This window comes from Sparus aurata, chromosome 5 (assembly GCF_900880675.1).
Source record: "Sparus aurata chromosome 5, fSpaAur1.1, whole genome shotgun sequence".
Classification (NCBI taxonomy): Eukaryota; Metazoa; Chordata; class Actinopteri; order Spariformes; family Sparidae; genus Sparus; species Sparus aurata.
The window spans coordinates 13,954,536-14,026,624 of record NC_044191.1 but is presented as its reverse complement, the minus strand read 5'-3'; the positions used below and the strand labels follow the sequence as shown (position 1 = coordinate 14,026,624).

Below are 72,089 nucleotides of genomic sequence, written 5' to 3'. Positions count from 1 at the left end.
GCATGTATATAGTAACTACTGATTAAGTACTTAGTCTTTAAAGATTCTACTTGGTAACTACTCAGTATTACTGTACTTGAACATAGACAAAAAGAGCAACTCATGATTAAGTAGTTAGTATCTAACGATTCTACTTGGTAACTACGCAGTATTATGTCTCATTATACTGGAAGGTACAAAAAACAGTGATGAATGATTCAGTTATTAGTAATTGATGAGTCATCACTAGTTCATGCTAATCCGAGGGTGGTTAATAATTAATCAGGAACAACTCATTGAGAAGGTGATCAGTATCTTGATTCACAGATACTTATGAACTAATCATTACTTAATGATTCATTAATGTGGTATCTCCCATTGTGCTCCCAGATAGTGTCATTATCTTCCATATAACCCTCGATTCACAGTTATTCAGGAGTTACTCATGCATCAATGCTTCATTAACTATCAAGTCGCTCCTGATTAATCTCTTGCCTGCTTTCTCAGAAACCACTCACATTTTGTGTGCCTTACTGTGAAGTGTTACCATTATTATTACCTCTGCAGTAGAGCCCTTTGAGGAACAACAGCAGCTACCATGGGAAGCAGAAGACTGGGGAGCACACTATGATGCTCTATTTCAAAGTAAATTGTATTTTACATCTATTGAATAATTCACTTACTGCATAACAACAGGATACAGACAGGAAACAGTGACCTATATGTGCTGATAAACAACTTGCAGCTTGTTAAGTGCTTTCATAAAGATTCGACTGTGAGCTGAGGAGTTGAAACTCAGCTGGAGACGTCGACTCTCTGTGACAAAGACTCACTGACAACTGATGTGAGCACATATGGGCAGATGTGAACAGTTTTGTGGGTGATGTATGTTTGTGTGTATGTGACTGTTGGCGGCATAATGTAGCATCTGTTTGAGAGATGGTAAATTAGCAAGTTTCCCTGCGAGGGAAGCGGCAGAGTGTCACTCAAAACAAATTGCTCACACACAGCACAACATAACCACAGTCATCACCCGAGCTATCATAAACATTAAATAGTGGAAACATGATAAATAACTCAGGGACAAATCAGGGCTGTGTAGCGGGGTAGAGCGACAGACTAACATCCATGTCAACAATCCACAACTTGCAAAGACTGTCAACAAATAAACCATCAAAATGAATCATGATAACGAAGAGAAAAAACGAAAATGTGCCCTCATTTGTCGAAAAACACATTCACAAAGCACAAAAAAAAGTTATGACCGTGTTAAATTAACATTCTGGCAGGCCAAATAAAAGAAACTAATATTTAATCATTGCATATTTAATGAATCAAAACATCATCAGTCAGTCCCCATCGTGCCTCGCAGGAATGGATTTTGGCATTTCCAGTTAAAGGAGTTTTTTGTCTCATGTTTCCGAGCATTTCGCAAATGCAAATTCACCGTCACAGATGTTCCAACAAATTACTTCCACAACCTGACAAACATTCAAGAGCAGAAATCGTTAAATATAACTCCCTTTCACTAAGATGTTGCTGAGCTTGGCTGAAATATTTATCAGGACAGAGATGGGGAAGTGAATTTGTCGGCCGGTTTAACAGCTCATTTTCGGCCCTAATGTCTATCTCTGAAGAGAATCTGTCTAATTGATATGCAGCTACCACTTTGTATTACACTGTAGGCTAGTCATGGGCTGTTCAGTAATACTGTAACTCCTAAAACAAGGCTTCAGATGGCTAATCCATGTCTTGAGTCAGTAAAGCCGTCTGCTGTTTGACATTCTCACAGCTTCCTGCTCTCTCTCCCTCCAACCCTAGTTGCCCGGAGGCTTTATTCACTAAGTCAAAACATTGGCAGCTCCAATATTTTAATTCCTTTTTGAAAACTGATTTTCTTCTTTATTGCTCATGCTCATCTGTTTTTTATGCGGCCGTGACCAGGAGAATAATGTTATTAGAGTCCAAGTAAAGACAAGAACACTGTTTGGATCAGATAGCGTCTGATGAGGGCTGCAAGGAGCCAGCAAATGTATCTTTGTGTGCACGCCAAATTTCTCCTTCTCCCTTTCTTGCACTGATGGATGTCCACTGCTCTGCTCTCAAACAGATGGTAGGGGCATTAGGACGGGATCTTCAGAAACGGGAGAAGTGAAATTATTATCTCTGACATTTCAATACAGCCTTTAGTCCGCACTTCCAAGAGGGCTTCCAAATCCATTCAAGCTAATCTGGACCCTTCTTCACACAGCTTATCCTTCTCAAGACTCTTCCTCTTTAAGCCCCTTGGATCACTGCTCGTCAAAATCATCTCCACCAATTTATTTATTACAGTGTGTAGAGCACACCCACAACATAAAGACACCATCGTGTAATGACATTTAAGCCCTCAGATACTGACTGGAAGTGACTGTATCCTTTTTTCTCTGTGTTTATGCCCTCAGCAGGAGACAGGCCAAATCCCAGGCTATGGCATGCTAAATTAACATTGCATGAGTTGACTCTGGTCTTCACTCTCGCAGCAATATGAGCAGTTATCAGAATCACACAAGAGAGTCTTATTATGCATGCTAGTAAATGACTAATCTTTAATGAGACCCACATTTAACCTTCTAATGGCTCTTTATTAGACTAACAAGCTATGCCCCTGTGTGTATGTGTAATGTGTGGAAAAGAGAAAATGTGTATGTGCGCACACTGTATGTGAGTGCAGCAGTGAAACACTAATTAAGCTGTCGGATGGTGCAGCAGATTAGGCAGGCCCCCTGCAGAGTCTTCGGCCCCAGTAGGCAAACAGGCTTCATCCCTCAGCCAGCCAACCCAAATACATCTCAGCCCAGCGCTACCCAGAGAACAGCAATAACATTAGTGCTCACTGCACCCAAATATCTTTAGCCCTGTGAGGCCCGATCAGATGGCCTGCCAGAGCCAACAGCCCAGGCTGCTGGGTGACTCAGAGAAGGCTGGACAGAGATTTTAGCTTCCACTAAAGGGGACATTATTAGCCACAGTGTCTTTATTTAAACACAGATTCACTCATGTGCATTGAGCACATACACACACAAGGACGCAAACACACACATGCCAAAACATAAACACATAAACTGCCACAGATTTAGTGTGGTAAAGACATGAGGGAATTGAATGTTTTGCAGGGAGCAGAGCGTTTGTTTCATGGTCCTGAAAAACCACAAGATTATAAAGATCCTGCATGATGTGTGTGCGCATGTGTGTGTTTTAAGATTTACTTACTGCACCGCAAAAGGGAAGGAAACTCTAGGACCGACTTTGTACAAATAACAGTTGAAACTACTGTAAGAGGCGTGATGGGGCGTATAAAAAATAGTATATAGTTGATGTCATTTTACTTTCTTGCTTTTTAGCGCACATAATCAGACACACACCGACACACTCACACACTTAAATTAATTTCTCTATTCCAACATTCACATCATTGCGTGTGTATACAGTAATAATTCCAATACATCTGCTGTCGGTTTACATTAATGAGGTAAGTTCTGTTTTTCGTCTCTTGTATGTGCACTCAGCACCGAAAAGTCTGAAGGTTTTGTGAGTCCTGTGTCTGAGGTGGCCGCTCATTCTGACACGAATAATTTACTGATGGAGGCTGCTGTATATTTCTCACCATATGGATTACAACTACTTTGTGTGTCTCTGTTGGATTTGTGGGTTTTTCATCCATGGTGGCCATAGATTCTGATCTGGGTGTCCAAAAGGGAACACTCTGCTGTTGCTCCACCTTACAGTGTGTGAACCTACAAACAAACCACAAAACAGGGGGGAATGATCGTTCTTTAAGTTTTCAAACATTCACATATTTATTTAGATTGCGACTATTTTGGTTGAAAGCCCATCCTAGGCTGTGTGCACGTACCTGTGTGCCTGTGCGTGGCCTGTGTGAGAATGCAGCTCGTCCTGGAGGATGCAAAGCTGCTCTCCCAGGTTCTTAAAATGGCCGCCTGGAGGCATGGAGGAATAGGGCTCCTTTTATTAATGCTACACCTTTGATTAATCTGAGCAAATCTGTTCCCCATCCAATGGCTGACAGCTCTGGGGCCGAGGCAGGGACCCCAACACACACACACACACACACACACACACACACACACACTGTCAGTGAGTGTTGACACAGTCCAGATGTTGGCAGCTCTGCTCCAAATGAAAGCAGGGCAGCCGGCCAACAACCTGAACCGCTCTCCCCATCAAATGATATGTTTACAATAATACTGTTCTGAGACTCTGGAGACACACGCACATGTGCACGTGCATGCTTACAGAGACACACGTTCATACGCTGCATGCACACACACATGCACGCACACACACGTATGCAATTCTCAGGCAGGCAAAATGAACTAATGGAAAGCCAGCGCACCACCGCGGGGTGCAAAAGAGGAACCAACTCGAGGTGCTGCAGAAAGAGAGAGAGTTGGTTTCAGTCGGAAAGCAGAAGAACAAGGGTGAAACAGAGCGACAGGGTGTCACGAGTCTGATCAAAAGAGAGGAGCAAGTCATTATCATTGCCTTGTTTGGATCTGTGTTTCCCCTGCTATGTCAGTCAGACAGAGAGAGGCAGGGAATGGAAAAATAATAGTGTAGTTATGTAATATGCCTTGGAGGGCTGGAACTGAAACAGAGAAGAAAAAAAAACACCACTGGTTCCACACTGAGGCACAACAGAGGTCACGCTGTACCTACTGTTCTCTATAGCAGCGGCAGTCGAGCATTTTCTACCACTGGACCCCCAAAAATTATGTGACCCACTTTTGCAGCACCAAATGTTGAACTCTGACACCAGACACTGATTTGTTCCCCTCTTTCATTATCAGACCATTTCCCTTGATTAATTATTGGTGGGAATCCAAGGGTTGCAGATATTTATTATTTCTCAAACATGAATCATTTGTCACGCAGATTAAAAACAGGATAGTAAATGTGTGCAATGCAAAGTATTTTTCTCATTACATAAATCATTTGGCGAACCTTTTTTCTCTCTCTCAGATCTGCCTGGGGGGTCCTGAGCCCCAAGTCGAGAGCTGTTTTCTCCTTTTTTCTCTTGCACTCACACACTAAAGTATCTGCACAGGTGTTTTTATCTAATGACTGTCTGAGAATATTTCTATATGTTGGCACATAACCAAATATTGTCGAAATGTGCCTAATGAGCAGCCACTCAGTTTCAGTCCGCTGACTGTAATCAGTCGTTTGTTCTCAGCATGTTATTCTTGACTGTCACACAGTGTCAAACCTTCGAGTGTACCTGACAGCTCAAAGCCTCACTCATCTTCATTGTGTGGAAACCGTGGGCGTGTGCCTTAAGGTGCACATGTTCAGAAAAGTGAAGATTTGCTTGGATAACAATATGTGCACAAACATACAGGTGTTGCAATTCATATCACATTGTCTTTGTCGCTGTTGTTGCTTCTCTGTTCTCTGTTCTACTGTTTCCTAGAGCAATAACTATCAGATAATATTTCATTGTTGTCGAATGCTGGATGAAGACAAGCCACTGCAGGCATGAATGGAGGAAAAGGAGGGTGGAAAAATGCGTGTAACAGTTTGATAAAGAACTTAATCCATTCATCTGTTCCAACAAGACTAGACAGCAAGGGACAGTTTGCCTCGGCTTGTATGAAGGAAGTTTTTATTCAGATTTGAATGAAACTACAAGGCCAGGAGGTGATGCGTATGCACTCGCAGTCCGTCCTATGAACCACCTCTCCACACATATTCAGAGCTCTTTAAAGCATATCACTGAACCACAATACTAAAACTACTGGATAATGGCTTACTGGCATATACGTATGTATGAATACAAGACAGAGCGAGAGAGAGGAAGAGAGTGTTTTCAAACATATCAAGAGTTGATTTTCAAATGGGACATGAGGAGTTTTGTCATTTTAGAAATGTAATTCAAAGTACTCTTGTTAAACTCCCAGATTACTATCAACTAGTTTTGCCATGATACCTGAATTTTTTACTTTGAGGCAACACATAAAAAAATATCAATATCCAAAACAATTCGATGCTTCAGAAAAGAATTGATACAGCGTTGAGGGCATAACATTTTCAGCCCAGTCACAAGGATATAGTGTTAGCATGTTAACATTTCTGCAAACCACAGATACATCCAAGGATGGTGTAGTTAACACATGGGGGACACTTTGTTTTTGTGCTGACCAAAACCAGCTATTTTTGGCGAAGGTCGGACCATCTCCATCCGTGACAGTGGCCATCACAACAGGTATCTGAAGCCAGACTGGAGAGAAATAGAAAATCCTACCTAAACAAACGTTCAGTTTTAACTGATCTGGGGCTTTGCAGAAACGTATTAAGTGAACATTTATTCTGGCGATTGGTTTGAAAATCTTATATTTGTATTGAACGATAATTATAACAAGGTTTGTAAGAACAACAAAGTCTACGTGAATTTACTTCTGGCAGCGGCTGGAGGGCACTGCAGCGATGCACATGTCAACTCACTGTCAGAGAGGAGAATGAAAAATACTGCTAATACTAATAATGCAAAAATGAGAATTGATACTGATTCAAATGTTACGGTATGTATCAGTTTTTTGATATTTTTGATACAACATTACAATCAATGCCATAAATTCTTGCCATAGAATGGAAATGGAATTTTTAAAAGAAGAAAAATGTTCAGAGATATAAAATCAAGCCACTGTTGCTTTCTAATGTTATCGTATTTATAGTGACACTGGTGGCCTGGCTCTAGGGATGGCAATATCTGTTGGCAAGTCTATCACTTTGGTCCAGACTGAAATGCCTCAACAACTACCAGTTGCCATGAACATTTGTACAAGCATTCATGGTGCCCATCGCACAAGTCTTAATGACTTGGTGATTCTGTGACGTTGTCTGTAGCATCACCACAAGGTCAACACCGGACAACTCCTGGATGGAGCGCTTAGAAATTTAGTACAGACATTCATGTTCCCTCCAGGATGAATCACTTCCATCTGCTGCCACCATCAGATCAAAAGTTGTATTCGTCCGATTCTATGACCAAATGCCTGTAAATCTGATGGTATTCCCATCAGGTTCAGTTGTACTGTATTTGTGTTTATAGGTGAAAAAAACAATTTGCAGACATGCAGAAGCAGATGTAATTTGTAGGTTAATATACCTTTGAAACAATATAGTATTTGAGCAAATTAGTTTTGGAGGAGAACGCTTCACCATAGAGCCTGAAATGCCTGGCACCACTGAAACATATGGGATGAATTATCTGTCCAACACTGAGAGAGAGAGAGAGACAAGAAGAATATTTCCACAAAATGTTTAACTCAATAATTGAACGTTGCCTTTTATTTTGCTGTTTTTCAGCCTTTTGAAGCTGCAGTGTTCCGTGCTGTCACTGAGCTGATGGAAGTGTAATGAAGTGTGCAGGAACAGTGCCAACTTCAGCAGAAATGCCTGTGGTTCTGCCTTCCAGCCCAATGCTAACAACACAGCAGACAAGCGGTGCAGATGAAAACCAACCGAGGAGTTGAAGTCATTTTTTAACACAGAGACATGCTCCCTGTGCGTCACATAATCTCATCCACTAAGGGGTGTGTGTGTTCGCTACGGGGGTCCATTAATAAAATATGACTGTATCATATAATAGACTCGTCTGCCAAATTACAGGAGACAGAGAGACAGCTTATTAGGAGGATTGAGGGGGAGGTGTGTGTGTGTGTGTGTGTGTGTGTGTGGGTGTGTGTGTGTGTGTGTGCACATGTGTGTGTGAGAGAGAGAGAAAGAGAAAGGGAGTGTGTGCGAGATGGAGCCTGAATAGAGAGATTAAGTGGCCTACTCTCATCAAAAAGGCACATTACCTAAGTGTTGGCATCATTAATAAGACTAAGGCAGAGCCAATCTGCTAACAAAGGCTGTAACTGCGACCGAGGAGACATGAGAGAGGTGGACAATTACTGTCTACTACTGTGCAGGAGAAATTCTCTCTTTCGTTTTTTTTTTTTTCCCTATCCCTCCAGCACACAAATGTAAGCCCATAAAATGTGCACGTATTTGCATAAAAATAGGTACATTTTTGCACATGCCCATGCGCACACACACACACACACACACACACACACATACACACGTACACACATACACATAAAAAGGGCACCGCTCTAAATTCAAATCAAACTGCCATGAGTCACACTGTCACCGTGGCAACAGTGGCCAGCTCCGTGCACACACATTCTGTTATATCTCTGGTGTTTTATTATATTTTTTTTCTTTCTTTGCGCCTCACACAGACACAACCAACTTTCAGCTACAATGATTCCTGCACTGATCTCTCAAGTGGATCACTGAATAAACCACTGGGGTGTGTAGGTTTGAGCCGTTGAGGTCATAGTTCAGATTTTATCATTCAGATCTGTTAACACACTTCATCTGCCTTCCCCTCAAACTGGAAAAACAACATTTGTGTACCTGTCATATTTACTGCTTTGACTACGCTGAGGGATGATGCTTATCTGTCTGTGGCTATGACATGAGGCTTTTGGGGGTTTTGAGCCGCAGTGATAAACTTCACCACCAGATGGTGTCTCCCATCACTGCCAACACTGTGCAGAGGAGACAGAGAGGAGGGGAGAGAGGGGCTGAGCTTAGATGTTGCCTGCTCTATCCATCTTCATAAACACAAGCAATTGTCACCCTCTGAAAACACCATCAGAGATGAATTGAGGGAATGCTTGGTAACATGGCAGGCTTCCTGGCTTGTTGGCCCGGACAGCAGGTCTGTGTGGTGTAAATGTGTTGCACTGTCTGTTGTTGATGGTCTGTGCACTGATATTCAGTGGCAGCCGCTCATACATCCTGGCTCTAATTTGAATCATTATTAAGAAAAGGAAATAATTGTTCACGTTAGGGACAAAATTGGGACTAAAGTGTCACTTTTGCTGAAGCGATACTTTACATTTAGGAATCAAGCGGTCACAGTGAGGGCTAAAAAGTGCAAATATAATACTTCTAAGGTGATATTGGGATGGCATTCCGCACCAATCAGATTAAGTTCCTGGTCCTCCAAAGAGGAACAAGATAAGACAAACGTGGTGCTGCATAGACACTCCTGTAAGGTACAAAGGCTGAGCTTTGAAATAGCTCACTAGGGAATTTGTTGGCACACAAATGGTGATGAATTTCCAGAGCCAATGCAAACAATTTTGATAATTTACAACTACTTCAGACCGTAATGCTGCGTTGATATGACTGGACAGGGACCAACAGCAAAGTAGGCTCAGATTTTTTTCCACACTCTCCTTTTGTCTTCCAGAGCATGCTAGCTGGACATATGCTGGTAAAACACTGATTGATGCAGCTTTGATGAAGTGGGCAGAATTTGGGAGGAAGAATCAGCAATTTGAGAGTATAATCATCAAGGGCCCGCCCACTCCATCTATGACACACTTCAAAGCCTCTCCCACCAGAGGAAGCTCATACTCGATACTCGTAGCTGGCAGCAATGTTCGAGATGTAGCTGGCTGTTGCTGGAAGGTGGTTAAATGTTTTTGCCCAGCCGTTGCTCGTAGTCTTTGTTGTGTGTCCAGTACTGTTGCCTCTTGTTGGCTCAGGGGCTCTTCGACCAATTTGGCGTCCTTTTCCTCTCTACAAACAAATGAGCAGCACAGACTGACACCAGTGAAGGCAAAACAAAACTTTACTGTGTTAGTGACAGCTTTTAATAAGAAATACAGACAAACATGTATTCTCAGTTTACCTCCCTATATCTTTCTCGGTTTATTATAAAGCTGATGATAACACATTAGCTGTTTTTGCAAACCATGCATATGTCCAAATGAGTCATAGGTGTCATAGCGTATTCACATCACATGTTAGTTACCTGGGAATTAACATGTGAATTAACATGTTGGGAAGGGGGTGAAGGGGGCGGTGGTGGAGTTACAGGACACAAGGCTGACAGGCCGAGCGTTAAACATTTATCACAGTTGATAATCCATAAATGTAATTTTTTTGTCGTTGACTTGAAGATAGCCATACACCAATAGTTATTTTGAAGCAAGAATTTGTAACGGCAGATAAACCACCTGTAATCCCTGTAAATTACTCAACACTTTTTTTTATGCAATCTTGGTTGTGTGTGTAGGGGTTCTTTACCTTGCTACGGTAAACATTATACAAGTCAACAGAACTTAGCACACCAGCCAACTCAGAAACTTTTACACAATATATTCAGAAGGGTTCAACATGCAAACTACAAGCTGTAGTGACTCGTTTAATGTGTGCTCTGCTGACACCCACCTCTTCATATGTCGGGTTGTGTGTGGGTTATGTGAAGTTGTGAGATGCAAACACATCGTGCACACTGTCAGGTTCACACGACACTAAATCCTACATTCCAAAGGGGGTTAGTCCACAGAGGATTTAGGGGGAGATCCTCCCAAATATTTGGAACATTTTCCTTAAAAAGCAGATTGTTTAAGTTTGGAGCAGTGAACCTATAGGCCTCAGCTGAGTACAACAATTTATAAGCCCTGTCCTCCTCACACACTTTCAGCAAATTCGTACAAACCTCCACCACTATAGCTCTATTACAGTCTGTATCTCCACATAGCTTATCAAAACACTGATATGCACTTCTGTAAGTGAACTGAAATATATCTTCCATACACTGATGTCACAGAAGACACAAAATCCCATTTTAACTCCTTGGCTTTTAATTCCGTATGAGGGTGGCCCCTGTTTGTCCTTGTGTCTGTCTCAACTGGTCTTTGTGTTCTTACTGTGTAAACCATTTCAGTTTTACTGTACAGCACTTTGGTCAGCTGTTGTTGTTTTTAAATGTGCTTTATGAATTCATTTTGATTTGATTGATTGAAGATAAGATTTTTCTTCATATTCTTCAATTTAATTTTAAAGAGTGGACATAAATCACATTCACTAATAGGATGAAGGTAGGATTTATAAGCTTGCATAACATTGTTTTATAAAGCTGAAAAGTTCTGGAAAGATTATGCACACATGCAGAGCAACAAGAAAAGATGACAAAAAAAACACACCTGGGTCATTTTAAATCCAGTCCATTCTCAAAGATTTCCTTTGTTCTTGTACTGCATTGGGGCTCCACCTAATGAGCAGGTAGAATATACCTTCTTGTTGCTATGAAAAGTTCTATATAAAAATGTATTAGTGACATTTTTAAGTATTTTCTTGGCCTTTATATGGCTTTTTTGACAGATCAGCTGAAGAGACAACAGGAAACGGCGCCCCTATTTGTAACATTTTATAGGTTACACATGCTATTAATGTTTCACTCACACATCAGAAAACTCCCTCTCAGTAAAATGATATCACTGGGATTGTGCTCACTCACTCCACCTGTGCTCACTAGTTAATCTCATCAGTGATGGTGTCATTTACATTACTATGTGACTTTTTTTTTTTGCCTCCCGGAGCTTGTGTGGTTAACAGCTCTGTCTTGGAGGGAACTACGTGACGCTAAACCTGGTGAGAAAATCCACACATCGCACATCACAGTGATGATCCTGTTTTTTTTTTCCCCCCCTTTCAAGTGTAACTCTGGCTCATCAGTAAATCCTTCATGCAGGATGTGCTTCCCTGTGCTGTTTCATCGTGATCACAGCCCAGGAGATCTATCTCAAGCTCTCTCTTGTGCTTGAGGTGGAGTGAGGCCGTGTGGGCTCATTTACAGGCATCAGTAGAGAGTGATTTGGGTGCAGAACCACTGCAGCCCTGACTTCCATCAGAGGGGGGATTTTTTTCTGCAAAACACCGGTGATGCCAATGGTTCCATCAGCACCACTAGATACACTGAGACACATTTGGGCAGCTCACCCTGCAACCATGGTAACAGAAGAATTTTACTAGTTGGCAGCAGCCAATAGTGGGGCACTTCCCACTCAGCTCCGTCCAATAACAGAGCAGCCTGCAGCCCAGCCCACATAGAACTGATACTGATGGGCTAGTGCAGGCAGGATTTAGAGATGTAGGCTTGGCTAATGAACAAGTACCAGAGTAACAGTGTGTAGGTATGTGTGCGTGGATGTGTGTGTGTGTGTGTGTGTGTGTGTGTGAGCATGTGAGTGTGACTGAGTGAGGCTGTGGCATAATCTGATGAGAGGATTCCCTCTCTTTTAACCGCAACAAGCGAACACATTGTGGGGTAGTACTCATTCACTGAGACCATCTGACATTCAGCACCAACAGTGCAGCAAACCCTCCTGTCATCTCACTCCCACTCACATTCACATGCAAGCTGCACACACTCACACACAGACACGCACGCACAAATCTCAACTGGCTCTTAACACAAAACGACTTATCAGCCGTATCTCAGCGTGTGACAAAGCAGTTTTTGGGAGATCAGAATATCATATTCTAGGTAGAAAGAAGAAAGTATGCGCCACCATCAGCTGTCAATAAAGTCATTTATTATTTCACACAATGGATAACATGAACAACTTCAACTGTAGTTCTTCTTAATAAGTGCTCAATGCTGCCAGCCAACAGAAGGGTAGCAAAAGAATGAGCTTTTCTTTCTGAGGAAAGAGAAATAAAAAAAAAAAAAAATGAACCTACAAGATCATGAAAGATAAACATGACCAAAAGCATGCCAGCGGACATGTATATACATATATATTGCATGTATATATGTGCTTAAGACATATATCTGTATGCCAGCAAATGCAAATACAAAATATATGTGTACATTTACACATACATACTGTGAAGGATATATGCATATGCATGCGCATCTAGTATTTACTCTATATGTCAAATATTTGCAGTTTTTAATATTCATACAATGTACAAAAATGCTTCATGAATTAAAAAATTCATTACAAAAAGAAACATATCAAACAATGTACAAGTCTTGCTCCAAATTCAATTGAAATTCAACTTTCGGCTTGTCTAAAATATTTATGCATACAATCAAGTTGAGCATGCAAATAAAGGAAACCCACTCTAGAAAAAGGTTCAAATACACTATGTATACAAACTAAAATATGCCCACACTGTTAGAAGAGCTCACTTTGTGCTCTAAAGAAGTACATTTATTGGTTATCTCAATGCTTCGTCTGCACTTTCAGCTTTGAACAACATTATAGCTTAGAACTGTAACGTATGCTGTGAGGATGACTACATGTACATTTATGAAGCTCTGTCTCACGTGACCCCTCACTCCGTGTGTAGGACACTCATCACAGCATGCTACAAAGGGAATGGGGGTGATTAAGATATAGGTGCCATATTATCCCATCCTAGTTGCTGTTGTGAACCGGTACGAGTGGACTACAGTAAATACACCCCAACCACTGATTTAAGATCTGCAGAAAAAGATCCTCGCATCAGTACTTAGGGCTCTCCTGTAGCCACTGGTCCAGATTAGCTGCTAAATACGATACAACAACAGTGACCTTGAACCCTATTCACAGCCACTTCCCCTCTGCAGTCTCTGTGTAGAGTGAAAGCTCTGGATTAGGACAATACTTGTCAGTGTTAGAAGGCACCGGAGCATTGGCTGGTAGGAGAGACGGACAGGACAGACAACACCTGGGGTCTTTAACTCTTACATCAGAGACCGCTGACTGACCACAGTATGGAGGGAGGAAGCTGCCAAGCGTGTAGTCTCTACACCTCACGGACCACATATCTAGACCTCGTCTTCACCACAACAGACTGCAGACCCACTGAAAGTCATCGAGCAAAGTAAGGTTAAGCTCACTAATGTTAGGACGAGTGTATTTTTGGCTATGTCCTCTGAGAACTCCCCCCACACACAATCCTCCTGCTTACTCTTTATGCTACTGCACTGCCCCAACTGGCTGCAGGCAAAATAGCTGCAAGTCAGCTGGGATTCCTATTTTTGGTAGAGTGCACTACAGTGGGGCTTGTATCCTCCAAGAACTTTTGAAGGTGTGATAAGGCAAATTATCTTAGTATTCAGTGAAATTTAACAGACTGGAACGGCAACTGTCAATGTACAGCAGAATCTGTCGAATCGGGAAATCAATCAATGTTTTCTTGGGTCTTATGCAGTCTTAATAGAGAGAGAAGGTCTACTGTGGTTTTAGGAGACAGTCCCAGCATAGCGGAGCCCAACCGGTATCCATGCAGGATGGACATACTAACACTATTTACAACAAACACTTCAATACTGTAGTTTTACATCTGGTTAAGGCTGTACTGCATAGAGCTGCAGTAACTATAGTTTTCATGAAATGATAGTCACTTTCTGCACAACTTATTACAAATTATTACTGGTATTATTCACAATTCTTGTTACATGAATTCATTTTATTCATTAAATAAGACCACTTATTTCTCTTTGTTGAAGGGTGGACCCAGAACAGAAATTCCTTTTAAGGTCATTGCCAGGCATTGCCTGATGCATAGCGAACAACAATGCACGAGAATGTGGTTTCCACGACAACCTCCTCTGTCTCTCCTTTGCTCACTACATAACCAATTATATGTTGCAAATAACTGGTTAAATACTGTGCAGAGTACTTGATCTTCAATTATTCCTAGGACATTGGGTACAATCACTATCTCTGGATAGATATACATCTGATACAGTGGACCTTTCTGCTTCCAACACTGCTGTATAGCAGTATGTATGCCGGTACGTGATGTGTATTTAATACAGTAATATCATATTGTATTCCAGCCCTTCTAGTTCTGTTAGGATGATATGGGTCAGAAAACTAGGAGGAAGCTAGGTGACGGACTCAGTGTCCGGTGACAGAGGATGCTGATTATGGAAGCTGTGACAGGGTTCTGATGACTAAGACACGTGTCAGATGCACAATCATGAATATTTTGGGTCAATTTCTGTGGCACTCCTTGCCATTTGATATTTCTCAAGTCAAATGTAATTGGTGGGAGAAAGAAACATAAGGCACAAGTTGAACTGCTGCAACTGAGAATCCCACCCAACCCAAAGAAGACAATCTCCTGAAACAAAACAAAGTTGCCAAAGAAACACTGATCCATTGCTTATATTCTGAAATACTTATGAGAGAATACCAACCACTACCCAAAGCCTCATACACTGTAGATAGAGTTTAACAAAGGCTTAACATATTGACACAAAAAATCCAAGATGGCTACATTCTAGAGTGCACATAGGAATGCTTTACATTGGTGCCAACATGGGTATAGAGTTTGTCAAACTCTGATTCAGATTCTTTTAAATATTACATCCTTACACTGAATACTGAGACTTTGGTTTCCAAATCTAAATACTGGATTTACTTTAAAAAAAAAAAAACATCTCCAAGGATATGGATTGAAAATCATGTTAAGGAGAAAAGACTGGGATTAGCTTTTCGAAACACTGACTGTGAGCCCTCTCCAGCTGAACTGTCCAATTACGATTCAGACTCGGGCTTCGGTTTGACGCTTTTGGCTGCGCAGCCTGCATATACAAATTGATTAAAATAATGCATGCTCTCTGGAATGGATATCCACACCATCAAAGGCCAAAAACTAATGCTGGATCAAGCATGTAAGTGCTGCATTTGATTGATGCAAGTGTATGGTTTTTTTCATAGTGCATTAAACCAATTTTAAGGTTTACCAAAAACACACCTGATATTCCTCCTGTATGCAATGCCCCCTGGATATAAACACAATAATGTGTGTATGAATGAATACATGTGGTTCTTCTGTCTGAAAACAAACTTGTCTTGAGTCGCACCCATGTCTGTTTTTGGTTATAAAACAATACACAACTTTCATTGTCTATGGTACAACAATTCTATTTGATATACTGTATGCCAGTACATGTCTATGAGCTGGTTTCTCATTGTACAAGGCAGGCAACAGTGGACTTTGTTTCTATGTACAATCTAGGACAGTCTGATCCACCATATTGCCTTTATGTCACTGCTCAGGACAGGCCTGAGCAGGGAGGGAGAAATAAATGAGACAGGGAGTAGGTTGAGGGAGCACAAGCAATGGGAGATGTAAAACCTGATTGGGAGTAGATGAGATGACAAAGGGAGATAAAGTTGAGTGGCAGGCACCAGGGAGGGCAAAAGAATTGGGGTGAGTGCCGAGCAGGGAAGAGGGACGGGGGTGAGGAGCTGCCAGCAAGAATGAGTTACTTCTCTGAGAGAGTAGGAAAACAAGGAAGGTACAAATGGGGATGGGAGCAAAGTACAGGGATAAGTATTAGGGTAAGGTGGCTTAATTACTGCTGCATTATCCCACATGTCTTTGACAAGCTTCCTCAGAAAGGCAAAAATAAGCAGAGCTGCACAGTTTAATATTAACCATTCCCCCTCCCCTTGCTGGTAAATATATGGCTAAAGCCACATTCAGATACAGTATCATAAAGTACCATAAACATCACTGTATCAGTTACATAAAGAATCACATAATATCCTACACTATCATAAGTACCACACATTTTATAGCATCAGATTCAGTATCAAATAGTACCATATAGTGCCATTGTAAATGAAGGTCCAATGAATCCTTGAAAGGCTCATATCTGGTCGGGTTGAGCAGACAGAGGGACGGAACCGAAGTGTTCCCTCCTCCTGCTCCTCCACTGACCCGCTGTAGTCCTCACAAATCAGAGAGGAGAAACAAGTCAAAGTGCACCAAGGAGTCCCAGAATTAAGGGCACTGCATCTGATCGGCTTCAAACAGCACTGACTCCAATAACTGCTCTGTTACTCTCCTGCAGATCTATTGACTGGAAGGAGACCATAACTCGTCCCTGCTGTGGCCCCTTCCTCTGCGTTTCACTCCTTTGGCCAGCGGAGGCACAGATCGTGCTTTATGGACCACGGTCTCAATTGTTGCTGAGATAGAATCATGATTTGAGAACTCCAGAGGCTCGGGGGTCTGGGTTTGCCTGAGGCCCTGCCTACCTGGCAGGTCATCGCACCTTTCCAGGACAGGCATCCCCAGTGTCCTCCCATCACCTCTCCTACCGGCCAACATGTCCAAACCCCGACCATTAGCTCGATCTTCCTCCCTCCTGTTGGTCGGCTCTGATTCCTCTATGGGTTGTTTTCGGGGCCGTCCGGGCCGTCTTTTGATGACATTGTTTCCTGTTTTGGCTTGTCGCTGCAGGCGCTTGGCACGGAGGATTTTCTGCACATGCTCCAAGTTCAAAGAATGCATCCTCCTCACGTCCTTCTGGATCTGTTCCACCTCGCGTCGCTTATACCTCCGCTTACTGGGAACACCTGGGAAAGGAGAGAGTCAATATCAGTGAGGTGAGACATCATGAGGTAAATAAATAGCAGAGCATGGTCTATAAAGAGAGAGGAGTTTTCATGCTAGTGTGTCAGTTAAAATGAGCAGCCTTGGAAAGGCCAGGAAAGACATCATGCCAATTTAACTCATGGAAAGAATGTCTTTTTCTTGCTTCAAGAGCTTCCTGCTAATTTTGACATATTCATGTAAGCCTTTCAAAGCCCAGCTGAGCCAGGAGAGCAGATCCTATCCTGTAATTGTCTACTAGAGAGCAGAGAGGAGAGGGGTGAGGAGGAGATCCCATTCTGCTAGCAGGAAACCCACAGAAATGTCTCCTTCAACCATTTAATATGTCGCTACACAATAACAACCCTGTGCATCTGGAGCACAGGCTGCCAAAGAGCCAAACACACACGCAGAAATAAAAACAAGCATATCGACACATTTATCCACATGCACATACTCACACAGACACAGATACAAACACACACATGTGCATACATGCACATGCTCAACATGCACAAATAATGAATTCAGCGGTTCAGAATGACTGAGCAGAAGTAACTGGAGCCATATTGTTTCCTTCACACTGGTGAACTGGGCAGTGTGCCCTTTGCACGCTGTTCTATCCTTTCCTTTCCCCGTTTCCCCATCACTCTCATTCTCTTTTCCACTCAACTCTTCGTGGGCGGCAATATGCCACTCTCTAATTTTCAATTAAACTAGTAACACTGCACCATTTCATTTCCGTCTCTATTTCAGAAACCACTTCCTGGTCTTGGTCTGTCTCTGTCATTCTTTTTGTTTCCCATCTCTGTCCCATTTCTTAGCTCCCCCCTCCTCTCTGCCTGGGCACTGTTCCCGAGGCTCAGACTGAGACACAGCCAAAATGGAGGAAAAGCACAATCAGCCACCAGTCCCCAAGCAGTGTGCACACAACATGTTTGGTCTCTCTTTCTTGAGCTTTTACTCCTATTCCTGGATTCCCAAACCATCTCTTGTCTTATTTTGCTCCAGAATGCTGCTGATACAATGTAGCAGGTTTCAGTAGTGATCTAACACATGATGACTGCATTAAACCAAAACAGCTGTGGATTTTACACACCCAATATGGGATAACATTTAAAAAGAGAGGTGCAGCAAATTGAAATTATTTCAGTTTTTTTTCACGAAAACGTGGAATGGGCATGGGTTAAGTTTGAGCTCAATACATCATTTTGCAATGTGCATATACGCAATCGTCACATCGCAGGATGTGCAATGCCAAGTAAGGTATATTAGCTTAGCTTCTTCACATTTCAGATAAGCAAGAGCAAACTTGCCACTTAGCAGTCTTTCTGCCAATAGCTATTTTAGTAATCTGGTAAAAAAAAAAATCCTATATTTCTTACTACTGATACTTGTATCAAAGACAAACAAAATATTGCAATGTAAGATTTTTTTTTTTTTAATATCATGTAGCCTTCCTTACAATAATTTGTGTTTGCTTTTGAAGAAGACATGGAGTACATATTTAATAGTGTCATAGATCATTGTTTACATTTACACAGAACAAATGGGAAAATTAAGAGTGGTAAGATGTTTGCTAATGAGCTAAGAACAAGGGAAGGTAAACAGAGGCCCTGACCAAGCTCCATTTGAAACTCAGATGGACATCTCACTCTATTGTTGCTCACGAATTCAGGGCAGATAGTGAAATTAGTCTAATGCAGAAAGCACTAAGTGCCAGTAGTTTATGAGCTGCACAGAAGTGTGCACACGCTCAGTTCTCTCTCACACACACACACACACACTACAAAGTAGCAGAAATTTATGAGCTGCATACACGGAACATAAAACTGGTGACCTTCAGCGGTGTGAGTGGCCGTATAGTACTGAAGACCTGTTTCTCTGTGGAATAGGAAGTCACTACTACACAGAGATACATGCTCACTTAATATCCACCTCCCTGCAGTGGCTAAGACCAGACTTCAAACAGGATTAAGGTGATCCTTCATGTATTATTATGTAGTGAGAGTGTTTCTCTGCATGAAAGTGCATGCATATATTTGAACTAGTCATGTGACACAAAGAAAACTATTCTCAGTGATTCAGTCAAAGATTACCTGCTTTTATGCAAATATGCATGTGAGAGATTGCTGTCAGCTGCAGTGTGACCTGCTGATTGTTGAAGAAACATACACACACAAGTGCACACACGCACACATGCATAAAAAATAAAGCTGTTTAGATCACTACAAACTAGTTCAATTAATGAACGAATTAAAAACTCACTATTGCATGCTCGCACAATAATATGAATAACATGAATTTTGCATCTGTATCAGATTGCGCAGGCCACGTGGATGTTCAGTCTTTCTGTGTGTGCATATGTGTGTGTATCTGAGCAGGTCTATGCCTGTATGTGCATGTGCACATGTATGGCTGTGTATGGCATGCATGTGTACGCACGCACGCATGCCTGTGTTTTAATTGGGCTACAGCTGTGAAGTGAGGCAGTAAGTCATGCTAGAGGAGGGGCAGAGTGAATGGGGGGAAAGAGAGGGGAATGGGGGGATGAGAAAAAAAGCAGAAAGAGAAAGGAAGGAGGAAAGAGCAATAGAAGGGGGGAGAGGCGGAGAAACAAGGGAAGTCTGTGTATAGATGTGGGGATTGTGGGAGAGAGGAAAAAGGAAAGCAAGGGCAAGAACTGCAGAAGCAGCACAAGGAGAAAAGGGAAGGACATGGAAGGTAGAAGAGAATAACAACACTAGAGGGATAACGTTGGGGGGGGTTAGGTTAGGTGGAGGGTGGGGAGTGGAGGGGGGTAATGTGTATATGAGTCATCCGTCCTGGATCCCTTGGGGTGGGGGGTGTATTCTAACTGAGCCCCTGGCTTCTCCTCCCCGCCACTGGACTAGGCCCCAGTCATTAAACCCCTGGCTGCCAGCCAGCTCTTTTAACACAGGCAAGGGCCTTTTACGGCGTGTCTGTAGAAAATAAATCACACTGTGTGAATAATATATCTTTGGCAAAGGCATTGGCAGGAGAGGAGGAAGGGAGGGGAGGAAGGAGAGATTGGTGAATTATAGTCGTCTCCATCCATGCATTACGTTCTCTCTATCCCCAGCCAGATGTGCTCAAAGACAGCAGAAAACAAAATGTACCAAAATACACATTAGTCTGCTGGTGAGAATTTGTGGCTATGCTGCCTCTTTGTCTGCTTTAAGTCCTGATATTGCTGTACATAGCATATTTATAAATAGGAAACACCTTGACGAGAATGTCGCCATCTAAATTTCACATGGCAAAAACCCTGTTAACTCTGACTAAATACATGATTAAGTCTCTACGCCAGTTAATAACAAGCCTGTTATCACTGGGGAACAGAATAATATATTTGGCCCCAATTATTTTTGCAAACATACTCCCAATTTAGCAGTTTTAACAGTTCTGCAACCTTGGGCTTAGGATGTTATGATTATATATAACGGGCCTGCAACACCAAGATGCTACACTGTAAAGCAGAAGTGTAACAACTTGTCATTTACTAAACATCATCCACACCCAGCGTGGCAGCAACCAAGCTATGTCAAATTTTTGGTGAACTCATTTGCTAAATCTGTGGTCAAGCAGCTGACTAAAAAAAAAAGCCATATTCTTAAAAGACTTGACTTGTGGTCCACTAATACCTTCTTGTTCCTACAGATAGGAATCTCACAGCCTGTTTAATGATCTGCTCTCCTTTGCCTTGCAATCGGATCTGTGATAAGGTCCATTGCTGTTAAGCTGTTAATGTCAGAGGAACACTTCCTGCTGATGCTTTATATCTGAAGCTTTTCACAGGTGAATCATGGATGGCTCTTACTGTGAAGTAGCCACAGAAAGTCTAGCCACAAGTGAATCAACAGGCAGTTACTGCAGTTTGGGCTAACCGCAAACCTCAAACACATCATCAAAGTAAGCATTGCCTCTTGCCATGCTGTCCCTGTGAATGGCGAAAGGGCAGTGCACTTTCTTGTAAAAACACAGTTTAGTAGATTAAAAATGAACAGGCAATCCTAATGTAAGTGGTTCTTACCAGTGAGGGATGGACTGGAGCACTTGTTCACCTGTCCTGGCTCCTGCCGGGCAGTTTGGAATGACATTAAGCCCTGATCTCCAAACACAGCGAGCCGCGTCATCCTGCTCCTCCCACCACACTCGTCCTCCCGTGACCCCAAAAAGAGGTCTGACGCTGACTCTGTCCGCTGTGATTGGCTACTGTAGCTGCTCACGAAGCTGTTTATTGGCTGTCGAGTCTGACGGGAGTGGAACTGGCTGTCAGCAAGAGAATGTGTGGACAGCTGGTCCGACTCAAACATCCCTAAGCTGGATCCCATGCTCGAGCCCCGACCACTGCCCCTCTGCTTCTCCAGATGCTTTGAAGAGCCCTGACTGGCCAAGTCCCTCCGGTCACTCAGCATGCTGAGACGTGCATTGGTCTTGGCTCCACTGAAGAGCCCACCCAACTCCTGCCGGTCTCGCAGTGAGAGGAGGGGCTCATCCTTGTGCTTATGTTTGTGCTTGTGCTTCCTCTTATGGAGACGAACCCCTGCAAGACCACCTGCACTGCCACTGCCCAGGGATCCAAGGCCCTCTCCTCTAACAGAGGGCCCCTGGAGTGGACCACTAGCACTGCGAATCTTGGCCCCGGGCTGGAGCTTTGAGTGTCCACTGGGGTGGAAAGCTTTGGGAGGGGGGACAGCTGGCCTCATGAAGGGAGATGGAGGTGCAGGACCTAGTGAGTGATGGGGCAGGTAAAATGGTGGAGCGGGGGGAAAATAGCCCAGACTCAGAGTAGGTGCGTAAGGCATCGCATACGGTGCTGCATAGTAATTTCCCCCAGCCAGCGGATAACCATATCCTTGGACAAAAGGCAGCTTCGATGTGATAGGCTCACTGGCTTTGGCTGGACGGCCGCGTCTCCTCTTAGCCTTCAGATCAACACTCCTCCGCAGGTACGAACTGGAGTCACAGGAGTAGGAGTCGTAGGTAACAGGGTAATAGTGATGGAAGTTGAGGCGGAAAATGGAAGGATAGGGGTGCTGAGGGTAGCAGGTGTATCGTCTGTGAGACACTCGTAGCTGCTGGAGCTTTAACACAACCTGCAGGAAGATTTAAAAGAGGAAATATTTAGGAAAACACACCATTTACTGTTATACATTACAGTGCTTGGTCAAGGATAACACTCAGAATGTACTGTATTGTTTCTAACCTCCTCCAGTTCAGAGAGAAAGTGGAGATGATCCCGGCTCTGTAGGCACTTCCTCTTCCGCCGATGATGTTTTTGCTTCTTTTCCTGCTGTGACAGGAAGTTGTCAACAGCAGTTGCTTGCCGTTCACAGCGTGCTCTGCTGCCCCTGTTGGATGCTTCAAGGGCTGCTGCCTCTGCAGTCTCAAACCCGCAGAGATCAAATGAGTACCTGTATGAACACAACATAAAATATACAATCACATTTGAACATTATCTTCATTACATTTTGTGATATGAAAAAACACAGGCTTAATAATCAATAACTCAAGAAAATTAAAGAGGTGTAGTAGCAGTGTACTGCACCTGCGTCGAGAGGCGGGACCCTTCTCAGTTTGATCGGAGGTGCTGTTGTTGTCTGTCCCAATCCCGCTGTCACTTGGAATAGTCTCCTCACTGTGGGACTCGCTGATGGGGGACAGAGTCACCTCTTTCACTGATGCCCCCTCTGACAGGTGGGAAGGTGAATTAGCCAGAAGGCGTGGCGGAGATAATTTCCATCCCCCAGAGAGAAAGGACCTACCTAGTGGCTTGGAGGGCAGGGCTGAGATGGGCTGCAAACTGGGCATAGTGGCATCAGGGTGGCCGGCTCTCATGGATGGAGCACTGGAGCTGGGAGACGAGGTTGTGGAAGGCACTGCAGGGCTCTCATACAGACTGGATACGGAGACAGACAGTGGGGGCTTGTCCCTAGTGGCTTTGGGAGGGTTGGAGCCTTGAGTTTCTGCTCTGGGTTTACGCCCTCTCTTTTTACCAATGTAGATGGTTCCTCTCTTGCTGACATTTATCTGTTTTCCCAGCCGGGCCTCGATGGTGGACGCCATGGCAGTCATAGCTGAGGTAACAGGGGCAGAAGATGACTTCAGACCCAGAGTGCCATTCTGACTGGAACCTGAGAGGATCTCATTCAGGATGCTCTGCATTTTGCAAAGCTTCATCTTGTTCAGTGGCCTGGGATAGCCCCTGCCACGCTTTAGTTTCAGATTGTTAGAATTGGCGCTGGTGGGTGTGGAGGCCATTTGCACTAATGTGTTTAGTGCGTGTGTCTTCCTCCTACGGTGAAACCCTGCAGAGGATTCCTGTGCCAGCGGGCTTGGAGGTGAGGTGGAGGTACCCTCGTGGATGGTCTCAACTGTCAAGAGTGGCTGTTTCTTGGGGCGTCCTCGTTTCCTCTTAATGGGTGTGTGGACCGTCAGGCTGTCAGTGTTTGTGTAGAGGGGGCTAGCGGGGGTGATGGGGAAGGCGGAGGGTGGGTCAGCCAAGGTTGATGGGCTACCACGGTTGTCTCTCTGGGGTGACATGAGGCTGGCATGGCTTTTTGCTTTCAGGTAGGACCATCTGTCCTTGGCCTTGGTTGGTCTGGAACTGGCTGTTGAGCTGGTGCTGTGGCTGGGGCTCAGACTCAGGGCTGCACTGGGTCTAGGGCTTGGAATGGGGCTAATGTTAGCCCTCGGTTTAGGGCTCGGGCTAGGGCTGATGCTACCCCTGGGGTTGGGGCTTGGGTTTGGGCTCAGAAGTCTGGGGTTCATGTTAAGATTGGGTTTGTTGATGTGATTGTGAGGAAGCTCTCTATGTTTAATGGCGTCTGTGTTGATCCTAGGGCGACCCACAGGGTTCTTTTTCATTCTGCTTGCATTCAAAGCTGACTCTGGGTCAGACCCACTTATGACTGTCTCACCTCTGTCTGCCCTGTCTATCCTCTCTCCTTTTTCTCTTTTATCGCCTTTATCTGCTCTCTCTGCTTTTTCTGTTCTCTCTCTACTGACGTCAGCCTGGCTCGAAAGCCGTGAATCATTTTTGTGAGTGTCCATCTTATGTGCTACTTTGGGTTCTGGGGGCCCAGGCTGGTGTTTCTCTGTAGTGTCAGTGTCCGGCCGTTGTTGTGATTGCTCTTCTACAGAAAATGACTCGTCAAAAGAAGGCCTCCTCCGCCTCTTTCTTCCTTTTCCTTCCTCTGTCAGCATGGGCATCGCTCTGTCTTCTTCATCTCCTCTCCTCCCGGCAATCACTCGCTCCCTTTCTTCTTTTCTCCTTTCCTCTCTTTCTTCATGGAATCGCTCAGCTGTCTCCTCTTGCCTGTACTTCTGCCTCTCCTCTGAATTAGTTGGGCTCTCAGATCCCTTCTCAGGCTGTCTTCCCCAAGGTGTATCAGCACTTTGGGGATTACTGAGCATCCTCTGGGAGTCCTTCCTGCCGTATTTCCTCTTGATGTTCCCAAAGAGCTGTTCGCTGACCTCTTGCAAACCCCTCCCCCTGGAGAGATGTATACAGAGAAAAAATTATGGCAAGTGGAATGGAGAGAGAAAGGATGTTTTGTATTTCAGCAATACTACACAGACGGTACTAGTATGAACATTTACTTATTTACGTGTCACCATGCATAGTGTTGGGTATCACCAGATGACTCTTGTGATATCATGGTACTATAGTAGTTGAGCTATGATTTAATCACTCTTTTTTGATTGTGGTTTCACATAAACACTCAAAAATATAAAATACTGTTTCACAAAATACAAAACTGTATCAAGTTTTTCCCATCCTGCATGAGTATACAGTATTTTTGTTCTAGTGATCATGTCTGGCTCATGATAAGATCCACAACACAGGAACATGTACCATACCTGCTGAGAGAGGTCAGGTTGAGAATACTGGCATCTGTAACTACTGGCAACTGCAGGTCTGGAGTCAGAGATCTCTGAGGTGAGGGGCTTCGTGCCGCTGTTCGTGAGAAGGGTTGGGTTGGATCGAGCAAAGAGCTCCTACTGGCTCCTGCCAGTTCTCTGGCTGGCTCAGAGTCCGCTGGGTTGGCTGGGGATGCAGAAGGTGCTGAAGACGTGATCCAGTCTGGATTGATTTGGTGTTGGTGTGCATGAGTGTGTTGGAATTGTTGTGTGAGAGTGTGCTGTGTTTGCTGTGTGTGTGAGGGTGCATGTGCGGGGAGGACTGAGCTGCGAAGCTGGTGTTTGGGCGGAGTGTGATCTCCCAGTAGTTGCAGCAGGCCTCCCTCTCTCTGCTCAGGCATTCTGAACTGGCGCTCGTATGTCTGCGGATGACAGAAAAGAGAAACAAAGTCTGGTTACTATATACAGACTGCAATCACAAGACAGCTTTATATAGCTGCAGGGGCAGACGAATGATATGATAATGATAATGTGATCAGAAAACTGTGATGACTCTGTTTCCTGTCTTCACAGAGATCACACACATGTAGCACAGCATCCAGTTCTGAATAGTTTCTTTTTCTGTCTGCAGATATCAGATCAGTGATTATTGTTCTCTGATATGGCATTCTTGTCTTTTCACGGCAGGACTGAGGTTTTTAATACATCTAGTGTGCATGAGCTAACAGTGTGCTACAAAACAAAAGGCTTGTTTACAGAGCAATTAAATTCCTGTGGCAAGGATGTTGCATGTTGTGAGAGGTGGGGGCGGGGAGGGGTGGAGATGGGGGTATCTGACTGCACACAAACATAGTAGCCTACAGTAGCTAAGTCATGTCCCCGACTGCCCTAGACTAGTAGAATTATTTACTAAGCATTATCTTTATTTTATTTATAACTCTCCTGAATTGTTCAAAAAGTAACTTACACCGTCATACTGTCAACGGTGTATACAACATATGTCCAAAACCACGGCATCATTTTCCCCTTTTTTTCCACAATGACAAGTAAAGACAGTTAACATTCCATGTAAAAATTAAAATGCAAAAACGTTATATACTGTATCACAACATAACCCGACTGTATGTATCACTGCTGCATAATCAGTGTACTCCTGGAAGATGAGAAATAGAGCAGCGGATGGCCTTTGTGGTTTAGCCTGTTATTAACAGACTCAGTATGACGCAACAAGACACTGTTCTGCTGCGCTGCAGGGAGATGTAACCTAACCACAGGCCTGCCTCTAAGCATATACACACAAGCGTGCAAGTGCACACGCACACACTCGCACTTAAATACAGTAGATATACATATTTCAAATGCTTTACAAATTTCTGCCTCAAATCTAGTAGCACAAAATGTATGACCAGAGTCACCTTGCCCAATGATGTTCTCTCACACTCTGCAGATACACATACACACACTTACACATAAAAATTAGGTATATATATTGTACGTACTGTAGTCCTTATCAAAGGGCACATTGTCCCATTCTGTCTTCATTACATCAAGCCACTTTCAATCTCCTCTGTCCCTTCTCTTTCACTATCCAACCTTTTTCCTACTCTTTCTCTGTCTGCTTTACCTTCAGCAGTCAGACACTTGCACTTATTTTGTTCTTATACACTGGCTGCAGGAGCTGGTTATCAGTCAGATGCAGGCTGCACACACTCACAAGTGAATGCTGAGTAACACAACACTCAGCACATGGCTGAAAACACACTGCACACACGCAGGCAAACACTTAGCAGAGTGAATGATTAACAATGCCAGAAAATGCATGTGCACATGCAAACTCTCATTTATCTCATGAACACACTGCCATGGTATCCTTTCAGCTCTGAGATGTGTGTATATAAGTGTGAATGCGCATGTGCGCATGGTGACACTGGAGAGGAGACACTGTCCGCAGGGGTATAAGATGACAGACACCTGATACACACCTGCGTTCTCATTTAACCTGTCCTAGAATACCTGTTGATTCAGGTTAAAGGAGGGCACAGAAAAAAAAGACATGGAGAGGGAGGCTGTTAGAGTGATAAAGACAGGCGTGCACATGCACAGACAGACACGTATATAATGTATCCTCCCCACTAGCCACAAAGCAACCACAGTGAGATGATAAAAGTGAGGAATCATGAACATATTTCCTACTAGAAAAACTAGAAAAGCAAAAGACAAGAAAAAGAGAAAAACTGAAAGACGGAGCTTACCCCCCCCCCCCCCCTTCTGGTTGTGGTTGGGTTATTGGCACCAGTTCAGCTTTTTGTTCTTAGTTTCCGCCCTTCTACCACCCTCTCTTCCCTCTCCCCTCCTCTACGCCTCTCACAATCCATGAAGCATTTCCAGGGAAAATACACCCACTGTCTGATATCCACACAAGCAAATATAAATAGATGGAAGTACTCCCATGGTTGTTGAAGTCAACACGGTGTGAAAATAACTCCTTATTCCCCTGAACTTGTCTAGACAGGGTCAACCTCGATCACTCCTGTAACCTGACAGGTTTTCATATGATATTCTTTATATGTACTGTGTACTTCTCTCTTTTGCATGGTTTGCAATGCTGTTTTATTACTGTACTGAAGGCCCTGTTGTCTTCATGTACTGTAAAACTCTATATATACACTTAGTCTCTGTACGGCTGATCTAAGGCCACAGAAAAACATTGCTGCACTAGACAAATTGATTCAGATATTTCCCTGCTGTACATAGACTGCCCTGCTCCTGTCATGTGCTGTGTGAATAGGGACTGCCATCACCCTGTGCTACTGCTGGCCTGCAGCAGGGGGCAGCGAGCAGGAAATCAGCACTAACATGGACTCTGACCCTCTGGAGCAACCCACAAGCACAAGAGCAAGGAGGCTACAACCTTTTCCACACTGCCCTTCTTCTAAAAGTCCCCTCCGATCAAATCTAGATAAGCAGAAAGGCTAACACAGAACAGACCCAGTGCATGTTTGCTCCTCAACCCGTGATGCACCCTCCCGCTCTTGAGGTGCTGGGGGCTGTGTGAGGGGTGAAGTGTCTTCCTCCTCAGCTTGGTCAATAACCATTTCTAGGATGTCTTCCTCCGAGTTAACACTGCAACAACACTGATTGGTCTCAGTCAGTCTCACAAAGACTCTCCAACACCAGAATGCAGGCAGATATGGCATTGCACATTCCTTTCCACTGGTGATGTAACCATTAGATAAGGTCACAGTGCAGCGGAGGAGGTCATGGATAATATGTGACTAAGTGCTGCAATCACCCAACTGAAAGGCACTTTGCAAATGAGTCAGCGTATATTTACTGACAAATACGTGCGTGTGTGTCTGAATGTTACATTCACACTCAGCAGGCCGTTAAAAAGGTGATCTGGATGTAAAAAAGTTTGACATGAGGGGAGGTATGTGACAGCCCCTCCTGTCCTTTCCTCTCCTGCAGCCTCTCGTTTTCCACTGTTGAATAAACGAAGTGGAACTTCTCCCTCACACACACACACACACACACACACACACACACACACACACACACACACACACACACACACACACACACGCACACACACACAGAGCACCCTGGCTGCACCATTATACTGGGAAAGAACACCCTAAACAGGCACACCCAAATCTCACAAGCCAGCAGCACACATATACCCACATATACACCAGCAAACATATACACAAACTCCATGCACGCAAACACAGACACACACACAAACACGCTGCCCTTCAAATAGTTTTTCGCAGCCTTTTATTTGGCTGCACGCCCGGTGGTTAGAGTGTTTCATTTTTCCCTGTGTATGGAACTGGGCAGCTGTCCAGGCAGACACACAAAGAGAAAGAGAGAGAGAGAGGCACCGAGAGACAGAGGGAGAGAGAGAGAGGGAGAGAGAGAGAGAGAGAGAGAGAGAGAGAGAAATGGGGAGGGAGGGAGAGAGGGGGTTACTGAAAGAATGAGAGCGGCAGAGAGACGGAGGGAAGAAGAGGACCAGCAGAAAAAACAAGAAGCGAGGTGCCTAGACCCGTTAACAACTAGTTCCCTGCAAAAACCTTACGATTGATATGATCCTCTCTTTTTTCCCTCTCTCTCTTCTCGTCACACACACTCTCCTTGGCTTTGACACCATGCTGTCTCCCTCTGCCCCTGTGGCCTTGTGCCCCCCCCCCTCCCCACCTCATCTCATCCCTCCTTTTCTTCTTCTTTTCTCTTTTTTGGAGCTGACCATTCTCCCCCTGTGGGAACTACCCCCTCCCTTCCCCTTCTCTCCAGCTCCATTCAGAGTGCTGCTTCGCTGTGATCTGTGTTTCTGACAGCTCTACACACACACACACACACACACACACACACACACACACACACACACACACACACACACACACATAGCTCCTCTGCAAACAAACACCATGAATACTAACACGGCTTTGTGTCCATAGCACTTAAAACCGGGTTGAAGGAGAGGGAGGGAAGGAGGGAGGGGGAGGAGGGGTGCAGAGAAAAGGAGGGAAAAGCGATGGAGGAGAAAAGAGGCACTGTGTTGATCTTGCGGCCACTCTCACAGACCTCCCTCCTCCCTCCCCTGCCACCCCCCTCATCCCTGCTTCTCGTTCTCTCGTTCTTCCCACCAGTTCTCCCGGGAATAAAGACTTCCATTCATGCGCCTGAGGAGACCCACAGCAGGGGAGAGAAAAGAGGGAAGAGAAGGGGGAGGAAAGAGGAGGGGGTGTCAAGGTGGGACAGCACTGGGATCAAGCCTACTGACTAAAATTGTGTGTGTGTGTGTGTGTGTGTGTGTGTGTGTGTGTGTGTGTGTGTTTTTTTTTTTTTTTCCCTCAGCGTGTGCTGTCTGAGCTCCCGCTCTACTATCTCCGATCTGGTGGCATCTGTGCCAGCCAATGCATCTTTTGGGAAAGCCGGGTGGGAAAGTTTGTGTATTGGGCCTCATTCAAAACTTTCACTCTCCAAAACTGTGTGTTCAGCCGACAGCCGCAGTTTAGCAAAACCGGGGACTGGCTAGTTGGGCCAAATACTCTTTTCAACATGCTGTTCTGTACCATCCCTGCTGGGCATGATCAAGCTTTCAATCTACAGTACATTTGTCCTTTAGCACACTGTAAAGCAGAAGCCAGATTTAATGCACAGCAGTAGGTCTTGAGTAAAATGTCCCCTCCTACGTCCACAGCGGTAATCCTTCAGATTGGAGTGCTCCTAAAGATAGCAGTGAAACACCCAAGAGTCTCCTTGTCACACTCGCTTCAGACACGCTCAGACGTAGATGACTCAATCTGAACAAAAGCCTGTGATTGGCTGAATCGAAGCATGTTATTACGGTGCAATTGAAGGTTTTCAGACCCTCAGTAATGGCTGACACATTTACATGCTACACAAAGTATACATCTAATCCTTGCTATTAGCATTAATGGTGTGTGTGCAGGCATATGTGTGTCCTCCTTGTGAATAGCGCTAAGAACCACATTAGAGGAGTTTTGTCATAGTGATTATTACAGTGATTATGTACCAATTGTTCCTTTCATGGACGTGGACAAACCTCTAGTGAAAGCATTATGCAGTTCAGGCAGCGCACATGCCTAGCACAAAGAAAATGTACACAAACATGAAGACTGGCCTCACACACACACACACACACACACACACTCAATATCTATATGTGAAAGCATAAAAACAAGTCCACTACAAGTTGGAATGCTACATGAACAGGCAGAATGCTTTTTAATCAATGCATTTAATGGGGGCACTAAGTTACACATCCATACATACACGTGCACAACACGCAGTGCAAAACCAAAGGAGCATGGTGTTAACCGTACTCTGTGCTCCATATGACCCGATCGTACCACTTCTGTACAACAGGAAACAATTAACAGCCAATGAGCTGCTCTAAATCCTAAGGGATGACTTCCTGTGTGGAATGATGGGTAATTCAAGACAGAAGCTGTGCCGAGATTAAACACTTCCTCTCTTAGAAAACAGTGGTGTGCAACAGTGGAGCCTCACTCACTGATTAGTTATTCAAAAATAATCCCCTTTAATGCATTGTTGTCTAATTACAGAGTATGTAAGTAAGTAATGGTTTGTCCATTACCATATTTACCTTATTTTTCTCATGTTTGTTTTATTGTAAATAAGATAGGTAACAAATATGCTCTTTTTCATGCTTTTTTATAAATCTGTGTGCTAAATGTATGCTTATTTGTTGTTTTTGTTACATGCACAGCCCTTTAAGGCAGGCTTGACATATGATGCTCTACTACACGAATCGTATGAAATGTCAATGTTCTGTCACGTGCAATTTAAAGTATAAGAGAAATGCTAATTTAGACTTATCTACTCACGCCCATGTCGATGGAAAGTCAGGCGAAGTTTCGTAGCCATCAACATTTTTCCGAGTTTCAGTATTTGCAGTTTCACCACAAAACAGCGCTGCAGCATGTAGAAGTAAATGGGGACTTGTAAATGCAATGTTGTTTTATAGTTCCCATACTTTAGTTGGAACTAAAAAGGTGAAAGTTTAGCTACTTCACCTTGACTTTCCATGGACATTGTGGTGGGTGGGTAACAACATTTTTGGATGAAATTAGTCACACTTGATTCTGCTGCTGATATTAATCAAACTGAATTAACTTTATTTCAATATAGTTTCTTTGCTATGAGACGGTGAATCTGGATCTGTGGATGTGGATGTTGTAACTTGAGGATTTATGCTTTTGCCAATCAAACTTGAATACATTTCAACTGTTGGTTGGACAAATAAAACAATTTTAAGATGTAACCTTGGGCTTTAGGATATTTAGATTGTATAACATTATACACACTTTAACAACAAATTATATGATCATAATATTGATCAACATATCTATCAAAAGTAATGAAAATTACCATCATTTGCAGTACTACTGTAGGGGAAATTATTTTTCAGTAAGTGATACTAACGAACAAACACTGACAGACAAATTACTATGTTGTGAGGAATGACTCTAGCCAACACTTCAAGTTTAAAACATGTAAAGCAGCACTTCCATTGCTTTGTCTACATATTTCTGTGATTGTCTCAAGTCCTCAGATGATCCCAAGCTTGCAAGAGAGAGTAGGAGAGCCACTGTAATGACATCCACAGTGACAGAGAGAATGGGCAAAGTGAGACACAATAGTCTTAACCAATCAGACTGCCGCCTCCCCTCAGGCCCCCTCGCACCAACAATAACGCCTTTGTATGAGGCTGCACTCCACTCGCGCGTTTGCACACACACACACACATAGACCAAAGCATAGCATCCTACACTTTCTCAAACAGTCACAAAGAGAGAAGACGGGAGAAGCAGTGCACCACATCTACAACTGCATCAGTGCATACTAAACTATGCTAGAATTAGAGAGTGTGTGTTGTAGCTAACAACCTGGCTCTGTGTGTACGTGTCTGTGTGTGTTTTCTTCCAGGCCCGGGCACATGACTGCAGCTGCCCCCTCGCTCCCTTGTCTAAACCGGCACCCCTCCTTGTTGTAGGTGAGAGGTCACACGGAGTGGCATTCCTCTCGGTCTGAGAGCGAGCGAGCGAGCGAGCACTGCACTGAGCAGAGGGGGCAGAGCGAGAGAGAGAGAGAGTGAGAGAGAGAGAGTGAGAGAAAACACACAGGGGCAAAAATGCAACAGAGCAGGGCAGGTAAAAGATGAGGAGCGCTGGGCATTCGGGAGTGTGTGTATGAGTGTGCATGTGAGCATGTGTGTGTGTGTGTGTGTGTGTGTGTGTGTGTGTGTGTGTGTGTGTGTGTGTGAGCTGAAATGGACCACTAAACAGAAGACCCTTGTGGCTCTTCCCTGCTTCATAAACACAGCTGTTTGTTTAGTCTAAGCCGCCCCAAGGGACAGACACACAGACAGAAGGACAGACAGACACATTTATATCATTTATTCATGTCCACCGCATCCATACTTAAGAGACAACGAGCAAAATAAACAGCAGAACTACAGACGGATTATTTTACAAAGCCTGGTACAAAGACATGAAAAGCAGCAGAGAACTGGGCAGAAAGACACACACAATCACACAATGTCTGAAAAGCCCTGGCTTAGAGGCTTTTTAATGATTCGCATGACGTTTTATACCACATACTAGTGATTGTTTCTGTGTAAAATTTGTTTTCAGGCTAACCGAATAATAATGTTAACATGGTTTAAAAATATCGGTTAAAAACATCAGTCGTGCCAGTAAAATGACAGTGTCAAAAGGGTTTTGGACACCATCTCTCCTCTGTCATCGCTCTTGGTTTTCAGACACATGCACACACACACACACACACACACACACACATACACACACCCTCTGACAGGCGTGTCCCAGACAGCTGATGGGGCCATCAGATTTCACTGACAAACACACTTACGCTTCAAGTGAGACACAGTGAAAGTCAATACTCTGCCCCTGCTTCTCCTTTCCTTTGACTGCCATCGTCCCCTTTGCTCCCCTCCCTTGCACCGAACATCATCCGCTATCCCTGATGGACCTCCTCTCAAAACCACAGAATGTGCTCCTCCTCGCACACACACACCCATACACACACGCGCGCACACACACACATACACACACATACACCACATACACACTGTCTAACCACAGAGGCAGAGGCATGATGGAGCCACACTAACAAAGCGGCCACCAGGAACACATGATGCTGTGACTCAACATCATCCGTGACCGCAGAGGACATCAAACATGGCCGCCCTCCAGATAATCCCACAGTTATGAGTCAAAGTCACTGCTGTCCAAAAAAACAGGCTTGTACATGTTTTTTTATAGTCTACACTTATATCGATGTTGCCCTATCAAAACCATGACCACTGTGATCTACGCTTTCCCTTTTGTCTTTTTCTTTAGATGAATGGTGACTTGCTGATGTGTTTACTACTGTTTTGTATCATTTTGGGGTAAAATATTCATTGCCAATGTGTAATGCCTTCATGTTCATTGGTAGCTGCACCCTGACTGAGCCACTGGCATTTCTTTAAGTGCAAGTAGCTGCCTCAGGTCTTCATTAAAATGTAACTTGAGCCAGACCAGCTATTATAGTCTGCCTGCATCTGCCTGAAGAGGAACAGCAACCCACTGGGACTGGACACAATAGTGAATGAATAGGGCTTGACCTTTGGGACAGATTGAGAAGATGGTATGTGTGTGTCTGATTGAGAAATTAGCTACAGTTCCGACCAAATGGTCAGCACAAACACACACACAGAGACACCAAATCCAGCCCTGAGGGTAAGAAAGCAAAGGCCAGACTCCAGTTGTCTCAACCCTGACCCACTCGCACAAACAAACAATTCAGCACACACACACACACACACACACACACAGACATGGAGGCCCTTACAACTGTGGAGTCCAGCTATCACCTCGACTTTTGAATGTCCGGCGGGGTCAAAGTTCATCTCTTCTTCTGCCAGCCTCCAGTGTTCCTTTGTGTGGCTGAGTGTGTATCTGTGTGTGTGTCTGTTTGTGTGTGTGTGTGTGTGTGTGTGTGTGTGTGTGTTTGTGTGTGCGTGTACACATGCTCACTAGGAGTGACCTTGCATAGTCATTCATTGTGGATACACTGCAGCAGCAGCACCACCACTGCAGAGCCGATTAGGGAGCAGTCTTGCTTAGTGTAATGTAAAGAGTGTCTATGTTTTTGGGTGTGAGTGTGTTCTCTGGAAGAGACATGAACAGATTGTGTTGTGTCTGGACTGTCTTCAGGTTTGAGAGACCCTCAAGAGTAGATCGGAGGTTGGATGCGAGGACCTGTTTGTGTGTGCAGGCGTGTGTGTGTGTGTGTGTGTGTGTGTGTGTGTGTGTGTTAATGTGGGTGTCGGTGTGTGTTTCAAGTGTGTACAGGGTGTGTATGGGGGTCAGACACAGATGGACAGCTGGTGTTTCAGTGGTGCTAAATCATTCACCCCTCCCCAGCATGCAACCACACACACACACAAGCACACACACACACACACACACATACACACACACACACACACACGTACAAAATCACACATACACATGTCCCATCCCCCATCGACCACAGGGAAACGCCCCTTAAAGCATTCCCAGCTCTTACTCTCAGAGACTGCACACTGAGGACACACCAAAATAAGAGCATGGTTATTTTCGTCACAATGACAGACACCGAAAAAGCCCAATATGACAGTTTGGTCAGGCCATATTAGAGGTAATCATTTCATGTTCATACACATTCATAAATCAGTCAAGGATTGCTCTCAGTGGGCAACGCTTCACACACAGACACACAAGCTGACACACACAAACACACACATGCACGCTCCTATTTTATGAGCTCATCAAGTCCCTCAGGTCACCAACCGCCATCTCAGCCAGGGATAAAAAAAAAAAAAAAAACTCACATCAAAAGGCTAACCATTTCACTCACACACATGTGCACGCGTAGCATGCGCACTCACTTGGCGTGGCAACTGTGGCAGCATTAATTTCCTTATGAATGCACTTGACTAACACATAATAATCCCAAACACTACTGGGAGACCACCAATCAGCAATACACACACACACACACACACACACACACACACAGCCAGGGGGACCACCAAGCAGAGGGGCTGTCAAGACAAGATAAGTGTGTGTCTAGCATCAGGGTCTCGCATACACACACGAATACACACACGTACACACACACACACGCACACACAAACCCGCATGCACACACACAACAACAACAACAACACACACACACAGCCTGGCCTGGACTCCTGGAAAAGCTCTGGCTTATCTCTCCCCACAGATAGTGAAATGGATTAAGAGCCACATTTGGCACGTCCAGAGAACTGGACAGATAACCAGGAAAACACTCTCTCTAACTGCAATCACTGCTCAACATGATTTGTGAGTGTGTGGTTTTTTTTCTTGTGTGTGCGTGTGAGAGAGAGAGAGAGAGAGAAGAGAGAGGATGCATTTTAGTTTGCGTGTGCCCCCCCATGTGCAGGCATTGGACCGATAACTGTCTAGGTGTGTGTGCGTGCGTGGGCATGTGTGTCTGGAGGAGTGATGCAGTGGTTGACCCAGGACCCGATCCGTTAGAACACACACATTCATCTTCCAAACACACACAGCGTGCCCAGACAAAGAGCTGTGTGTGAGGGGACGTTCAGCATGTGTGTGATGTCAGCTGGAGACAGAGAAGTGGAGCCCATCATATCCCGTTTATGTGTGTGTGTGGGTCTGTCCCCTGACACAAGGCGCCTGCTCATTGACCCCGCTGGTTATAGATGCCTGCTATGAAGGTGATAGGAGGGTGAGATTCCTTTTAAGACCCGGGAAATTACATTTTTTTTTCCTTCTCTCCATTGTCGCTGTGTCCAAAATCAAGCTCTCATTCACTACTCCCAAGATAATAGACACTATATTTTACCCTATAGTCGGCAGTATATTGAGATTTCGGACACTTATGAATCACTGTGATTTTTTGTCATCGCTGACAGCTGTGGAGTCACGACTGTTGTCGATGTTTTTGCGGCTATAAAATGAGACATTGCCATTGACACTATTGTTTTCTTTCCATTGTGGGATTTTTTTAAGGGCACTTTACGCTCCATAAATTTTACACTCAGATAATATGGCCTAGGGCAAATATGATGTTTGCGTCCATACTTTTCCTACACTGTGCAGGCTCTCATTTTGCCATGCTCCTGCAGCTGAATTAGTCAGTTGGGAACATTTACATAACCCCTATTTGCATGTTTTTAGCTTTTCTTCCAGTTCTTGCTTGCTGTCTCCTGTAAATATTTGATGATGGAACATGCCAGTTTCCCAATATCAGTAACCTAAAGTTAAATCTTATAATACGTGGGAGAAACCGCACTGATGGCAGATTCTTATGCTGCTACAAGAGAAAGAATGGCTAAAAAACGCCATTTCCATGTCTTTCTTTGCATCATTTTACATGTTTGCCTACTTATCTGTCAGGCTGTCTCTCCCCTTCGCTGTCTATTAGAGTCAAATCTCTGTCTTAATGGGCATCTATTGTATCCTGCCTGCCCCCCCCCTCCTCCATTCATCACACTACCACACGCACATACACACTCCCTCTGAGGGGGCCCCTTAACCAGGCTCTCCATATGCCTGACCCCCACCTCCTTTCTCCTCCTTTGCTTTCCACAACCCCCTTCTCCTCTCCCCATCTCCTGCTCACACTCTGGCTTCTGCTCTGTTGCTGCTGCTGCTGCTGCTGCCCCACGCTGCCATCTGCTACAAGACAACAGCGGGTGAAAGAAGAAGGAAGAGGGAAAAAAAAGAGTGGTGAAAAAAGAGTGAAAAGAAGACATGATGTAAGAAAAGACTGAGGGGAAGAGCGGAGAAAAGGGGGACAGATAAAAGATAAAAAGAGAAAGAGGGAGAGAGTAGATGTGGACACAATACAGCAGAGAGCAGAGAGGCTGTCCATCTGCTCCCCCTCTCGCCTCCCCTCCCCTCCTGACACACAGCCTCACACACACCACACCACAAAGAGAGTATTTAACCCCAACACACACACACACACACATGCACAAGAGAGAGAGGGACAGAGAGCAGCCCAGCCTCTCTCTTTAACCCGTTCTTCTCCAGTGAGCTTGCCTGTAATACACCCTTGGGGTGGCAGGTGATGGGTGGATGGAGGGAAAAGGATGTGGTGGGGGAGGGAAGGGGGATGGAGGGGGTGTGATTGAGGGACAGAGTGCAGGGGATGAAGGGTTGAAACTGATCTGAATCAACACCAACACATCCTCCACTCTCCTCTCCTCTCCTCTCCCTCCTCCCTCACCAAACCTCAAATCTCAATAGAGAGCAGCTTGCTACCCCTGTCACTATGACAACCCCTGTCAATCATACTGTAGCAGCGGGCTTCCAAATGGGGACCGATGGCGCTGGATTAGAAATGGCTGCTCAAACATCAGAGTGCAGGGTTCAACTCACTCAGCTTACACACGGATATACTCTAAAAACCGACGAGTGGCAAACATTTACTTACAGGAAGGTGACAGCAGGGCCGACATTGACCCACTCATATAGTCAACTTTGTGATGAGAATACACATCCTGCAGCTGAAATTGTGGTTGTGGATGACGTCTAAATCTGCCAAATGACAAAGCAACGCCCACAAGGTTTCTTCCCTGTTTGGTTACAATTTCCTATTTGAATCACTACTTAGACTTTGAGCACAAGCTGTTGGTAATTTCAACCAATGATACAATTTAAAAAAAACAAAAAAAACATGCACACATGTAGTGCTATGGTTCCTGCTCTTTTTGGGCTATGAAGCACTGTCTACTTAAGTCCCCTATCAGCAACTACAAATGTCTCCTTGTTGCACATTTGAGTCTCCTGGATAAATATAGTTATTCACTAATTCACTAGTTTAGATTAGAGGCAGGTCTGAAAATATTTGACCTTTGACCCCTTAAGATTTATCATTCAACCCCATTTTTGGATGTAAAGTGTGTCCAAGATGCAGCTTCATGAGGCTACAGGCAGCTGAGCTGACAGGATGAGCTGCATGCAGCCTCTAATTGGCTGCCTCCTGAATTTCCATTCATTACCTGACTTTAGAGAACTCATCTCTTTAAGGAAATGAGAAAAGGGGTGACATTATACAACTGGTTAGCCATGCGCGATTTCCAAATCTGGTCTTTCCAAACCGATTCTTGATGATGCTGATTGGTTTCTTAAATTTGAAAACACACGTTTTATTTTTGCATCAGAAACCAACCAAACGCAGACACTGAGCAGAGATATATCTGAGCATGCAAGACTAAGAATAAAAAAACATGCGGCTCTATTACCTCATGAGCCCGTTGTATTTGAGTTAAACTGCAAGACTGAAGCACAACAGAACAAGACATTGCCCAGCATCATGTTGACAACATGACGCCTCCGCTCCTGCTGGGCTTGTCGAGCTCCATGACATGGAGATGGCTGTCAGGTTGGGACACACACACCACTGTGTAGGTCAACACACACTGCAAACACGTGATTCCCCAAAGGACCTGTACATACACAGTGTCACACACCCCAAACACCAGTGTAGTGTGTAAAGGGTGTGATGGGTGGGGGGGGGTTTGAAGGGGCGTGACCCACAAGTGCGGATTTCATTAAGGAGAGGAGAGGAGAGGAGAGGAGAGGAGAGGAGAGAGGAAAGGTCTCTGTGTAAATGACCACAAATGGAGAGAGCAGACACCAGCTGTCACTTGCTTATGTCAGCCCTATTCTCAGCTCCTATGTGGGTGTGTGTGCTTCTGTGTGTTTTTGTGTGTGCGTGTCACTGTGCCATCTCAGCTAGCCATGACTGGTTTCAATTACACAGCAAACTCTGACCCTGTGTAACCAAGCAGGGAAACAAGCTACTGAGAGAAAGAGAGGTACAGAAAGAGGTGTGTGAGTGTGTGAGAGATGGAGCAGTCAGCTCATAGATGCTGAGACAGATGAAGCCACGGGAGAGTTCTCAGTGAAAAAAACACGACTGCACATGACACACTCCATGACCACTAAAAGTGCCCGTAAACGGCAGCATTTTCAGGGACAGTGCCTTACCCTTTTTCTGGGGGGTCCTCTTTCGTCGTCTTTCTGGCCCCGCCCTGCTCCTGCCCCGCCTCCTGCTCTTCCCTGCCGCCCCCCTTTGCCCTCTCCAACCGGAGGTCTGATGGTCATCTTGATCTCCGGTGGGCAAATGTAGTTCTCAAGGTTCTTGGGGGGCTTCTTGGTGCGCTTGGTAGTCTGGATCTTCAGCTTTAGACTTCCTTCCTGAAAACTCGCTTCCTTGATGGAGAACTCCTGTTCCTCCAGAAGCCCCTCCCCCTGCTCCTCTAACCCCTCCCCTTCGCTGATGGCACCGTTAATCACATCATCACTGCGCGCCAAACCGATGCCCCCTGCTCCTTTCTGGTCCTCCTCATTTGGCCCCACCCTGCCTCCCTGTAACTCCGCCTCTTTGGGTCGGGCCGAGCCAACCAGATCCCTTGGCTCCATCCACGCTCCCGCCAGAGCCAGTCAGGATGGGGGAAGCTGTGGCAGCCAGCCAATAGGAAGATAGAGAACAGTAGTCTGTCGGGCTGGTTGGTTGTTGTCAATCAGCTACTGGGGTTGGGTTGGTTGTCCAACAGGAACACAGCGAAGCCAGGGACAGTCTGTGGAGAAAGCAGGTGAATTACAGATTAGGAAGAGAAGAGCGACTAAAACAGTCCTCAAACCAGCTTCAATTTCAGTTCTACCTCTCAGCAAAGGCTTGTCTGCTGTCATCAACATCATTAACTGCCTGTAATGTACGAAGACAAAAACACAGGCTCATCACAGTGCTGTGGAGGCATGCTGCCACGCTCTCATTTGCATTTTGTACCTCACATAAACAAACTCATTTTGACACCCACCACCACTTGCTTCTCTATCTCTCCATACTCGCTTCTTCAGGCACTCTTGGCTAATCTTTTTCCCTCTCCCTTTATCCCCATGATGGATCTGAAGCAGAGCCATGCAGACACAAGAGTGATCAGTGCAAAATAAGACACTCCTCTTAACTGCTCTAAAACCAGGCTGAAGTTAGCCTGAGGACACAAGACAGAAAAAATGAAAGAAGCTGACTTCTGTTTTTTTTTTTTTCTTTTCACCAGAGCAGGGAAGGAGGGAGGGAATCACACATGGGGAAAAGGAAAGGCAGCAGAGAAAGACGGAGGGAAGGAATCTAAATTCTTTCCCCAGATGTGGTTTACGAGCTTGTCTGGAAAAACCAGCGTCTGAACTGTTTTACACACGCATGCAGTGGCATTGATACACACATGCATGAAAAACTCCATACACTTATGCACATAAATACACATACGAATGACAGTTTTGCATGGAGTCCACTACTTTACCCCCGCTGCTATTCCTGCTCTCTGGAGAAAAGGCTGTGGTAGCCATTTGTCAGAGGATTCAGGTTTTCCTTTTTGGATCATTGCACACGCTGGCACAGATATATATGACATACTTACATCAATACACATACTCACATATGCACTTACACTGGCTCGCTTACACGCAGGCGAATAAACAGAAAGCAACCAAAACAAACACTGGACTACACTTCTCACTATAGCTCCAGGGAATCCCATCAGTCAATATGACATGAGGCATGACTGAGCTGGAAGTGGGGAATGCTGTCTCACACACTGAGCTTAGACTGACACTGTTTAGACTGATGTGAACTCAGACTACTCCACTACCTGCGGACATGACTCAAGTAAAAGCTTAGAGACTTACAACAACCTTAGAGCACAAAAGGCTTACAGCATATAAACCATTATATAGTATTATTACCTAACCTGAGGGGTGTAACATTTTACCACTTCCTACCCTCTGCCAACACACTCTGACATGGTTACTGTAGGGATTTTACACTATCTGTGTGTGTGTGTGTGTGTGTGTGTGTGTGTGTGTGTTTTCTTTGTGCTTACTACTGTACCAGCCCACGCTACTGTACTCACAGCTGATCCCGTTATAATGCCTCACAGCACATGCTTAGAGCTATAGCTGCTTATCCTTTTAGGTCGTGGGGGGCTTCGCTCCTCGACAAGTCGACAGTCAATCACAAAGCTGACACACACACACAGACAGACAACCATTCCACAACCGCACCTACAGGCAATTCAGAGCCGCCAATTAACCAGACCTGCATGTCTCTGGACTGAGGGAGGAATCTGGAGCACCTGGAGAAAACCCTTTGCAAGTTGGAGCCTTTTCTCTGTGTGGTGACAGCGCCAACCATTGCACCACCCGTGCTGCCCCATGCTTACAGTGTGATTGAATAATCATAATCCACGGCGGTATTTCAACAAACTCGTCAGTGTAAGACTGCACACAGTCTGCGTCCAAACCTGAGGTCTAAGTCAATAGTTAGACATTCTTCTTCTGCATTTGCTAGATTAAATGCAAATGAAAAGGTCTGTTTCTACGAACCCTCTCTTTAGCTGTAAAGTTTGCCAATCTGAAACCACAGTCTTTCGAAGTTGACTCATAAGGGTTATTGATGTAGGTTCTGGTAGCCCCATCGTGGTTAAGTATGAAAAGGGCTTAAAGGACCATAACAGTGGTTTTGCATGTTTCAGCTTATGAACTCCAAATTGCTTATACTCAATACGGCCAACTTCATTCTGCCAACCATTTTTCCATGGCACACTAATAAGATTTCTGATTGATTTCCTACATTCCTGGAGGTCACTGATTTTCATTCATTCAGTGCAGTATGAAAAGGGAAAACAAAACTGCAGTCTTTGGTCTGCTTCAGTTTTATGTCAAAGTCACATTAGTTGTACAGGGTAATACATTTAGGAGGAGGGACTGGTTACCCAACAGCAAGCAGGCAAGACATTACCAAATATCCATTGCTCTATACATTTTTATCATCTGTCTTAGTTTGACTCAATGACGTGCTTTTTGGCAGTGTAAAATCTCCGGGGAAAAAACCATGAAAACAGATCTTCAGAACAGACTCTGCTCACTGCATAACCACACAACAGCAAGGCTGGGTAGCAGGGTTACATCATAAATAAATAGGGCTTCATGTTGAGTTTGACAGAGTATCTATCTCAAGAGACGGAGCTGAATGGGGTTTTCATAACCCATTAAAATCAATGGAAACCACCGGCTGCCTGGAAGTTGGGGAAATCTGTCCAAAAACGTATGGTATGCACAGTATAGGTTATTTGGATTTAATGGGCTAAAACGTGCAAAAACCGCCACTGTGGTCCCTCAACAACTCTGAAGTATTCAAAGTTTGAGATAGAAAGTCAGTTCAGACTCGGTCCTGACCTGATCGTACAGTGCCCACATGACCATGTTTGGTGCTCCAGGAACCTCCCGGTCACTAATGTCAGCTTGGTGACTCGCCCTCATGGCATGTGTGAAAGCCACCCTGTCTGTCATGTGACTGTCAGGACAATGACAGGAAAAAGAGACAGCTGCCAACCACAACATCACACTCGCATTCACACACATCAAAAAGAAGGCACTTTAGGGGGCGCTCTTAAGACTCATTCACTGCCCCCTCACAGCTATCACCCAGTATGACAACAAAATGGCATCGTACGTTAGTACAATATTCATTCGGGGCCATTACTGTGTAAACTACTTAGCTGGGTCATGACCATGCCTCCTCCCTCCCTGCTTGGTGCCCTAAGCTGTGTTAGTTCTCTGTTACTGGCAGACAGGCAGAGAGTTTATGTAAGAGTGACCCCTCTTCGGGCCTCCCTCGCCTAGCCTGAGCCTCACTGTCTCCTCTCTCTCTCTCTCTCTCTCTCTCTCTGTCTCTCTCTCCCTCTCTCGCTCTCTTACACACACAAACACACTGAAACACACACACATACACACCTCGACTAGCCTCAGACAGCAGGGTGATTGTAAGAGGCCAGACTCACTGCATAAATAGCTTTATTATGTTCTCAAAACTACCAGCGCTAACCAGCTTCACTCTCAAATAGCATAAGGTCATCGCCTGCGCTGGATGTGAAAGGCTATGAATGAGACACTCCTCCAACCCTTTTCGCATTGTCCTTTGAAAACAATTATGATAACGCATCGATAATGGAATACAGACAGACAGGACGGAGATGGTGAATGATACAGACACGCAGACAAAACAGAGGAGGCCGAATGTGAGCAAGAAAACACAGGGAGCAGGAGAGAGGGATGGCAGCAGAAACACAACCTTTTAAGGCTGCATACCCAGCAGCTCAGTGCCTGAGGTGGACTCACAAATAGCTCATACACACATGCAGACAGATGCGCACACACGCACACATTCACACATCCACAAGCACACCAAACGCCCGTGTGATTGCACAAGGTGAAGAGTCTTTTTTTCTCCTCTTCTTTGATGTGAGAGCGTAGTGGAGGCTCGGCCATCCCTGGCTGTAGATGAGTATCTCACAGGGATGATGAACATTGTCTGTCTGCCATTTTCGTTTTTCATTTATCTCTTTTTCTCTTTCATTCCAGCCCCCTAGTGAAGGGGCAATCACGTAAACCAGTGTTTCTAGAATGATCCAATCTTTGGTCAGAGACAAATCGAAAGGCCCCAGCCCTCTAGTACTTCCAAATCTAGTGGGCACAAGCATGTGTTTTCAAACTGGGATTGTATTAATCGTTGGCCTCAGAGTAGCGCAAGGTGAAAAAAGACATCTTCTCCCCCTGTCCACATCGAAGAGCATATTCTGTTTCTTTAAGTGAACATTATGAACTTCTGTTTGCAAATGAAATGCAGAATAAAACCCTCTCTCTCTCTCCGGCACAAGCATGTGTTCAGCTATAGGGCAGCTAGAAGGACAGCCATAAAGCACCATGTGTGGGACAGCTATAATAGAAAATGATGGCCTTGCAGCCGTTCTGTGCAGTTCCACACGCGCACACTCCTCTGGATGAGCCATATGCCAGGTAGCACTAAAACCATCCTCACCTAACTACCCCGCAGAAGCAGATGAATGTAAAACCATTTTAACTGCAGCAGAAGCCACAAAATGGCTGTCAGCAAAAACACCTCCCCTTCTCCCCAACTGTCTTCCTCCTTCCCCTCACCTCACCCCCCCCAACCTCTGTTCTCTCCCCTCTTCTCTGTGCTACCTCTTTCCCTTACCCTCAACCTCCTACCTCTCCCCTCCTCACTCACTCTTTCTGTGTGCTCTGCCAAAAGGTGCTCCAGTGCTGATATTCTGTTAAGAGAGCCTGCCAACAGTTAGATTTGTCCTTGGATCCCATTCACATTCCCTCCTCCCCCTCTCTGTGATCCTATTTCGACCCGTGGTATCCAGCTCAGAAGGGGATACACCTAATCGATTTCTCATGCTTTAATTTAAAGGTGGCATGGGCATCTCATTACCTAATAGGGGTTTTAATAGCCCGCTTCATACTTTTGCACCGCAAAATCCCTGCCAGCTTCAACTCCCCCAAATCTGTTAACAAGACAAGATCGATGGTTCCATCCGAGTCTGAATAACCTCTATTATCCATCCCTCAACCCCATTTCTTTCCACCTAGTCACGCACTTCTCTTACAATTGCCTCTCTTCTCGTGCCCTCGTTCATCGTTTTCATCCAGTGCTCATTTCCACACCTTCATTCCCATTTATCTTCCAGACCTGACCATTTTTCTACACTTCCCCGACTCATTCAGGCTAGTCTATTTATCTTCTGGTGCTCTGCTTGGGACTGATAACAGTGGCATTCTGCCATTCACTCCCAGCCCTCGCCTTCCTCCATTCACTTCCAGCCCTCATCCTTCTCCACACATGGCCATCACTTTTGGCCACGCTGATTCTGACACCCACGTGAAACTGGTCAGCTCTTGATAGATGCAAAAAGGGTCGTGTAGCCAACTGCATGCAATGTGGAAGTCACATGTGTATGTACGCTGGCGTCTCTGTACTGATGCTACGGCGGCATGTGTGAGGACTCAACAAACACAAAATCATCCAAAATGAAGGCAAAGTGAGAAATGCAACACGCTCCCTGCATACTGACTCTGCCTCAACACACAACTTCCATGGCATCATTTCATGACATTTGTCCCTCTGCAGCCTCTGTAACTCGACCAGAGCAAATAGAAAAACCACATTCGACCAAAACACTTCCATACAGTCAAATGTGACATAACTTATGACAGGCTGGAGGAGTACAAACCATCTGCCCGCTGCTTGTCACAGTCTGTGATGCTATGTGATGGACTATCAATGTCAATGAAGATGCAGGAGGTCCACCTCAGTGGAAAAATATTGCAACTGGGAGCGTAAACAGCTTGGTGGAGCTGCTCCTTGACCAACCTGTAGTGGACACTTCATCCCATTGACCTAATTAGCCTTTTTATCTTACTGCCAGCTAATTACCACGGTATTACACAGCGAGGATGGATGGAGCCCGAGTGGTACAGCATTGTTTGGGGTGGTCTGAGTGTACGTGCGACAATGTGCGCATGGTGGTGCGAGTATGTGCACGCGTGCGTGTGTTTGGTCTTATTTGTTGAAATGTTACTACAAGCGCACAATTAATGTCAATTAAAGAATAAAAAATGGCACAGGCATGATATTAAAAAAAAAACACAAAAAAAACACACATCTATGAAGGCGGCATGTAACAAGCCAACATGTAAGGCAGACAAACACAGCAGCTAGTATTACATTATGGAAATATTAACACATTTACAGCATAGGTGTACTCAGGTGTGGAATGTGGCCAGTCAACCGGGACTACTTACCCATGTCTAATGTTGTCACACACTCGGCTCTAACGTGTAAATATTTTATCAAGATCATTTACAATCCATTTAGACACATTTTACACAAGCGACGGATGGGATGACAGCCTCCCGGGGAGCTGTCAAACGGTGCCAGGATATATGTGGATATTTTTTTTGACAGAAAACCCCGAGGAAAATGGCGTCAATGGTGCTTTGGAAAGAGAGAAAAAAAAACGCGAAAAGAGGATTTGCAGCCGAGCTGATGACAGAGGCAGGTAGCCGCACAGGGAAAAAAAAAATCCAATCGGAAACTTGGCGCTTCTGTCCGGTTCCTCGCAGAAATGAGATCTTTAGAGACTCTTGCGGATTGACCCGTGTGGTGTGGAGCCGCGGCGGTGCAGAGTGCGCCTCCGATGCCTTGCAGGATCGCTGGTCACTCGGGGAGCTGCACGGCGCTCAGATCCCTCGCAAATCCGCTACTCGGTCTGTCGGGGAGGAGGAGGAGGGAGGGGGGGGAGCAGGACTATTACTGCAGTCAAAACAAGCCCGCATCCGACTACGAGCCTAAATCCAGCGGGAAAATGTCCGCGACAAGACCGCGCTGTGGGCCGTCAGTACAGGAGACTGAGGGAGCCGAGGCAGGGGACGGTGGTTTGGGTCGCTTTCCCCTCGCCGGTTGCATCGGATCAGGGTTTTCTCGCTCTCTCTCTCTGTCTCTCTCTCTGCTTTTCCGATCGGCGAATGTCAGGTCCCGGAGCCTGGTGTCTGGTAATGATCTCACCCAGCAGACTGAAAGCTCTGGCCGAGCAGAGCAGAGCAGAGGAGAGAGGAGAGCAGAGGAGAGGAGAGGAGGAGCGACATCGCCTCCACCTGGCAGCACTCACGCTTAGCGCGTCTCCTTCATTTGCAACCTTCCCTTAATTCCCATCGCCCCATCATGTGGGACTATGGGCTCCTGCAAAGTGGGGAAACAACATCTGGCAAAAGGCCTGTTGTTTTGACTGAGTCACTGCTGTGCGGACGGAGTGGTGTTCCACACTTTTTCCCCCAACAACTTCAGATCATGCATGACTGCATGCAGAACTTTTATAGCCCAGTAATTGTTCTGCATATGTGCACGCTCAGTCACTGGTATGTTTTTTATGTACAAAGCCTGGCAAACTTCCTATTGAGGCCCACTTATCTTCTCTGTTAAACTTAAAATGTGAAAAATCACAACCATCTTCCTCTTTCCACTGCATGAAACAATCCGCAGACTGAACTTAAACTTCAGAATACTGTACCACTAAACAGGCTATGGTGAAATCCCTCGAGTCCAGCCTGATTGTCTTACTGTGATTCCCTGTAATATGCAGTTGCGACTTTGTTTCTGCCACTATTGGCCAGGTTTCCCTTGTAAAAAAGAGAATAAAATAAAGTGCTACAGTGAAATAGTTACTTTAACATATATATGGACGGGTTAAGAGTTTATATATAAATATTACATCTCAGTTTAAAGAGGTCTGAAATAGAAACAGACATTAAATTAGACTTTTCAAGGACAATGAACAGATGTTGAGTTTAACAACTCGGAGGCTCAAGCGCTGGACAGTCTGGTCCATTTCAGTTTGCTGCCAAATTGACCAGATAATAGGCCGGTTTAATACCACAGCGTACCAGCCAGACTTTATTTGAACAGCCATGGTCCTTTTGGTAAAGTTGCAGGCATAAATGTGGAAGAAAAATCAATTTGACCAGGGCCATACTCAACTTAATATTGAATTCTCCTGGCCAAGATAGCGGCACCACATATCCCATAGCATACAACACAAACCTTGTGAAACGTAACAGACAGTGAAGAGAATAATTTAGGTGCAGGAAACACATAAGATAGAATGGAGTAAGTACAATCGCTTAGATATTAATGTAGCACAACAATTAATGTTACAGATTAAAAATCAATACATACAATGCATGAATAAAATCCTAATTAGCCTCCTTGACCAGATTGCCTCCAATTACAAAGAGAATGCATTTAAGATTTAAGAAAGAATATGATCAATAGTTTAATGTAACCCTCATCTGAGTCATAACTAATCTTGTCAGATGTTCTATTGCGTCCTCAGGGTGTTCTTAAATGACAGCTTTTGAAAACCTGTGGGCTAATCTATAAATAAACGTTATCACTATTGTCTTATTAGGAAAAGACTCGCCCATAAACCACAACTACTGGAATGACTTAAGATGAAGTTATTTGACAGGCAGAGTATAATTCAATTTAACATGTGTGTGCAGTGAGTCAAAAGTTGCCACAACACACTTTGCTGACACATTTGCTTCAGGGAAAGATGAAGTGGGTGTGTGAGTGGGGCTCAGTGAATGAATGGTGAAGTGTGGACCTATGTGTGCGCGCATGTGTGTGTGTGTGTGTGTGTGTGTGTGTGTGTGTGTCTGAGTGTGTGTGTGTCTGAGTGTCTGCTATTGGTGCTTTCCCCTTAATATGTCACATTACAGCACGGTGGAAAACCTACATCAACCAACCTTGAAGAGGCCACAGTTGTTCCATTAATTCATCTTTGTCACAAATTGTGTTTATATCGTGCCTCCATGCAAACCTTGACCTTCCTTGTATGGAAAATATCCTTTAACATTAGCAGGCAAATGCAAATGGTGTCAGATGACCTTTCTCTCTTGGTGCCCCACAGTTACTCACTGTTACTCATCCCTTGCATTTGTGTATGTGTGTACGTGCGTGTGTGTGTGTGTTCTGGATGTGAGTGTTCATGCCCATATGTGGAACACCCTCTGGGAGGTATTTCATTAATTTCATTCATTATCATTATTTGGGATTATATGCTCGGTAGCATGTAAACACTCAGCACGGTTTCATAACTTGTAGTTAAAATCTGCAGTGCCATCAGTGGTTTGGGTGTTGCTGCCTTTCACTTCCCCTGCTGTGGCACATTGACGGGATTCACAAACGTGCTATGTGTATATGTGTATAAGTGTGTGCATACTGTGTTTAGAGTCCTTATAGGGTATATTTTCATAACAATGTCACTGTTGTTTGATGATTTGCTGATTTCTCTACTTATGGGCATGATGGGACCTTTTATAAACTGTGTATGGGTCAACTGACTATTGGATCGGATATTCAGTATTATTTTTCATCATTGCTGGGGTCAGTATTTTTGTTGTCATCAGATTGCTGATAAAATAATAACTGATTAAAAAATGCACTACTTTTGCTCTGATGCAGCACGTAACTGGAAACTAAATGCATCGAATATATTGAGTAATCAATACAATGTTCGGGCTCCAAAAAGTAGTGAGGTGGAAGAATAAAGTAGCAGAAAATGGAAATACTCAGGTACACGCACCTCAAAAATTGTACAGTACTTGAGTAAATGTACGTATATAGATTACATTACTGTTTTTTTTTTTTTTGTGTTTACAAGAAATATAAATAAATGAACGTGTCACGAGTGTGAAACGATGTAGCCCAGTGTCTGGACAATGATAGTGGGGTCAGTGAAGGACTACAAACAGCTGGATCTAATTGGCTTGGCTTCAGGGTCTCAGAGAACAGAAACATAATTTGACTCTAAAATAAATTTTAAAGCCCTCACAAATATAGAATAACAAAACTGTGTGTGTGTGTGTGTGTGTGTGTGTGCGTGTGCGTGTGTGTGTGTGTGTGTGTGTGTCTATTGATTTGGGATGTGTGCAAGAATACAAAGAGACCCCTGAGAGCGAGGGGTCAACAGCTGCTCCCCAACAGCCAATCAATTGCAGTGTATCAGTAAACATTGCACACAGACACACATGCACACACGCACACACGGACACACATGCACACACACACACACACACACGGACACATACAGACGGCACTCTGTTCTCGAATCTGTTGCCATGGATACCAGATACAGGCAGCCAAGAGGGAGCCGTTTTCCAGCTTAAACTGTAAATATTGAATTATGATGGGGAGGAAAGAGACAGCAGTGTAGGGCAACGTTCCTGCCTGAATGATCTAAATATCTAGATAATCCTTTCATCTCTATTCACCGCTACAGGAACTCTGGTGCATCATTCATGTTCATCAAGTTCAACAAAAAAAAGAAAAGATCAATCTGTCCTCCTGATCTAGCCATTTATCTAACTCTCTATTACAGACTGAGTGGTGCCCTCATTCCTTCATCTCTCCCTGTCTTTTTGTCTGGAAGATTCCCTCAAGTGGGACACAAAGTAAATGCTTCCACCGTGCCTGATTTGCAATACATAAAAGCGGATCTCATTCAAGCCACTTTACCAAATGCTAAAGCTTTTATGTGGCATCAGGGCCACTGTGGTTTCATCTATGGGGAGAAAGGAGATGGGAGCGATTGAGATGAAGAGGTGAAGACGGAGGAAGAATGATTTAACGATTAATTTGGCGAATGTTTTAAGTGGGGCCACTGGAGGGAGAAATTGAGAGAGGGGTAGAAAAGAGGGACTCTGAAGGAGAATGTCAATAATTGGTTTGTTGTCTTTATGAATAATGAAAGCGGCGGAGTCAGCAGAGCCGGAATAATAATAACACACTGATATTCATAACAAAGCTGCGGCACTTGACTGTGCCGGGAAAGAGAGCAGCGAGAGTCGGCGCGCTAACCTTGAGCTGACATTGCAAGCAGGAGAGACTCACGTTCAATCAATGAAGGGCTTTTCTCAGGGAGTCCACTAATCTCACAGGGCAGCAGAGGGTTCATCAGAGCTGAGAGACCCCTGGGACTGACAGAGGTAATGGGGTTAGCTGAGAGGGGTGGAGAGGGAGTGTGTGCGCGTGTGTGCATGTGTGTGTGTGTGTGTGTGTGTGTGGCCGTGCGCGCAGGTTGGAGAGGTTCGCTGTGAGCAAGACAGTGACAGCATACGAGGAGCACGCAGCCGTGTGCGAGATAACGTGCACTTGATACAGATGTGCGTAACATGGGTGCGTCTGTGCCTGTGTGTGTGTGTCAGACGGGGCAAGGGCCACGCTGCTAGAGTGAGAAGTTAATGGGACGTGTGACAATGTTGATTACTGAGGCCTCAGTGATCTGACTGGGTTAATGAAGTAAACGACTTCTTGGACAACACACCGGTGGGGCTATCTCCAACTACTGATACACTCAGATATACGAGTCTGGCCTTCTCTTCCCCCTCATTTACCTCCTAAAGATGCCCTGCTTGAACACCCTGCTGCCCATTAGTTGCATGAGATTCATTCACCGTACCAGTGGTACCATCCTGAGACCCCTTTTACCATATCCTCTACTTAAATGATTGCCTATGAAATGAGACAAACACGTGGCCTATGTGCAGGACTTACGACAAGCTGCTCAGGCACACAAGGAAAAAAATCATTCTGAATGATTAAAGTGGCCACCTGCAGTCCGCACGTGCAGCTATATTTGCAATGCTACACACACACACACACACACACAAATGGAGAGAAAGAGTTATTGCACGACTTTGTTTTCCATTTGGGGCCGAGATGGAGATTCTTCTAATGAGGGCGATAACGATGTCTGTGAGGAAATGCCGACCGGAACAAAACAACAACACAGATGGGAGCTTAGACAACAACAAAGACAGCCCTAAATGTAGTTGACTATGGACTCCCTGCTGGCTCTGTCTATGTGAAGAGATGACACTGTGCCCATCCCCCTGCTACTTATAGGGACATTATCATAATGTTGTTTCTGTATGAGCCGAGCTATCTAGTGGAGCTCATCTTGAAGTCCTCCACAAGCCCTGGTGTATGTATGCGGATGCCTCAGATGCTGGAGGAAGACGGTGGTGAACAAAACAAATTCTGCCCTAATATTTATTCAAACTGACAGTTCTGGCATCGAACAATGCAGCCCAGGACTGACAGCACCAATTTGATGAATCTCTGCGTTGGTTGTAAACAAACGGCAGCAAGGAAGATAATGATTGTCCTTCTGTTTGTCCTTCTGCTTTCTCATTGTCTCGTCACGGCACCCACTGTCTGTGAAGAATAAATGTGAAACGGGCAAAGCGAATTGTGTCGCGGACTGCGAGCGGTTCAAGTGTTGCAGCAACTGCCACAAGCTAGACACGCTTGAGTTCAAATCCTGGTTTGTGTGTTGACAAAAATATAACCAATAAAACAAGCGACTGGTTGGGACTGACAGCATCTATTAGTATCAAGAATAACAAATAATTAGTTCTGAGAAATAGATATTGTTTGTCATGGCTTGTGTGAACCTTCACACCTCAAACATCCACCCTACAACATCCTGTTGTGTTATAACTGTGCATGTGGTCAGATACAGCTGCATTTGTGTGTGTGCGTACGTGTGTATGTGTGTATGTGTTTGTGTGGGCCCTGTGAGAGAGTCAGAAGCCGAAACAAAGAGGAAAACTCCCTAGATGTCAGAACATTGCCACTTCCCCTGAGACCACGTGAGTAAACTGAGGACAGAAACACACAGCAGCTGTATGATACAGCACTGACAGCGATAGCGCTGAATCATTTTTCTCCTACACGTTCAACAAGTGTATCAAAGTTCCTTTTAAACATGACTGTTCTGACATATTGACCCAATAAAGGGCATATAATATGACTAATATGTCAATTTGAGCAATGGATTAAGTGGCCTAACACTCTCATCAGATTTTCAAATCTTGTCTTTTGCATTCTGACTTGATATGCATGGTTGGTAGGTGGTGGTGGTGGTGGTGGTGTTAGAGGCTCATAACAAATCTGATTGCCAGTTGTTAGTGTGTGTAACAGAATGTGTGTTTGGCAGGGTGATGCAAAGAAGAGAAGAAGAAGAGGAAATAACTATAAAAAAAAAGAAGATCATCTTCAAGGAATGGTCCTATTTTTACCCTCAGAAGACTGACCAGATTATTATCGTAGCTTTACAATCAGTGTACAGTGTGACAGAAAAAGAATGAAGGGGTCACACACCGCACACACAAACATGCGCACACAAAAAAGACACCTGGCCTGCATTTGTTGTTTACTGTACATCGTGTGAACACTGCCCCATCTGAAGCTGCTTCCCAGCAGCAGGATGTGGTGGTGCGACACGTCCTCGCTCAATAACACCCACTTCCTATGAGTTTGACAAACAGCCCTGCGGTTTCACTCTCCTCCTGCCCGTCAAACAAAGGTACATACACACACACATGCACTCACGCGTGTGCACGCAGAAACACACACACACACCAGCTCAACAACATCACCATCTGCTAATGTGACATATAACTAGAGTGAGTTATTGTGCATAATGTTACCCATGCTATCATGAGATTTACTGTGACAAACTGTATAAACGCCACCAGAATCATTTATGTATCCATAACTCAGCTGCCGCTCTCCTCATGCACAGGCTCAGAGAGAGACTGAGGGGAACGAGCACAATGCCCTCAAATCATATCAGAATTAGAGGAGAACATCAATATGTCACATTTGTTTTAGAGCAAGTGATGTAAGTGGGTCTGAGTTATGTCCACCACTGGACAGTTATGTTCCACATTTAGCCTGCCTTTATGTCCCTAAAGGTTGATGATACAATGCAAGTAAAGACTTTGAGTGCTGAGAGACTGCACGACTCTTCTCTTCTCTTCTCTTCTCTTCTCTTCTCTTCTCTTCTCTTCTCTTCTCTTCTCTTCTCTTCTCTTCTCTTCTCTTCTCTTCCCTTCCCTTTCCTTCCCCTGCCTGCATGGTTGCATGGGCACATACGGTCCTGTCAGTCACATCTGTGAGCTGTCAGGATATGAATGTGCATGCATCTGGGGGGTAGAATGAGGGGTGTATTAGGCCTGCTGATCCTTCACACTTCTCTTGTCAAACTTAACATGAAAATGAAAGTCAGTGAAGAGAGAGAAAGTGTGGGTGTGTGTGTGTGTGTGTGTGTGTGTGTGTGTGAGTGTGTGTCAGCCAGTGAGGGTCAAAGGAGAAGAGCCATGCCTAATCCTGTGGGATGTGAGGGTATCTGCTGTGTATGGAGATGGGATGTAGAGATGTGTTCAGCGGTGCATGGATCACAAAACCTTCCTAACTGACAGAAGAGACTCCCAAGAGGCCGATGTCAAACTGCTAGATGCTAAAAAAAAAAAATAAATAAAAAAAGGCTAAATGTGTGTAACATAGGAGTATTGAAAGTACTGAAAGTACTGAAAGTATTGAATATTGCGTCATAATTGTGAAATGTTACACGAAAATGAGAGCAGATGGTATTTGTGTTGGTTTTCGTTCACTGATTCAGAAATCAAGTACAAAACAGAAACTCTTTCTTGTTGTATTATTATTATCATTATTATTATCATTCATGTCATTATTAGTGGTAATACAGGTCTAAGTCGTAGATCAAAGATGTAATAAACATCTTAATAAAAATAGAAAATGTGTTGTGAAAAACAAAAGGTAGTATAAAAAGAGAATAATTGTTGATATCAGTATACTGTTATCACATACTGAATAAATCAAAGATAGTATGTAAACTAGGTGCATTTATTGACAAATGTTCTGCTTGTGCTGGTAATCTATACTGGTTGTTTGTGTTGTGGTTTTGTTTTGTATTTGTACTGGTCAACAGCAAATGAAAATCAAAATACTGCATAAACTTGTTTTTTTAAGCTGATGCTGCTACATACATTTAATGACCTGTAATGTGGTAACTGATCAGATTTGAGCTAAGATTTGTTTAGGGTTTAAGAAGTCTAATAATAATGAATAGTAATATGCCAAATTCTTTATCATTATTAGCTGTAGAAGTAGTGGTATGGTTATAGCAGTGTTCGAAATAGTATCCACTTCCAGTTATAATAATGTAAACAGTACAAATGTGCATAAACAATTCCCCGTGAGCCTAAAATCATAATCATATGAAGTTGTTTACATATGCTAGACGTGCTCTCAGTGTTGGACAGGTTGAGCCGGTAGGTGGCGGTGTTGCTCAGTGTTAAACCTCCTTTAACCCGGAAACAGTACCTGCGGACCTTTAACAAGGCAGGAAGTGTCTCCAAATGATAGTGACAGTTAGCTAGCTATCATGGCGCTTGATGTAAAGTCCAGATCCAAAAGATACGAGAAACTGGATTTCCTCGGAGAGGGTCAGGTAGGCAGAAAACTAGAAAACGAAAATCGGTGATTTGGGTTTGTGCCTGTGCCTTCGTTCCTCTCCTCCAGGCTCTGCACAGTCGTGTGTGGAGCCTGGTAGCAAGCTAACAAGCGTTAGCCGGTTGCTAATGTCAACAAAGCCTCGCTGCCTCACACTGTTGTGCTCTCTGCAGCAGTGATGTAGGAAATACATGTGTGGGACTCATTCTGTACTTATTGCTATGTTTCTCTTCTCCAGTTTGCTACAGTGTACAAAGCCAGGGATAAAACGACTGATACCATAGTTGCCATTAAAAAGGTACAAGAAATTAGCTTGCACTTTACTTCACTTGCATTAGCATCTGTACTCTGTACTGATATTTAACACCAAGATTTATTTATTTTTTCCTGCAGATTAAGGTTGGCCACAGAACTGAGGCTAAAGATGGTAAATGCTTACTTCCTGATGACACACTTATCATGGTTTTACAGTCCACTGTCCTGTTGTACCTCTTAATGATTTAATTTTCCTATCAACAGGGATTAATAGGACTGCTCTTCGAGAGATCAAGCTGCTGCAAGAACTGCATCATCCAAATATCATTGGGGTAGGTAGAATTGGCTTTTGACACTGTGTGTACATATAATTGTGCTTCTAATTTGAAAGAAGTGCTAAATTTACTTTGCTGTGTGTCTTTAGTTGCTGGATGCCTTTGGACACAAATCTAACATCAGCCTGGTGTTTGACTTCATGGAAACAGATCTGGAGGTGGGACAGTCCCTTCTCTCTTTCTATCTTTGTCTTTCCAGGGATAGACAAAATAACATGATATTATAATACCTAGTCCCAAACAAGAGCCGACTGAGAAGTCTTCAAATTTCGACTTGGTTACATTGTAATAGTCACTTTTTGCTCTGCTTACATTTCCTTACAAATTTGTCCTGACAGGACTTTAAGAACAGGGTTCGTACGGGTGCTTGAAATCCTTGAAAGTGCTTGAATTTCAATGTTGTGTTTTCAAGGTCTGAAAAGTGCTTGGATTTTAGTTTAAGTGCTTGAAAGTGCTTGACATTATAACTCTGTGTCTTGGCAACACTGAGATCAGACTGGATGGTTTTCTTATTACAAGGAGAAATAAAACCTGTGTGTGTGTATCATCACACATGCAGCCTCGTAGCAATAGAGAAGGATGGCTGAGGAGAAGGTGAATTTGATGCAATTTGGACTGATGACACGTTTGATATTAATAAACTATGATGAATAAGCGAAAAGCTTATGAAAGTTTATGTCAAAACAGGAAATTACAGGGTGCTCTCAGGTCTCTCTTTCCTGGTACAAGTGTACCTGAAGAACGCCAAGTGGCTTCCATTTTTTTGGATTAAACTTTGTGTTCTCCTTTAATTTCTAAAGTTTTTGCTATCCTGAAACATCATTTTAGATGTTTACAGCATAATACAATGTGCATAATTGTGATAAAAAGTGAAAAAAATAATAAAAGTGTATATATATTCCTGTAGATATGTATTTTACCCCAGCGATAAGGTGCTGGAAAATTTTGTAAATGACCCTTAAAAGTGCTTGAAAAGTGCTTGAATTTGACCTTGAAAAATGTATGAACCCTGTAAGAAGTTGTTTTGTTGAACCTTTCATGACACAAATGGCTTCACTTTTCTCTGGATAGAAAAAACTTGACTGAAACTTTACAGTTTCAAGTGGTTTTATTGGCATGCATATGTAACAACGCTGCCAAAGTATGTTAATACCTACTATACAATTACAATTAAATAAGAGAATAATAATGTGAGCTATTAACATACAATGTAAGATATAATAAACAGAGGACGGACTAGTTTATTATTAATTATTCTACAGTATTATTAATATGGCTGTCTCTGTATGGAGATGTACATCAATTACTCATGACAATCAAAGACATTGTAAAAGGACGTTATGGTGCATTTTGGTTAGTGGGCCACTTTATGAAAATGTTATTTCTTCCACTTAGTAGAGATCAGGCAGAGAGCATTGCAAAGTTGGGTTTCATCCTAGTGATTTTGTGTTTAACAAATATTACTTTAAGTGTGTGGAACATGATAGTTATTGGTTTGCTGTTGTGTTCAGTTACTGTGAATAGCAGAGCAGGCCAAAGAATGAATTGATAGATGAATATGAAGTGTGATTAAGATGGTGTAAGGTCAGATGACATCCAGAGTAGCACAGAAAATATGACCAGGATGACGAATATAGCCGCCTGAGTGCCTTCTCCGAACCATTAAGTGGTTCTACAAGGTCACTGCCGCTTTTATACTTTTTCCCCACCTCCCCCTCTGGTTTGTCTTAACACACAAGGCTCAAGATGGGAACCCACCACTGATACATCAGACCGATGCAAAACAGGATAAGCACGCGTCAAGGAAAAATCAATACCACTCTGCTCTTGGCTCTCACAATGAATTGATGCCATTAGCGTCTCGCTGACAGAGAGACAAACCAGACACAAGGATGAAATATGATGCACGTGTTATTATTACCCATGCAAAGAAACTATGTTTAGGCTACATTTATTAGATTTTGCTTCATGAGCTTATCAGCTACAGATGTTGGATGATTGTATTGCCAATATCATATTGAAGGATCCTGAAGCCAGTTTTTGATTTTTGGAGCTGATGGAAAAATAGAAATTTTGGGTGAGATGTTGAATCTGCAATGCACTGCCTGGCTTGACTCCAGCTGTGTGTGGCTTTAATTATCTCATCGGCTCTGATAAGGGTAATTTAATTTTGAATGTGAGGCCTACAGCTACGTATAAACATTGAATAATGAATGAAGATTATTGTTCTTAAGATATCAGGCTTTACTTAATCTTCTTTGTGTTTGTTATGTTTTTTTTAGGTGATCATCAAGGACACAAGCTTAGTCCTGACTCCAGCCAACATCAAGGCCTACATCCTCATGACTCTGCAAGGATTAGAGTACATGCACCAACACTGGGTCCTGCACAGGGTAATAACAGTTATACTCCAGATGCACGCACGCACACATGCACATGCACACACAGAGAGTCAGTAATGTACACTTTGTCACCTTGTATTTCCAGGATCTGAAGCCCAATAATCTGCTGTTAGATGGTAATGGAGTCTTGAAGTTGGCTGATTTTGGCTTGGCCAAAGCATTTGGCAGCCCCAACAGAGTCTACACTCATCAAGTTGTGACCAGGTGGGTTCCTTTTGTACATTCTCCTTTTTTTTGTTACTCTTGTTGGAATTATCTGACAGCAGCACACATAGATCCATCCTCATTTGCTTAATTTGATTGATATTGATTTATAGCTAAATATATCACATGAGCAGATCAGTTTATGGTCGATTCAGATAATGTGTGACTTCACAGATTGTAAATAAATTGTTAGACCCATGAATAGCACCAAGTTGTCCTCTATTAAAGGAAATGTTGTTATCTTCATTCTAGTTTAACAGAATGAATCTTCTTACCCGAAGAGTAATGTACTGTATGTCTGTTTTAAGAATTAGGAAATGTGACTTTCTGTGTTTATTCGTCCTTTCCTAGGTGGTACCGTTCCCCCGAGCTCCTGTTTGGTGCCAGGATGTACGGTGTGGGTGTTGACATGTGGGCAGTGGGATGCATCTTGGCAGAGTTGCTCCTTCGGGTATACACACCTCACTTCAAAGAGATATTCACACATTATCCACAATCAGGAATGCTCTTATTTTTGGTTCCATAAATGTCTCTGCATGTGTCCTTTGCTGTAGATACCATTCCTTGCTGGAGACTCAGATCTGGACCAGCTGACCAAGATCTTTGAGGCTCTTGGGACACCCACAGAAGAAACATGGCCTGTCGGTATCTGATTTTCTCTCCTGTGATATATATTTGTGTTTTTACTGGGTCAAATGTGAGGATGATTGTATACATTCATTTGTTGAATATCTCTGCAGGGAGTGAGTAGTCTACCAGACTATGTTTCCTTCAAAATATTTCCCGGCACACCTCTGGAACACATATTTAGTGCAGCTGGAGACGACCTACTAGAGCTACTACAAGGCCTCTTCACCTTTAACCCCTTGACGAGGACCACAGCTACACAGGTAATACAAAGTACAAAAACAAGTACAAGTAAATTATACATATATCTAAATGCATGTACGTTATGTATATGATGGCCAATGCTGATATTCAGCATTTTTCCAATTGGAATCTTTTTTGAATCTGGTGTTGATCAAATGAATTAATTTTTAAAAAGTTCTACTTTAGCTCTGATGCAGCATGCAATCTGTAAAATAACAAGAAACTAAAGTTATCAGATAAATGGGGGGTATTAAGTGCAATATTTGTCTCCAAACTGGATAGGAGTAGCAGAAAAAATAAAAACATATACTAAGTATTCGTACCTCTAAATTGTACCTGAGTAAATGTATTTGCAAAATTAAACAGAGGAGCAATTAAAAAGATTCTAACAAGGAATTTTATACAGTTTAAATGTTTAAATGTCTTTGTCTTCAAACTGTAGCTTCCTTCAAACTATTGCATTTATAAAAACATATCTACATCTGCCTAAACAATGTCTGCCCTAATGCAGTTGCTAATGTGTTTATACTCTTGTCTGTTGCTCTCCAGGCTTTGAAGATGAGGTACTTCAGTAATCGACCTGCTCCCACTCCTGGTCCCCAACTCCCTCGACCCAACTGTTCAGTTGAGGCCCTGAGGGAGAAGGAAACAGTCGGGCTCAAGAGGAAAATCGAGGGCCTGGACACAAGTAAGCAACACATATTGGCCTGTGGTTGCCATGTATACCCATCATCCCAAAGTATATTTCTATACATGCAGTCAAATAAAGCTGGTCAGTATTAACTGTTTAAATTGCAGTTTTAGCAGCAAGACGGGAAAGTATCTGCAAAAATGTTTGAGGGCAATTTGAAAGGAGCTGGAAATTTTAGAACATCCGACTCAGACCAAACTTACTTATAGAATGTTGTGAATTTAGCCACGTGAACTGTTCCTCCTTGTTCTCATGGTTATGTGCACTGCAGTCATTAATCTAGACTGCAACTTGATTGAACCCAGCAATTCAAAGGGTGTTGGCTGCACATTTAACTGCAGTAGTAGGAAATTCAGAATATAGTGAAGAGGAACACACACACACACACACACACACACACATACATACAGACAGTCTGGTGGGTTGTGGTGGGGTATGTTTTACTGAAGGAGGACCTTGGTGTTACTGGGAGGTTCAAAGCTTTTCCAGCTCCTACTGTGGTTTGGAAAATATAAGGGTTGACTTTATGCTATGCTCCATGCTACAGTACACTACAGAGAGAATGTCTGAAAACTTGCAATAGAAACTTTAGTGGTTAGCAGATTGCTCATTACAGGCTTGTTTCAGTCTCACATAGTGTAGAAACACGATTTGGCTGTATTTCTCTGTAGTGCTTGTTTATAATGTTTTTAATAACAGTCTTTTTACGTTGTTTTCAGATGTGATGATGAAGAAGAAGCTGATTTTCTGACCAGATGGGACCTGGTAAATCCGATGATCACCATCTTCACACCGCGTGACTCAGCTTTCCCGCATTGCTCAGGATTGTCCACTGGAATGAAAAACAAAATAACAAAGTCCAAATCCAGCAGTGGATCTGGTTGTCTCTAGGACATATTAGAGATTGTAGCTGTTACATCAGTTAGATACTGTGCTTTAAGTAACCAAGTCGCTGCTGTGTTCAGCATTCCTTTGAATGATGTCCAACAGACTGGTCAGTAGTGTTGGCTCTGGTCTTTCTCCATTGTAACAATGATGCCTAAGCTCTGGGAGCCTTTTGGAATATGTCTATTTATGTGACTGATGAGAACAACCAAACTAGCTGGCCTGATTTATTTCCTCTGTATGTATTTTTATTTTTTGTATGTAAGACCAATAAATGGTGCATATGCATATATGGGGATTTCCTTCTGTGATGTGGTTATTGGTCAGGAGACTCTAATTACTTCAACACACTATGGGAAAAGAATTACATACTATACTTAATTATGGTTTCTATGTTATGTCTACAACGCTGATAAAACCTGTAGACTCCAACAGAGTGTACAGTCTTTTTCACCTGTATGACTGGACAGAAAAAGACTTGTGGTTTGTTTACTCAGCATGCAAAATAGGTGTGTATTTTCTCTGGCTATGTGTGCTTATGTGGCATAAGCCCTGCCTTCAGGGCAGACAGGGTGATGCTAGGCTTGACTGTGTCAAGTAACAATGTGCCACTAGACATATATTTCTCGCCCTGTCCTTTGTCTTCAACTTTACTGTGATCCAATGCAGTGTGACATGTCAGAGGCCTGATGCTCCAGCAGGCGATCTACTGCCCTTTTTGGTTGTCTGTCAAACAGGATCAGATTAGAGAAGGAGACAGCAGAAGAGGGAGTGTGTCACAGCTGAAAAAATCACTCTTTATATTTAATCAAATATATTTCTTATTCTATAACAAAAGCCTGTGCAGATTTGTATTATGTCGTTTGCTTCAGTGCTCACATGACATGACACAAGTTATGTCTGATTTTACAAAGAATCGCAAACATAATTGAGCAAGTTGTACCATCCACTTGTTTAGTGTGACCACGTTCTGGATCTGAGCAGAAAGGGTTGCGGATTGGTGGTCATGGTCCCCTAAGTTCAGAAAGAGGCTGTCCTGTGTGATTCATGCCTATTTATAAATTACCACAATACAGCTCTGAGAGGGGACACAATGACATTGTGCGGCAGTGGTGGGTGACTACAGTGTGTGTGTGTGTGTGTGTGTGTGTGTGTGTGTGTTGTGTGACTGGGTCAGATGACAGGTTTGGCAAATAGCAGCAGTACAGTCATAGGGAGCTACAGTAGCAGCCTTATCAGCTCAGGCTCATATAAAGGCCATTTCATTGGCTGTTCACCACTGTTGGAACAAACACACTGTTGCCCACATGCTGTGACAGAATATGAGCACAGGGTTTGCGGGAAAACGTGATACTTACTCATGTTTGGATCAGCAAGATATGCATGTGGGTTGAACTGAAGCTTGTTGATTAAGACAAATTCATTGCCGAGTGTCGAGCCTTACATAAATCATAATTTAACAAAAAAGTCAAAGATTTCTGTGTGCATAGTGATAGTCACTGTACATTCAGGTAAACTGTTTTGATCTCTGCAGATACTAATTTTGAGCTGACATTGGTGAAACTGACGATGAAGGCCATTTCTTGTCTGATTATCTATGATTTAAAGACAACACTTAATTGTAAAATGTTTCTGAGGAACAGATTTCATTTGCTGAGACTGGGACAGACGACCAAGTTCTTTGTTTGCAATGTGATTAAAGACGTTTCAACACTGCAACAATATGTTTTTTTCTGGTTGTCTTCTGAGTCTATGTGGCCTCGGCACTGGTAGGTGCATGACACAGGAAACAGCATAAGATAACAACAAACAGAGCGCTGCTCATCAAGGTTAGAACAAAAAACAAGATTTAGGGAAACATTTGGTTGTTAAGGTCTCACCAATATATTGCCAAAACTTGGTATGCTAGGGATTATAGGCTATTATATAAGCAATTATATTGAAAGACACTGCCTCATTTGAATGGACTGTATATTAGCTGGAACTAAAGGTGGTTGTATATTATAATAATCTGCCAGTTAACAATAGGCATTCATCATGCAGCATTATTATTATATTTGGACCAAGATCAATAGATTCTCTCGTTTTTCTTTCTTTCTTTCTTTCTTTCTTTCTTTCTTATCTCCTGGACCCTCAAGCTGTCAATATGTGCTCTATCTGAATATTTAGTGTTTCCTTGCCATTCCCTGCTGTGTCAGAGGGAACTGAGGCTACAATGAAAACACAAAAAAAAATTCAAATCACCAAAAATTCTCAAATGTAGCCTAACATTTAACTAACAGTGTAAAAACTGTTCTGCATGCCTTTGATATGATACTGTGATAATGTATGAGGCTCTCGGCAGGGATGTTATTGCATATTTATCTGGTGCATCTTGCTTCACAAGCCAACAGCGATGTTTAAACCAGATAACAGAGTCGATATGTTCACCTCTGTGCGTGTGTGTGAGAGAGGCTTTCATTTGAAACGAAAGGTAGAGTTTTAAACCAGCCCGTCATTTAATCGAGTGGTGTGTGGCGGGGGCCGCACGGCTTTGTGTTTGGCTTTTTATCGCGTGCATTATGTGATGTGCAGTGGGAGGAGGGACAGGGAGGAATCAAGGAAGGGGAGGAGGAGAGACAGCGGCGGCGGACGAGCGGAGCAGTGAGGCGGACAGGCGCGTTGTGTTCCCCGTGTGGCGGTGCTGGTCTCATGTGGAAGAGGTAGAAGGGCGACTGAGAAAAGCAAGCGAGCTCGCCTTCACCCCGAAACGGATTTTATTTATTGTCTCCCAGCAAAATGTGTACTCCGTGTTGTATCTCGCAGGTGAGCAACAATACTCCACTTTGTGTTCTCTGTCGGCTGTGAGCGAAGCTCCAGGCTCGGTCCGCTGTTGTTGCCTTCTGTTTGCTGCTTTTATCGAGATCTGCCGAGTGGCGTCTTTTGATGTCGTGCTGGTTCTTGACACACATGCCAGCGACCTTATTTTACAGCAGTTCTGGAAATGTTATGAATCCCTCCCTGAGATGACTGGATGACTTTACAGTAGGAGCGTTAAAAGCCGTTGGAAGACAAAGAGAGGAGGCGACCAGCCATAACGTCAGCCAGCAGCGCGAGCAGCACAGTAGCTACCTGCTATCAGGAGTACCTTCATCAGATGTACAGATGTCTGTGCAGATGTGTTGGCCGGAGACAGCCAAACATTGTTGGATGACATTGCTCAGAGGTGTATTGTCTGCCAAACTACTTGGCTTGGTTACTTGGTTACTAGCTGTAACTAACATTAACGCACATTTATTTAAACACTCAGGGACATCCCCCCCCTCAAGCTCCAAAACTTTAGGCCAGTCCTATTTCCTACTCACACCTTGTGTAACCCGTGTAATAATGTCGTGGTTTCATTTCTTGTGTCTCTGAAGTGTGAAAGGAAAGGACAATAAGCTATATGGGAACGGCAGACTGCTCTCGGCTCATCTAGCTACTTTAGTAGTGTCTCTCCCCCCCAGAAAGAAAATAGTTTGGCCTACTTTTATGTTTGTTTCTACAGTGATTGTGATCAGGTTTAAGGTGCAGAACGGTTTTTGATAAATCACATTAGGCCTGTATACAATGATTGTAGAGCTGAATCAATTAATCTTGTGCTGATTGAAAATTAACTGACAGCAATTATGATAATTGATTTACTGTATAAGTCAGGCAATTGTTTGAGCAGAAAAGCCCCAAATTCACTGTTTTCCAGCTTCTCGTTTGCAAATATTTGCTGTTTTTCTTTGTCCTCCATGATAGTAAACTGAATTTCTTTAGCTTTTGTACTCTAAATTCATCAAAACAAGCAATTTCAACATGTCGGCATTGGGTTTGAAAGATTGTGATGCCATTTTCTGACATCTTTCACAGGATGAATCAGTTGATTTGCAAACTGTTAGGCACATTTTATTGCATATAGTCATTATTGAAAATAACGGGTGGTTAAATTGTTTGTTTATCTGATTTGATTGACGGCTATAAGTAATTTTAAAGTTGCAGAATTATTTATTTTAAAAGGCAGTTAGTGGTTTATATGTAAAGTTAGAGAGGGGTTTCTTCAGTGCTGCACGTCTTCTTTCAACCCACAGATTGTTTCTGACCACAGGGTCACCACTGCTGAGCTGGTCTGGTCTGGAATTTAATTACACAGACGCATCCCTCATCCAAGCAGAGCTCTGTTCTATTTCTTGCTCTTTTCAAAGACGAGAATGGAAACGGGGAAGGATTAGGGGAAAATGAAGGGCAAACAATAAGATCGGTTTGGTGTTGCTGTGTTGGTGGTGTCAATCCCCGTCACAGCCGGCCCATTCAGTTTTGTCGCCCTCTCTATTCATGTGTATACTTGTAATTAACATTTTTTTTGCGTGTGCATATATGTGGGCCTCTTGACGTTTAGAGTGGCCCAAATTGATGTGTGGTCGGCTAATTTCCTCTTTGGCTCAGAGGTGGAAATTAACTGAGGGTGGGCGTTGTTTGGGTTGGATTTGGAGAGAGCCGTGGGCATGGTGTGGGAGCAGCTCATGAGTCATTTCTCAGTGGGATCAGGATGTATGCCATGTTGTGATGGGATAGGGGGTAACTCAACATTGAGTTTTGTCCAAAGCGCTGCAAGCATTGGCTGTGAGTGTGATACAGGACTGAAACCATGCGGGCGTTTATGAGCAGCACAGCTATGAAACGGGAAGCTTTGGCAGGGTCCTGAGGACCTAGAGGATAATGGAGACTGTTGTTTACTGAGCGTCCTTCCTGATAAAATATCCTTGGGTAAGACATCAGGCACTGAACTAACACCCTGGCTTCATCCGAATTGCAATCACAGACAGTGTTTTCACAAAACATGCCACTATTCGTGAATCAAAGAAAATGAATTGCATTTTGATAATCGATGTCTTGTTTCTGTCACTTTGTAAGCCAGCATGTCAAACATTTGCTGGTTCCAGCTTCTTAACGCTTTTCTTTATCATATTTGATTGCAAATACAGAGGTGTTGAGTTTGGACTGACAAAGGAAGCAATTTGAAGATGTCATTTTGGGCTCTGAGAAATTGTGATGAACATTTCTCACATTTGTTGTATTTTTTTAAAAGACATTTTACAGGCTAAACGATTTATCGATTAAATAACGATAATACAAATTGATTGTGAAAATAATCATTAATTGCCGTCCTAGTTTTTCACAACTCTTCTCTGGCATGTTGTATTCACCAAACATTTTATATTTTGCATTTATCAGGGTGCTGCAAAATAACCATAAGCGTTCTGGGTTTGGTGGGCAGCCCGTCATTAGTTATTACTGTTTGCCATTTATGTCTGTGATTGTCTGGTTGTTGTTTTTAAATATTCACTCTATAATCAACACAGGTTCACGGTTCATACTTCTGCAATTCCAATGAATGTCAGCTGAGTGGAATGCAATTTCTCTTGTAAACAAACATTGTGAAACCCTGAGCTGTCCATAAATATTCTCCTGCAGCCCGGGAACACTCACAAACACAGCTGTCGGCATCAGGTGGTGGTTTCACTGCTTTTTGCAGAGGTCACGGCGCAAAGGCTGTTATGTTTCAGCGGTGAATCCTAAAAACAGGCGTTGATGAGCTTTAAAATGACTTGACTCGTAAATATGGCCACCAAACATCTGTAGCTGGGCCCCCTGACATAAACCCCTGGGTCAGTCGTGCGATTAAAATGACTGGCCACCTGTGTCCATGTGAGACATGTCTGCTATTTTCAGCTTCCCTTCAGGAATTTTGCTGTGGTCAGCAGCAGCAGCAGCAGGGGGGTTGTTTTCCCACAGGGACATCATTGGCAGTCTCTCGTCTCTTTTGTCTGCCTTTCGATAACATCTTTCTCAACCTCCCTCCTCTCTCATCTTCCCATGTCTTGTCTCCCTTTAATTGGTTTCTTTTTTGTGGAAAGGCTGAAGGTGCTGATGCAACCATGTGAAATTCCAGCTTCCTCTTTGCTTGTTGCCATCAGTTGACTTACAGGAAGGCTGTGGCGGAGAGCCACATGATACTGTGTGCGATTCTATGTACTTCAAATCACACAAACGGCACACACTGGGAAGTGAAATAGGCCTCTTGATAGACACAGCATGGCGCTGGATTAGCCTGTTGATATGGCCTTGTGTTTTCACTCGCTTCCTGTCCTTTTTAGCTGTTTCCCTTGGTTATTTTTGTGACGGCCTCCTTTGTCTGCACAGGGATTGTTTCATTTCGGCGCTTCACTGTACCTTAGTACTTCTTTGTCTTTCTTTTCTTTTCTGTCCATTGGTCTTAAGTTTCTCTGTGTTGGTTGTAGCTAGGGGCTGTATTTGCCAAGAGAGAAGTAAATACCCCCTTTTGTGTGTAGGAAACAGAGCAGTGATACATTTTTGCTGTGTGTATACAGCTGCCTAGCTATATAGACAATAGTGGAGCTGTCAATCACAATATGAGGGGAAATGGAGTATGTCTGGAGTTTGGGCCGACCTAACCTGTGTTCTTCCCTCTTTATTTTCCTATGTTTTTCACTCTGCTGGTTTCTCCCCATTCCAACACAAAGCATTGTTGTAATTTGAGATAAGTGGGTGTGCCTATAGTTTCGCCTGAACCGATGGTGCGTCATCGTGGTCAGCTTTATCCAGCGGACAGTATCATAAGCTCTAACGGGGAGTTCCTGCAGCTGAAAAGCAGCCAGCTACAGCACAGGGTGCATTTAGAATGCAGATTATACCAAAGTAAAGGTCAGGCAACATTTGATTGGATGAATAAATAAACAATCACGTGATAGTTTGCGTCAACCCGAGGTTTATTCTCCCACAGGTGCGTCCATTGAAACTGTTAAACCACATTCTTCAAGTCAAGTTGTCTTGACGGAGCTCATCTTTGTTATGAGTCACGTCTGTCTGTGCTGCTATATTAAGGGGGGGTTTTTCCTTTTCACTGCTCATAAACATGACAGTCAACATCTCCGATCAGCTGATAAGGGTTGTTTCTCTCATCTTAAAACCGTGGCTGAAGAAATCTGTTGGCCTCAGCAGGAACGGATCGTTTCCGTAGCCAGGATGAACTGGCAGTAAGAGGAGAGTGAGCAGGAATATCATTTAATGAGTCATGTGTTTTCGAAAGACAACAACCGCTTCAATGCATCACAATAAGGACATGCAGAGCTTTTTGTGAAATTGAAAAGTGAAACTGTTTTTGTTTGCTTTGTGTTCCAGTGTAATACAAATTTAATTTAATTTCTCCTTTTATGCATGTGGAAAGGCAAGTCTTATTCATACAGCACCCTTACGAATAAGACCGTAAGAAAAAACAAAAGAAGAAATAATGTATCTAATTTATTGCGAAGCCAGGGTAAGATGTAATGTCGTAAGCCCTCATTTACAAGACCTGAGAGCTTTAACAGGATGACTCTTGTTGACGGCATCAGGTTTTCTTATCATGTTTTATGTTTTTCTGTGGGTATTCCCCATATTTGTCAAATGTCCTCACTTCCTAACACGTGGAAGCTCGGCTGGTTGACTTGTCGGAGGAGAGTGAATCCGTCTACCCCCTCTTAATTCTCCTCTGCTGTGCTTGCTGTGATATGGCGAGTGACCTATTTTTTGCGATCGGTGTGTTTGCATTGTGTCAGCAGTCATGTCTGTGTGACTATGTGCTTTCAGCGTTTACCCCGTGTGTGTTTGATTTAGGGCCACCCTTGCCATTTCCTGTTTGTTGAATACTGCAGTTGTTTTTCATCACTTCAGGGTTGAGGAGAATAAGGCGGCAGAGAATGAAGGAGGGGAAAAACATGGTAATTGTAAAATGCTAAAATCAATTCTCTGTTACAGCAAACAGATGTGGCCTTTAGATTGTCGGAGGACTCTACCGCATTTTTGTTGATGAAGCATCCAACTGCAGGTCAGAGTGCTCGATTGCTCGGTCGTGCAAACTGATTACGTCCATGCAACCATTTGCTTCGTTTTCACATGTATTTGGGTTCATTTCCTGAGGGGATTTCACCGCTGTGTCCTGTCCATCCTCTTTTAAGTAAAGCTGATTCCTGTGTGCTTTGAGTAGTATCGTCTTTCTCCTGACCCTAGAACAGCTGGAAGGTAGCCAAGCATTTGGGAGGAACTGATTTAGGGTAAAGGGCAGCTGAAGACAACAAAGGGAGGGTCAAGAGAAGAAAATAAGAGGACAGAATACAAGAGATGATGACAGAAAGCCTCCATGTTAGCAGGGTGGGGGAGGTCGGAGGAAATGAGATGAAGGGAGTAAAACAGAGATTCAGCCTAAAGACACAAGCCTTTGTCTCTCGAGAGTCCCACAGTCACAGTGTAGTGAGGCTTCAGTGGAGGGGAGTGAATTTCTTGGCTTATTGTAAGTCTGTTAAGGCTACACCAGGGTCTAGAAAGTGGCCATAGTGCCATGTTTGCTGTTCTGTGGGATGATGATCTTTTGGATGGATGGCTTAAGCAGTATGTCGAGCGTGTGGGGGGTTGCTGTTGATACTGAAGTAGGGGTGTATGTACTCTGCAGACACGCCGGCCACCTGTCGACATGCTGGTGGAGCAGGCGGGCAGCATAGGAAGGGGGTGTATGGCCCATGAAGTGGGCAGGGTCAGCGTTGGTTACCATGGATACTCTTTTTGTGTCAGTTTGTATGGTGGAATTCCCCCGAAACATTCTCCCCCTCTCATGTCGCCCCCTCCCTCGATCAGTTCTGCTGGAGTATGCTGTCGGCCTCCCTCGCTGTGTGCAGTCCGCTGGTGAAACACCCCCAACTAATGAAATCTAAATACCCTAATGACTTAAATCGTCCTGTTTTTTTCCACTTACTTTCAGTCTATTGTGGTTAATTAAACGCCCATTGAGGAAGACATGTGTGTGCAGCAGAGACAAAGGAAACCGCTTATCCTGTTAAGCCGTGTGTAGTCAAATGGAGACCAGGCCAGGGGCCACATGCATAAAACTTGGTTCACATTCAAGGCTGGAAGTCTGTGTGTGCATAAAAGCAGAAATATGCTCATGCTGCCTTGGAGGCAACATTTCGAACCTCTTCATGTGCACAGCCTCTACGACCTCTTCTGTTGCATCTCAAACATCGGTAAATTGTGGCCGCGTGACACATGAACAGGCTTAATGCCCACTTTCACAGTTATCAATGAGAAGATATTATCACAAAACCTTTTTAATCCTGATTGGATATAAACTGGTTGCATTCGATGTTTGATCTGGCATCAAAGCATAAAGCAAGTCTTTGTGTGTGTTTGTGGCCCACAGCCATTAAGCAGATAGCACAAGGAGGTCAAATTAATGCTATGACCTACTTTTCTGCTGTTCTTATTTCTGCATGATAATATGGGTACAAAATTACATGGGAATCGTGTTTGTTGACCTATTTACTCATACTTTGAAAAAATAAATTGTGTATGCATGTTTTTTGTGCATATATATCATTTATATCTGGCATTTGGAGTTGTGATAAATCCACTGCCTCGGGGACACTGTAGTCAGTCAGACACGTTCTGTCACAAAGGCTTGAAGAAAGCCTTACAGGGTGGATTCCTTACTGACTATGCCCTCATGTTGCCACACCCATTTAAAAGGTGCAGTGTTTTGTTCCTGATTTCATAAAAGTTTAATAATGATGATTAATGATTGATGATCTACCTTCTTGAAGAAGAGCAAAAGACAGCCGTGTTTTTCTCAGCTCATGAAGGGGAACTGGTTAAAAACATTTTATATGGTTGGATTCAGATGGGAATATGTTTTAGGAAGCATCAAACTGACAACACACAGCTCGCATCAAAATGGCAAACGCTATGAATAACCATTCTTCGTCCCGAAGCAAAAAAACAATTAAGCTGGCCATCCCCAAAGGGACTAGCAGGGAATCCTCTGGACAGAGCGCAGGGAAGCCGAGCCAAGAAGGCAAAGAAGTGGCTTGATCCCAAGCATGTGCCTGTGTGGATCCACGAGTCTGCAGCATACCACACATTACTGACATCTGGAGTGGAACGCGACACATCAGACGATGTTGCACACTGGCTTTACTAGAGCTGTGCACCCCCTTGTCAGATTACTGCCCGGATCGAGAACACACAGACAAGGGCCAAGATTATTGATATGACAAAATGGCAAATTGAACTAAGCTTGCTAAGATGCATTATCAGGGCTAGAGAGGTTATTATTATTATTTTATTTTATTTTTTTTATCTGGTCTGGATAATTTTAAATTGACTTCCAGTCCGCCTGGTCTATCTGGGCTGACTGCCAGGTTGTCGTGTCTGCTTCTTGTTCAGAAAAGTAAAAAAATAAAGATATGAAATTACATTTGGTGTGCGCTACAAGGAGCAAGGAAATGTATTGTCCACTTTCTTACAACGTTTCTGTCCGGTGACCCCTTCAGGTGACGGGGCAGCCGTTGTTCCGCCCATAATGACTTGCCTCTCACAGAATGTTATAATGATAGAACTAAAGACACGGCTTTCCCGTTCCTAAAAAAGGCTATGCCACCATCAGCCCTCCAGCTGTTTACCAAACCTCAACTGTAGACCACATCAGATGAAGTTCACCTCTCACCACAGCGGTGTGTGTTCTGCACGCTGCGGAGTAGGAAGCTTACACAAGCAGGGTGGGGTGGCTACAGAAAGACATTATACTATATAATTGTGGAGCCTCCTCTCTCCTAAATAGAACACAGGCCTGTCTTTATGAGACTGTCCTCCTGTATGAGGGCCTGTCAGAAGAAACAGAGTAGGCCTCTGTGAGTGAGTGTGTCTGTGTGTGTCCGTGTCTTTTCGGACAAGACTCCACTGTCTACATTGGCCAAGAGTTGTCGCTGTGAAGGAGGGAGAGGGATTTTTTCCCATGTGATAGAAACCATCAATGAGCAGAGAGACATTCGGGTGTTGTGTCTTCTTTTGCAAGTTTTCCCATGTCCAGTAAGTGGCCATAATTATGTCCTTGAGCTGAGACCTGCAGTAAGTAGTATC

General features: G+C 43.8%; 3 protein-coding genes across 4 annotated transcripts in view; 2 read left to right on the top strand and 1 right to left on the bottom strand.

Annotated features, from left to right (window-relative positions):
- Positions 1-12,408: 12,408 nt before the first annotated feature.
- Positions 12,409-47,234, bottom strand: setbp1 (SET binding protein 1). Of its 2 annotated transcripts, XM_030416481.1 has the most exons (8): positions 46,398-47,234; positions 39,717-40,309; positions 25,108-25,529; positions 22,793-24,739; positions 22,451-22,658; positions 21,275-22,340; positions 19,320-19,374; positions 17,059-17,204 (listed from the first exon to the last, which is right to left on the bottom strand). In XM_030416481.1, exons 2-8 carry the CDS (start codon positions 40,149-40,151, stop codon positions 17,192-17,194), a joined length of 4,146 nt encoding a protein of 1,381 aa, XP_030272341.1. In that variant the 5' UTR covers positions 40,152-40,309; positions 46,398-47,234; the 3' UTR covers positions 17,059-17,191. The 2 variants fall into 2 exon arrangements, with proteins under 2 accessions (XP_030272340.1, XP_030272341.1); XM_030416480.1 differs by lacking the exon at positions 19,320-19,374 and having other exon boundaries at positions 12,409-17,204; positions 46,398-47,230.
- An 8,101-nt stretch (positions 47,235-55,335) lies between these two features.
- cdk7 (cyclin-dependent kinase 7) lies at positions 55,336-61,416 on the top strand. The gene is made up of 12 exons (XM_030415717.1): positions 55,336-55,474; positions 55,715-55,774; positions 55,870-55,903; positions 55,996-56,063; positions 56,156-56,224; positions 58,349-58,459; positions 58,554-58,672; positions 59,024-59,123; positions 59,227-59,313; positions 59,413-59,562; positions 60,092-60,230; positions 60,953-61,416. Exons 1-12 carry the CDS (start codon positions 55,409-55,411, stop codon positions 60,982-60,984), a joined length of 1,035 nt encoding a protein of 344 aa, XP_030271577.1. The 5' UTR covers positions 55,336-55,408; the 3' UTR covers positions 60,985-61,416.
- Positions 61,417-63,697: 2,281 nt separating this feature from the next.
- Positions 63,698-72,089, top strand: part of serinc5 (serine incorporator 5) — a 19,777-nt gene continuing 11,385 nt past the window's right edge. The window contains exon 1 of the mRNA XM_030416189.1: positions 63,698-63,923. Within this exon, the coding sequence (XP_030272049.1) occupies positions 63,897-63,923 (27 nt within the window). The 5' untranslated portion in view covers positions 63,698-63,896. The remainder of the gene's footprint in view (positions 63,924-72,089) is intronic.

Coding starts and splice junctions, on each gene's coding strand:
- cdk7 (XM_030415717.1), top strand. CDS start 55,409: ATGGCGCTTGATGTAAAGTCCAGATCCAAAAGATACGAGAAACTGGAT. Junction 56,225..58,348: donor TCATGGAAACAGATCTGGAG/GTGGGACAGTCC, acceptor TGTTTTTTTTAG/GTGATCATCAAGGACACAAG. Junction 58,460..58,553: donor AACACTGGGTCCTGCACAGG/GTAATAACAGTT, acceptor TTGTATTTCCAG/GATCTGAAGCCCAATAATCT.
- setbp1 (XM_030416480.1), bottom strand. CDS start 40,151: ATGGAGCCAAGGGATCTGGTTGGCTCGGCCCGACCCAAAGAGGCGGAG. Junction 25,530..39,716: donor GAGGACCCCCCAGAAAAAGG/GTAAGGCACTGT, acceptor TGTCATCCGCAG/ACATACGAGCGCCAGTTCAG. Junction 17,205..21,274: donor CTCCAGTCCATCCCTCACTG/GTAAGAACCACT, acceptor CTCCTTTCCCAG/GTGTTCCCAGTAAGCGGAGG.